Here is a 72089-nt window from a genome sequence, read left to right as displayed (position 1 = left end):
TTCATCATATTTGCTGGCCCTTGCGCTGAAACATGGGAAGTAAAATGAAGACAACCGAGAAAGAACTGCACAGGTCCAACTGACACACTCATATCATGTAACCATTCAATAGGCTTATTAATTTGGAGTACAATTTTCTATTCACTTTATTTTTCAATATTCAGTCTGTGGATCGGTCGTTGGGAAAATATAAGTTTGTGGATCTTCAATAAACCAATGATTTTCAGTATCAGAGTCATCCCACTGTTGTGGAGCACATGACCTAGCGGCATTGTGGCAAAAATGCATAAGCTATATGCACCTCTTCGTATTGTGGCATAAGCATGCGATTAGAAACACATTAGCAGCAAAGGTTAAATGAAACTGATCAGGAAAGCCCTAATTCAGCAAGTGAATTAAATGGGTTAAGTTCTTTTGAAAAATCAGGGATGCAGGTTTTAATTTCAGTCTCAAGAAAAGTTCACCAATATTCACAGCTTAGGTGTCTTGTGTCCAAGCTTACAACAAATATTCATAAAAGTGACTGTAAATTTCATCGACTTGGATTTGCATGAAAGAGGGTTCTAAATTGCATCTACATGGAACATAACGTTGTCAATAGACAACTGCAATCCCCAGAAGCTCTTCAGTAGGTACCATTTAGAAGTGTCGTTCTGAGCAACAGTTTTCCCTTCTAATATCTCTTGCTCCTAAAATCTAAAGATTCCAAGAGGTACTAAATAACACTTTTCAACCAATAAGAATACGAGAGAACTGCAATAGTCAGAAACCGAGCAGTAAGGCCATAAACTCATAGTGACTCCAAAATAATATTATACCTGAGGCCTCATCTCATAATCTCTTAATACAGGGACTAGTTGCTCCGCAACCTGCAAGTCCACCAATAATGTAGGAATTTATAAGTGTCGATCTCAGTTTTAAGTGAGGATAGCCAAAAGGTAGTTTAAAAATTCATCGAAGACAAAAATTAAGAATCCAAACTACACAAACATAGTGCTACTGTCCAAAATATCTCCTTTGTCATTATCACTCAAACTCAATTTACGACCTGAGCCGAACCAAATAAGCAGATTTTCTTAATCAAAGTTTGTAAAGTTCAGTTTTAGTTACATGTCAATTAAATGAAAGTTATATTATAATTAGACAAACCACATGCACAAGCCTACTTGTTCCCACATATACACTTAAAAGTAGAGTGAGTGGGAATGTTACAGTTTAGCTACCTCCTCTAAAAACAAGTACCGTGCAAAACATGTCCACTCGCATTGAATGAGGAAATAAACATCCTTAAATGCCATAACTAATCAAACTACACCCGCATGCTCCCCTCGCTCTGTCCACAACTATTATGAAATGCAAAAGAAAGCCTTACCAATGATGGGAACTTCAAGTACATATTAATTGCGAATGTTTCCAAGTATTGACGAACTGCAGGTAAATTGTTCATCTGCAATTAATTTTACAAGTAATTAATTAAACTAACAGATGAGTAACATTGTATCTCCCAAACAATTACTTGCAGAGGGATATCTGCAGAGGAACGAGACCAATTGTTATGAGGCATTGCTTACTTACATAAAGGCATATGTGCAGGCAACGTGAAACTTCAGAAACTATATCTTGACATATGAAACGTGACAAAATACATATCATTTGCCATGCACGTACCTTACGCCTGTGGATCTGTTAAGATCAACAAAAATAAAAGTAAAATAAAAGAAATAAACATAAACTAACAGAGAGGTTGTAATCCCCACCTAATTATCCACAACCTATCTGCTTATTGAAAAAGTACAGTGTTAACACGTCTTATTATTAATCAAGCAGTTAACATGTCGTATTATTGTAAAAAAGTAGTGTTAACTTGCATTTTATTTTCTTAATAACATCTTTCACTAGTCATTGACAGGAATTTCCATTGTAATTTTGTTTTTAACTTAAAACAATTATCATGGTTACAGTTTGAGCACTGAAAAAACTGAGGTCCCTATTCTAAAAAATTTAGAGGGAAAGGATACTCACTGCACTGTATTTCTTATACAGCTCTTTCGAAAGATCCTTGTCGTTTACCTACATTGGCAAATGATGTAACGGACATCAATACACCATGTTCACAATTTGTAGCTTTCTATAGACAAAAGTAATATGAACCAGAGCAATTTATGGAGAATGCATTGCAAGGAATTACCATTTTTGGAGATTTGCACATAATAGGATTACCTATTGTATGTTATAACACAATAGAAATTTCAAATGGGCATATGATATCTAATTAGTTACCAAGTAAATAATGCCTAAGCGCATATGGGGAAGCACATCAAGAAACATGGGAAAGCTATAAATTAGAAAGACTCGGAAAACAAATTAACAAAGTAAATACCGCAGAATCTAGAAGCTCAAGCAAAAATATTTTTCCAGATTCCAAAGCTGCATGGCAATCTTCATTTTCATTTGGTGATCCCACCATATCGGACAAGTCTGCTAGCTTGTAAAACAGAACAGCAACAGAGGCACGTGCATACAATTCTGTGTTGATAAATTCCTGATAAGAGATTCCAAAAGAATATTTAGATTATAAACTTCAAAAGTACTTAAGAAGTAACCTGGAGAGATTAAACAAGCCTACAATTCTATTCAAGTTGTAACAAGAAAAAAGATGCTATCTAAGTGAACCAAAAAAATATAAAAACAAAAGAAAAAGAAAAGAAACAATTCCCTGCAGAGACTTATTATACTTGTATATGTTTTAAAGGTCCAGGTATTCGACTTGACCAAATTCGAGAAAAACATAATAAAAATAAATGACCTAAGGCAAGCAAGTTGCTTCTAAATGGAAAACCGATATATATAGAAGTTTCCTAGTCATATGAACAAACTAAATTATTCGATACCAAAGGATCCATGTTGAAGGTGCCCAAGGAAACTCTAAAGTATGCATATCAAACGGAGTCAGGACTATGCCGTTGTCAAGGGTAAATTATTTGAAGGTGCCACAAGGCAGCTGTAAAGTACATATTTTCAACAACATATTATCAACAGTAATTCAATTACTAATGTAGCCTACTTTGGTAAGCTCAGGATCAGGGCCTTTCGCCAATAAAGAAACTTCAGTCCTTGTATCATGATTATCAGCTAATTCACCTTCAAAGTCCTCATCGAATGCAACTGGGACAGTAAACATTCAGGTTAGAATTATATTCTATGAGAAGGAACTGCTTAAAAATCAACACAGCTCAATCATATAAGTTGTCTAACCCACCAGAACCATGTAGTGACAGCAGCTTCAACTCCTTCACATAGTACTTTATAATCCTAGGATATGATAGAAAGAGGCCCGTTAAGTGTAATGCAGCAAGACGAATTGTGCGGGGACTTTTTGTGCCTTCCTCCAGAATTTTCTCAACAAACTGTCACAAAACAAAAGGAATAAAAAAAATAAAAAAAATTAAAAAAAATAAAAAACATGATCAACAACCTCATACTTGTACATCAGTATTCAACAGAAATTCACAAGTGTGCATACACATGTGAACAAATTGTACATAGAACATCCTTCTATTGAGGGGTCCCTGAAATAACCTTGTGAGGCTCACTTCGTTATTTTTTCCAACGATCCAACCCGTCTATATCTTAATTCATACATCGTTGCAAAATTCTAGACAAATCTGAATCCAGTTGAAGTGAAGAATACGCAAACATGGTGGATCCAAGAAACATTAATATGACCACCAATTAATCCAATGGTCATATGGTTTCCGATTTGTGTGATTTTTTCCATAGATATGATCTTTGAGGGAAGACCTAAAAACTACACGGTTTAGATCAATGAAATACAATTTGGTGTGGACGGTACAAGGGTGCCCCTCAACTAAGCTCACTAGATTATCCTTTAGGTCTTCCCGTAAAGATCATCTCTACCTAAAATAACCTAAATCGGAAATCATTTAATTGTTTGATTAAATGGTGGTCATTTTAGTGTTTCATTGAATCATTGTATTCGTCTATTTTCTTCACTACATTTAGATTATCTTTTAGGTCTTCCCATAAAGATCATCTCTACCTAAAATAACCCAAATCAGAAATCATTTAATGGTTTGATAAATGGTGGTCATTTTAGTGTTTCATTGAATCACTGTATTCGTCTATTTTCTTCACTACATTTGGATGTTTAATGGTTTTGAATATTTCTAACTTTTTGCAAGGATAACCTATGAATGAGAAATTAAATTTAAGGATCATTGGAAAAAGTGATCGAGTGGGCCCCACAAGTGTCCCTCAAATAAGGTTATTTGAAAGATCCCTCAATAAAACAGGACTGTACATATATACATATATATACACACAGAGAGAGAGAGACTACACACCCACTTCAGAGGCCCAGGTGCATTGTCATTCATATGCATGCTCTCATCACTAAAGAGGGATGAATGCAGAACAGAAGACAAAAGTGCAGCAATAGGTGCAACCTTCCTCTTGTTACAACTGACATGCAAAATCCAAGAAGACTGAACCAACTGCCACATCATCTGAATAAAGCAAAAGTAAAATGAAGGTTTAGCTATTTTACTTGAAAATTTATCTACGAATACTTAAGACATCAATTTTGACAGAGGCGACTTATGCATTAAAATAAAATGGGTATATCAACAAAAATGAAAGCAAGAACACAGGAAAACAATGTAACAATCCTCATTATCTGGGAAGTTGTTCTACCATTTAACACCAATGGAAACAACATATCAGCTTCATACCAGGTTAGCTTATGATGTGGGCTTTTGAAAGCTTAACTTCTTCCCAGGTTAATAGAACTAAATTAACCAGTTAAACCTTGATCTTTGTTGCCCCTATTCTCATCCAGAATTTCCTTAACCATGGCGTATAGAGTACATATGAGCTCTACCAAAGTTTCTGTATGTTTAAGGAGAACACTTCTATTGGAAGGGGCTTGGGGCCCAAATCGTTAACAGCCTTTACCCCTGCATCCAAGGTCCTAGGTTCGAATCCTCCCTCCCCCACTATAGCATGTGCCAAAGAGGAGAATACTTTAAAAACACAATAGTACAGATAGTAAACAAGATATCCACCAAAAAACAGATACTGCAAATAAATTAAAGACTTATAACAGCCACAAACAAAACTTTAACAGTCAAATCATCCCATAGCTACCTTCCAATGTAGCAGAATAGACTAACAAGAAAATCCCTGAATTCTGACAAAACAGAAGGCCAAAGTGAAGACCAAAACCTCACCCTTTCCCACAGCCCTTCTACCCCCACCCCCTTATTTTTGTCAAAAATCCCCCTATACCAATCTATCCAAATCACCCACAAAATAGCCATCCAACAGCATCCCCACAACACTTTAGCCTTCTATCCTCTGCCAAACCCAGCAATACTTTCACCGAGCACTGAGTGGCACCCTTCTTTCATTTTACACATGATACACCAAATAGGAGAAAGACAACTGGGTAAGAGAAATCTCCTGAGCAGATCCCTTCTTTCATTTTCTTGAGTAGATCCTACATATTGACCTGCTTATTAGGCACAAACCAACCCAGAATCTTCACCTTTGTTGGGACCTTTACAACCCCCAATCACCTTGGCTAGAATAAAGGCTGGATGATCCAAAGAATCCATCAAAATGAATTAAGATTTGCAAGAGAAATCTCCTGATGTTCCAACTTCCAATGCCTCCTATCCCCTCCAATTTTAACACACAACTCCTTCTAGAAGTGCCAATGGAGCTGATAGTTCATTTATCTCTTTGTCATTCAAATTATTTCTAAACCCAAAACCCCAACTTCTCGGATAAAAGGCAAAGATACAAATTTGGCAACCATATTCTGAAACCTGAATAATCTAAATAGCCTTCGAAAAAGCATGGCCAGTGGCTGGTCCCCCACCCACGAACCTCCAATAATCTAAACCACTGTAGTTAAAAAGGACATTAACTGAAATGCTTATATATGCAATTATACCATATGAAAGGGGTAATTTTCTGAGTCCAGAAAGCAGTACTCCAAAACCATTTGAAAGCCAAAAAAAATATGCAAAATTCACAGAAATTTCTTTTCCCCATCAAAAAAGCCCAGATAAGTTAATGAGCTCTCACAAGAACCATGTATGTGAACATTCTGAAGAGTGCAGAACCAATAGCCAAGAACAGTTTTACAGACAACATAGAAGGATTGGCCCCAAATCCAAGATTTCCATAGAGGGGAAATGGTTCAGAATGGGACTGAAAATTTATTTATAATTAACCAGTGCAATATAACTAAGTTGTCCATAGACACAAAGCATCCACACAGCCACACTTATTGGAGTTTCAGAACGAACCTGGGCATCCACCCCATCACATGAATAGATAAGTGAACCAGACTTTCCCTCGGACAATAGGCCCAAAACTAATCGGACTGATCTGAGCATTGGTAGAACAGAATTTTCTCCAGCATTCTCTAGGCTGCACATTTAGCGGAAGAAAGTTGGTGAGTCAAAAAGGAAAACTAACATCTCCGTCGGCAAAAGCTATTGTCATGCACTTAGGCATCAGGCAATGGGAAAAGAGAATCTAAAGTATATGTCTCAGCTATTCAGAGAAGCCAAGAAAAGAGATCTTGAGAAAAAGATTGCCTCATTGCATAAATCTGTAAAAAAGAGTAAGATCTAGGAAACCTATATGTAGTTAACCAAGTAAAAGTAAAACATGAACTAACAATTATTAAATATAAAAAATGAAATGAGCAAAAATTGCTGAATCTGGGAAAAGAATAATGCTGGATAACAGCCTTCTTCCCCAACCCCAAAACGAAAACCCAACAAAAGTTAGATCTCTAATGAGAGCAGAACAAAACAACAAAAGTGGTGGTACCAGTAGGCTTCTTATTTCTTACCTCTCAAGAAGATCAGTAAAAATCAATCTGAGAGTATCACCTGAGAGCAAAAAATTATTGTCCTCTAAATGAAGCCCTTTTTTTAAAGCATAGCAAGGAATTGACAGTAGAGATTCTAGGCAAATCCACTGCACCAGTAACAGGAAACTAGTTAATATAGAAAGATCCATCAATACCATAAGAAATTAAGAATAAATTAAGGGATCGTTTGGGAAGTGCTTTTAAATGACTGGAAGTGCTTTTAAAGAAAATGTTTTTGGGTTCCAAAAGCACTTGAAGTGCTTCCTGCTAGAAGAAACAGTTATGTGCTTCTTGTAGGAAGTACTTCAAGTGCTTTTCCAGGTTTAACTTGCATTTTTACTAAGGATTGGTTCCAAAAACATTTCTCCAAAAGCTCTTTTAGTCATTTAAAAGTACTTCCCAAACGAGCCCTAAGCTTTGTAAAAATGACAAGCACCAGTACAAAAATGCCATAGAATATTAAGGAGAGAGAAGAATAGCTGACGTGTTAGTAGTATATAGCAGAGAGACTTCATTTATGAAAATCCAATTTTCAAGATGTAACAAAAAAATTTCTCTATTTAAATACATGTAGCCAAGACATTAAGATTCCTCACCTTCCAATTCATTAAAACTGCACGTCGAGTCCGTACAAATACTCCAATTGCTAGGAGATTATTTATGTTCTGAAGAAAAGAAAGAACCAAGGAATCTAACAGAGGTTTTCCATCTGATAAAAACAGATTGCCATTGTTCGTGACAAGATCCAACGATTTAGGAGAAAACATAGACACTAGTGCTGTGAGAGCAGGAGCTAATGCTTCATATGCTGCAAGACTTATTTCCGCCCCAGTCTGCTTTGGAGCACACAGACAAGAGACTAAATTAGCTCATGAAAAGCTAAAATCTTTATAAGTAAGTCTTCATTACAACAGAAATCTGCAATTACTTTGAAAAGATACAATTAACATGCAAATTACCTCTGAATCAGTAACTGGAGATGAAACAGTTTTCCAGTAGAATTCCCACATAAAATTAAAAGCAAGATCAAGTGATGCATCAGCTATAAATTGTGCACACCATGATGAGATAGTTGCAAGAGCCTTCATGGAAATGATCTGTTTTTACCAACAGAAGACAGAAAAAAAAATATCAACACTAAGATTCTGTAAAAGCACTACCATTACTAAAAGGAAATAATCAATGGTTGCTAAAAGATATTGAAAATGAAAATGCACATAAAAACCTACGTGAATGTCTTAATCATGGAAGGTACCACAGTAAAAAGGGCAAACACTAAAAAACAAATCCACTAGATTGAATCCAAAAACAGCTGCTACCGAAGTAAAAAAAATTCTTAAATAACAATCTAAAATATCAAGTTCCCATCATTGATGTAAATCACAATCACAACAAATAAAAACATGGACAATGGAATAAACAAAAATGAAACATTCTATAAGGAGAGGCACCGGAAGGTGCATGAACAACAAAACATTGTTGACTAAGCTCAACTGTAAACATTTAAAGGTTGCAGTACCAAAATGAAAATGCTAAGGGAAAGTAAAAGGATTACTCTTAGGCTATTAAGTAGTCATATTAACACAGATATCTGCCAACCGAAATTTGCATGAAGTAAAACAGTAATTAGGTATATAAAACAAAAAGATAGTATACACCCAATGTGTTTGCAGATGGTGTTTCAAATTTCAAGCAATCAAAAGGTAACTAGAGGACACATAATCATACCGCTTGCAACACAGCGGAGGTGGTAGAGGATGACAAACGGCGTTGACTAGGGCCTCCAAGTTTTCCTTTCACTGAACCAGGAAAGCTGGCATCTGCCATCTTAGTGGTATTGGCATGTGAGAAAATAGAACAGGACAAGTTTGCTAAAGACACCAACTCCTTCTGCAAGCCAGACAAATAGAAGAGCCATCAATAACAACTCGAAGGGGAACCACATTATGAAGGAAGAAGTTTACAAGCTTAGTCCAATTTGTTCCCCATACCATTATAAGAATAAAAACATTGGTAAACTTCTGGTAAAAGTTAAGAGCATCTGGCTGACCAAATTGATCCATTAATTCAAGCGCACGAGATTCTGATTTGGTTCTAACTGTAGATCTATATTCAGCGACTCTGTCTTGCATCATCTGAAGCTCCCGCACCAAGCTCAAAATTACAATGAGAAACTTCACAGGAATTTGATCCAAATTGTTGTTTTCTTGGCAGAGACCAAGAGCATGAGTTTGAATAAACTGAATAAACCAGAAAAGCCAAAGTCAACACCTCCTAGTAGGAAAATCATATAAGTAGTTCCACAGAAAAATATGTAAGAAACAGGCCCCAAAAAGATTTGATTTCTCACACAGAACATGGTCATGTACTAACCAAAACTGGAAAAATATAAAGGGGACAGAAGCAGAAATTAAATTTGAAGACCACAAAAAAAAAAAGGAGAAAAGGTTCACCATCAGTGTAGGTATCAAATGATATTCCTCCTGGCATGTAAGAAAAAGCACTCGTGCCCACCGCTTTGCTTCAAATTCCCAGGATTCCAAGTCTTCATCATCAAAAGTGATGGACCTATCAACTGAATAATGAACTGTAAACCTACTGGGGAATTCATGGAGACCCTTCAGAAGCTTCGTCTCAGTACTGCAGCAGTTGCCATAACAATTCTTCTTACCACACCCCATAAGCCATTCTTGTAATTTCACTCTTAAGCAACCTAGAAGTGAGAGAGAGAGAGAGAGAGAGAGAAAGAGAGCAAAACATTGTGAATATAGCATTTAAGAATAGGAAATACAAGACAAACTCAGGAAACCAAAAACACATAATCAAGATAATCAAGATAAATAACACCAAGAATTTATGTGGTTCGGCTATGTGCCCACATCCACAGGGCAGCAACAACAAACTTTCACTATATCAATAATGAGTACAACATAATCTTGCCAAGCCTCTAGAATTAAAATAGTAAAGGTAAGACATGTACTTGAGTACATGGTGTACATTGCCAGAGAGTCCAGCAGGGAACATTTATTTATGTCTTGTATAATAAATGAAAATAAAGACATGTACTCAAGTACACATGTGAACGAGTACGTGCCTGACACATGTGGCATACAATGGAGAACTCCCTTTACTATTTCAGAGATCCAAAGGAAATTAAGCTGAATAAAAAATGACAAGGATAAAACATACCACCAAAGTCGGTAAATTCCCAAGGAAATGTTGAAATGAAGTGCATAAGTATGTCAAGAGGGAGATCACATGCACACACCACTGAGGTAGCAGACTCCAGGATTTTCTCACAAACTGGAGATATGAAGATAATCAGTTATGCTCTGGCCTTTTAACATATAACAGTAGCAACACAAGTATTCAATTGTAAGAGACAAAATATTATGATCTAACCGGATTAGTGATTAGAGACCTCGAAGGCGATAATTAGGATTGAAATGTTGTTTGCTGCTCTCGATAAGAAATCTCAGTGAATCAAGTAGAACAACTTTGTCATTGGGAGCACTTTCCGTTTGGATCATGCCAGGAATCACATCTTCAAGCCACAGTCCTTCACTTTCATTATCATCTGTACGAACTTGACAAGCAGCTGAAGAAATGCATTCAGCAAGACACATTAATCCAACTCTACCAAATGATTGCACCTTAGCAGTGCGTGCTAGGTTGATCAGAAATGCAATGCACGTCCTGTCACAATAAGTAGGAAATCAGAAACAGATATCAACCTCATCAAGCTCAATAAGTCTGTTAAAAAAATAGCAGGTGAGTTGAACATGAAAACTGCCCTGTAAATTGTAACCATAATTAATGATAACTTATCAATGACACAAGTACTCTCCATCCCTAGCAATAATATGCAATGTAACTTTGATAATAAATAAACCTAATGAAGGGTGAAAACCAAGTAGATAGATAGTATACGAGAGAACAAGAAAAAATAGAACTGAGTGTACAATCTAGTAGCTGCAGAATAAAGAAGTCATCCAAAACTGACAAATAAAGGCAGCGCAGGATAGATATCTAACAATAGAGAGAACATAAATATTAAATATTTAAAAAGGATCTGTGTTCCAACTAACTAAACTTATTATTCCTTTCTGAGTGTGCCAAGATTAATCCACTTCAAAGAAAAAAAAAATATGACCTAATATAAAAAAGAGTGCAACACCTAACAAAAGGCAGGAACAGTTACAACACATGCATCGTAGCATAACAACAACAACAAAGCCTTATCCCACTAAGTGGGGTCAGCTGTTTGAATCCTAGAACGCCATTGCTTTCGGTTTTTGTGCCAAGTCTTCCGTTAGCTCCAAGTACTCCATGTCTTTTCTTAAAGTCTCTTTGCAAGTTTTCCTAGGTCTTCCTTTAAACCTTTTTCCCTAATCCTCTGTCTCATAATCACATTTTCTAACCAGAGCATCTAGAGGTCTTCATTTCACATGTCCAAACCACAAACCTAAGCGCACTGGCGTTCTAGGATCCATATAGCTGACCCCACTTAATGGGATCAACTAACTAAACTAATTATTCCCTTCTGAGTGTGCCAAGTCTTCCTAGGCATCAAAGCATAACAATCCAAAACAAAAAGTGATGCATTCAATCAGCAGTACATGTACTATTAATTTTTTTTTTTTTAAATGTAAAATTTATAGTGCTATACCTAACCAATATGAGCAGAAATCAATTAAAATCAGAACAGAGGGCTTCCACACAAAAGGCATAGATATAACACACAACATGAATCTTTTTTCATTTTTATCTAAAATAAAATCTTATTGACTTCTGATGAACCGTAAATAATCGTACAAGAAGGCAACTTCATTGTAATATTACAAAATCCCCACCCCCAGTAAAACAAACAGCCCCACTACAGCCCTTAACAAATTGAAACACTCATTACCACAGACCCCAGTCCTACCTTACAACAGCTTCTGATCTGGCACTACGATAAAGACAGATAAATCCCCAAAGCATGGAAGCCCATAACAATGACCACAATCGAACTTTTTCCCACAACACCTCCATATCATCCCCAATATGACCCTGAATAAAAATAAAAATCTTAAATTTCTCCACCTCCAAATCGCCCAAAATATTGCCAACCGCCACAGTTCCACAACACATTACAGAGGCCTTACAGTTTTACCACAGAAAAAAAAAAGACATGCTATTATATGTATTTGTGTGACTGTCTGGGTATGCACTATGCAAGCATATATTACATCTGAACATAAGTCCAAGTAACCTGCATTTCATGCTACATACTTTCAACAAACTACAAAATTTTCCATTCATTAGATTGGAAAGCTTCTATTCATTAGGTTGTGCCAAGTGGTTATGTTTTAGTGTAAGACCACATCTGTTTCTATATTCCAAGTTTTGTTTATGCTCTCCATGTTGTGGCCATCTTGTCCACTCCATTCGTAATTTAATTGTTTTATGCAATAAAATTTGTATCTTTTCAAACAAATAAAATCAGTCTAGATAACCAGCATGTCATGCTACATGCATAAAACTAAGAAATATTAGAATATAGAAAGGTAATTTCTATCTAATACTGCCAATTAAAGAAGAGAAAAAGAGACTCACATACAGACACCCATACAAATCGAGTTCAAGTGAACACATTCTAGACCACTTAAACTGAAATATAATTAGCTTTCATATGAGACAACTCCTTTTTCTTTTCTTTTTTTTCTTTTTTTTTTTTGTAGTTCTCTATTAACACTATATTCATTGGCAGAAAATCATCAAGCATATCATAGCATACCTCGCATTTAGGCAACTTGTATACTGGCGTAGAAACCTAGCTGCACCTTCAATCGTCACTGAGGAGTATAGTCCTTTTACACCTATGTGAAGTGACAGAGTAATAAGTAAACCTAATGCATTGCGACACGATTAATAAAATATATGCTCGTAGAATTAGCAGAATGAAGACAAAGCATTAGGTCATCTTATTTAAAAGGAATATATGATGGGGACACACAAGAAAGCAAACAAAATGAGATAGTCACATATTCACCATCATGATATAGAAGATAAATAATACTTGCAAAGATTATGATAATCGAGACATAGGAGAATGACCTATAAAATTTATAATGAACCAGTAATACCTTGTAAGATTATGATGCAAAAGGGTCAACTATCATGCTGAATTTTATAGCATGTCCCCAAGGGGACGGACAAACATACTGAATTAAGATGTCATATAAAATTCAAAAAGATAACAAACCAAATTCTTTGTGGTGCACAGGGTCATTTAGCCCTTCCATCAGTGGACCCAGAACAAAAGATCTAGGCACTGATTTTGCATGATTTCCATAATTCTTCCAATCAATGCCCAAAAATGACTGCATGATCAAGCATCTAACTGCATTATACACAGAGGGTAATTATGTCATGATAAATCTGTATAAATTAAACCAGAACAAGTTATTCTGAGTAAAATAACACTCCCATGAAATTAAAAATGATGGGATGGTTGACATTCAAGTGACTGTTACCTTGAGGATTATCGTGATGAAAACCCCGTTCCCACAAAATTGCTAACCAACTAAAGATTTCGCCTGGGCTTTCGATCAGGTTTTGATGAAGTACTTCTCCACTGACAGAGCTTGCCACAATACCATTACTTTGTGTGGTAGAATATTGAAGCAACAGGGATATCTGGGAAACAGAATGTTATTAACATTATTACCTCCCCATCAATGCCAAAGTTCCAAACTTGTCTACTTTACTTGTTCAGCAAGTAATCAGTTAAATTTATAACAATACTGACATTTCATTTAGCCTAACTATAACGATAACAGCGGCATGAGGAACACATTCAGTTATTAACCATTTTTAAAACACACATACCTGAAAGTTCCAAGCTGCTTCAACCAAATGAGTGCCATACTCTTCTAGCATTTCATACAGCAGTACAAATGCCTCCCACTTCTGCCGGCTGTTCAGAAAAGACTCAACCGGGCTACACATTTTCCCAACACCCAATGACTTGGCTTCCTTATCAGCCCAAAGCTCCCTCTTTGTCATGCCACCACCGCTACCCCCACCGTCACCACGAGAATGACTTTCAGCCTCCAAAACACCACCGGAGAAGGACTGAGTTTGGCCTGGCTCATTTATGCCCAGTGCTGTCTTAAGCATATGCAACGACTGCTTCCTCACCAAACTCTCCTTATGAACCTGAACAAGAAAACCCAAAATTTGAAACTTCAATTCAATGCGTTTAAAGAAATAATCGATGAAGGTGCTAATGATAACGTGCGTACCAAGCCTCTTTTAATTCCGTCCCAGTATTCATTTTCTGCTCTGGTATCAAATCCTTCGAGTTTATCAGCCATGGAGTCAGCTCTTCCACTCGGGTTCGGTCTGGTCTGAATGCAAAGAGTGAAAAGGCGACGACTGCCGCGAAAGGGAGGCGGAGAGAATTAGAGTGAAAGCTGTGGAGTTACAGTTAGAACTTAGGCAGCTTGACTTGAGAGGTGACTGAGAGGAAGAGAGACGACGGCGGCTGAGAGAGAGTGAGATAGACAGAGTCGAATTGAAATGGGCCAAAAAACCGAATGGATGTCGGGTTAGGTCCTAATGGGTCCAATGGTTTTAAAAAAAAACCTATTTCCTGTTTTTTGTAGGCTGCATTTTTATTTTTTATTTTTTTGAAAAACTAATGAAAATGGTTCGAAAATTTTGAGTTTTAACCAAAAATCATGTAATAACTTTATTTAATAGTTAGCACCAAGTCCAATACTAAATCAGTCTAATTAAAATGGCCCAAATATTGAGTTTACGATTTTATCCCTAACGTCAAGTTTTTGTCCGCTAATCTCTCTTCATTATAGATCTCTCTCATATTCTCTCCCCCATTTTTTCCTGACATTCAAAACCTTCCATTTTTCTTTCTAATCTCGCATGGCAACTCCATTTCTATCACTATGTAAAAACCACATCATCGACCCCAAACCTAATTTTGAGCCATCTCCATCTCTATCTCTCCCTTCCTCCCAAAATTTCTCACTCTCTCTCTTTCTTCTCTGTAAAGATGAGCAAGGGATCTGCACTTTCACCGACTCGGCAAAAAAGCCAAAGGTGAATTTCTGCCCTTCCCTCCTCATTCATCTGATTATTAACCTTTCAATTTGATGAACAAGAAAAGAAGAATTCAAGGTAATGTTTTTCAAATTTTTATAGTGTATTTGAGGTACTGTTTTTCAATTTTTCTTCTTCAGTGGAGTTCATTATTTGTTTCTCCAGAAAATAAATTTGAGATTTGTTAGCTTTTTGTTAATTTTTTTTGTCAGATACAATGCATATTTTTTTTCCTAATACAGTTTTGCCAACATTTTTTTCCATAAACAATGTTATTTTTTTGTTTTCCAGAAACAGTGTTATTTTTTTGTTTTCCAAAAACAGTGTTATATTTTCGTTTTTTTTCAAATACAGTTCTGTTTGTACACAAACAAAACAAACATTGTATCAGATTATTTTTCCTAAAACAGAGTTATGTTTTGGTTTTTCCATAAACAGTTTTATGTTTTAGTTCTTTTTTTTCTAGAGACAGTGTTAATTTTTTCAAAAACCAGTGTTATTTTTTTGTTTTTCCAGAAACAGTTTTATGTTTTGGTTCTTTTTTTTTCAAAAACAGTGTTATTTTTTTATTTTTCCAAAAACAGTTTTATATATATATATATTTTTTTTTTTTTTTTCCAAAAACAGTGTTAGTTTTTCGCCAATTTGTTGCGACGGTGGTTCTAATTTTTTTCCATAAACAGTTTTAGTTTTCCAGAAGTAGTGTTAGTTTTCGACACAGACATTGTATCTAATTTTTTTTCCAGAAACAATGTTATTTTTTTTGTTTCCAGAAACAGTGTTATGTTTTTCCAAAAATAGTTTTATGTTTTGGTTTTTTATTTTTTTCCAGAGACGGTGTTAGTTTTTCTTTGATTTGTTTCGACGATGGTTCTGATGCGTTTTGCACTTCTTTATCTCCAGTTTGTTCACATGAAGGGTCTAGTACGTTTTCCACATCTTTTTCACCGGTTTTTTTCGACAGAGGTTCTGGTACATTTTGCACCGCTTCTTCGCCGGTTTGTTTCAACGGAGTTTCTGTCATTGAACTTGTTTTGGCGGCTTTGTTCTGATGAATGCTTCCTTTTTCAACTTTGATTTGAACTTTGATTTGGTGGTTTTTGAAATGGGAGAATTCGATTTGATAGGAAGACAGAGAGTTATTATGGTGGTTTCGTGCTGGTTTGAGGTTAGTGAAGAGTCAGGACAATATTGAATCATTTAGGGGTATTTGCAGAAGTGTAAATTTGTAGTGGGTTGTGTGGATGCAAATTTCCGCCTCCTTCTTCTTGGACAAAATTGTACCTACAAAACAATTAACACCTTAGGGTCAAGGCCAAGAGCCTTATGCGCCCACGATGAATGGGGGGGCTTTGGCTGAATAACCTCTGATGTCAAAGTTGTAATTTAGAGATAAACGTGTTTAGAGAGTTTTTGGAGTATTGCAAGAGTGTGGACTTAGGTTTTTAGAGAAAAATGGGTAGTATTTATAGGGCATGGTTGGTCCCCTTTGGAGAAAAGGTGGCCGGTCTTTGGGATGCTTTTTGTGTGCATTTTGTGGTTTAATGTGTGAGTTATTTGGCAATTAATGGATTAATTAGGTAATTAATCCATTAATTAGTCAATTAACACATTTTTGGAATGAATATTTTGGAGGTTATGAAATAATTACCTTGTGGAAAATATAGGATGAGGATAAATGAAATAACTTTGAATTTGTTACCTATTTTGGGCACTTTTGACTTGATTGCGGAATGTTTGTCCACTGCTCGCGCGTAGGAATTCCGATGCTCCTCAAGGGTAATTTTGTCCTTTTTGCCCAAAAATCTATGTGTCACCTCTTCATTATTTTTGGCTCCATAGGTTGGGCTTGTAAGTTTGGGCCATGGACAATATTTTTGGATGATTTTTTATTAAACTTTGAGCCCTTTTGGTTAAATAATATTTTGGGATGGTTTTTGGTTAAATATTTGTTGATCTAAGCCATTTTCATTAAAGCTCCTTCTTTTTTCTATCAAAAAAAAAAAAAAAATACCAGCTGATGATTTCGTCGTGCTAATCCATTTTAGAATGATGTTATTCTAACATTATATTTTTTTTAAAATGAATCCGAATATTTTTGAAAAATGGTAATTGTAGAATGCATTTTGAGAATTCCAAATTTGCAATTCTGAACAATAACTGACCAAGTTTTCTTGAGACTTGAGAGTTAAAAATAAAATAACCAAAATATTAAAACATCAATAAGTAAATGTGTATAAATTGATTATTTCGATTAAATAAAAAAAATTATGGCCGCAACTCGGCCTAGTGTGATAAAATAATAACTCCGTTAAATGCATAAGATAATAATTCTTCTCAAATTTCTTAAAGCCCAATGAATATATAATATAGAAATTAATGAAATACATAAAAGGAATAGCACATAAAATTCATAACTCATATTAAGGAACCTTTTACTTCAAATATTAAGGCCTAGCATGGCCCTTATATTGAGGGGTTTTTAACTTGGGTCGAGAGGAACCGTCGTAGTTGTTGCCTACCCTGTAGACCTTAAAAAGTGGCGCCATAGAAGTAGGTGTGGTCACACTTAGGGTCATCAAAATTCCTATGAAGAGCGAGGAATTTGCCCCTCTAAACCTGTACAGAAGGTATTCAATGAAATGCCTAAATTAAGGCATGTCACTGATGCTGAATTGCGCTTTTGCGGAAATAACCCTAATATTAGAGCAATGTTGACGGCAAACACTTTGGCAGCCAACATGTCGACGGCCGTGGGTGCAAAAGCTGATGAAGGTGTAATTTGCTTATTTTGTGCTGAAGATTTATCACGGATATTTCACTCATGATCATGAGTTTGCTGCTAAGCAAAGTTCCTTGTGGTCATGTCTACCACCAAACTTGCATGGCAACACAGGCTCTCCATTTCTAACTAACCCTCTCAAATAATCATCCCAATCAACCCAAATCTCTACTAATTAATAAAACACTTATTGTCAATCAAAAGTTTATGAAATTACCAGTTTAATCCTCTAATTAAAACAAAACATAAATAAGAAATATGGAGCAGAAATATAATTTCACACAACCAAAATTTATTATTTTTTTCTTCAAAGCCTCGCCTACATGTAATCCTAACATATCTCTAATTAAAAAAAATTAAAAATTAAAAAAACTTCTCACCCCCACATTCTCTATCATTAGCTTCCTCTCTCTTTCTATTTCAAAAATAAAAATAAAAAAAATTTCTCGCACACTTTGTGTGTGCCCATATGCTAGTAACTAATTAAATAAAGAGATAATTCTCTAGAGTTTCTATCCAATGCTTTAACCTTATTTAAGATAATTCTCTAATTCAACTGTATAAATGGAATTTGTTTCTTTTTTAGATATCATTTTTATTTTTTAAGTCAAATTTGATGCGTTTGAACCTCGAATAACATAGATTGAGTAATTATTATTTTTTTCTTTTGAGAAAACTTATCTCATTCACGAAGAAGTAGGCAAGCTAGATTACACTTGGGCCTCGAACTGCTAATGCAACTTACTCTTTCCTCATATTCGGAGCAATTGGAAAGTCCCGATGAAACATACACCATCTAAAACTAAATTCCTTTTGGGTGTTTCTCATTCATCTGTTCTTATGCTTGTATTCATATTTGTTCATGATGTTTGAATGAATTGACCAAGCTGAAAAACCAAAAAGACTACAAACAACTGAATGATTCAGGGTTAAAGACTGACACAATTACTAACAATATGTCACCCTAAACCACTCCAACAACACCTCCGCTTAGTGTGGGCACGATAGACCGTACTTATTTAGAATATGAATGATTTTTCATAAAAAAGTAAATAAATAAAATTAAGGAACATTTTCGGTAATAAATACTAAAGAGATTTTTACATAGAAATTATATTCCATGTACATGAAATATCTTGAAATACTTTATCTTCTAAATTAGTAAATTTTAAAAACATTGGATCTTTTAGGTTTTGTTTTGTTTTTTTTTTTTTGAATAAACAATATTTTCTACAACGGGCTAGCAATAAGATGGTTCAAATTCGCCTTTGGCGAAAATCGAACCTAAGATGTTTGAAGAGGAATACTATTAAACATCATTTGTTTTTCTTCAATTCATTTAATCCGACAATCAAAAAATTAAAAAAAAAAATGAAAAGTAAAAAATAGTGTTTGAGTAGCACCACTTCCTAGTCACCAATTTACCAACTTTCCAAGAGGTACACACGATGAAGAAAGTTTTAATTGGGATAGAAATACAGATGATATACCACATGTTTTTATGCAAATCATAAAAATTTTTAATTTTTAAATTATTAACCTTTTAATACACATAACTACCATTTATATAGCAACATTATGCCACCTTATATGACTGAAAATCTCTCCACACGGTGGATTCCGTGTCAGCCTTTGTTCTCTTCCCAAAGTCCAAATTTTGGTGCAGCCCAAAAACTCCCCACTTCACATTCCCACTCACTCACGGAGGAACACTGAACAAACGGAACTCAGATATATCCAGATCTCTCTCGCTTCCTCGCAGTCACACAGACTCACAATGAATCACGCTTTGCTCATCTTTTTCATCACTCTAAGTACTAACCCCAACCCAGCTTCTGTTTCTTTATCTGCTTCATTCTGTTTGGTTACCTGGAAAATGCTGAGAAAATGAGAAGGAAAATCGATATGAGTTGGATTGATCATTGTGTCTTAGTTGTACAACTAATTTTCTGACTTGGGTTTTCACTATTTGATCAACATAATATAACTTAAATGAATGATTAAGTTTTCAAACTCTCTAGTGATGGAGCCTCTCAATCTTCAACCTTTTCTTTTTCAGGGTTGCTCAAAATGGCAGTGGCTGATGAGGGTTTTTGCCCTTCTACTTCAATGGTCGACTCGGGTTCGGACTTGAAGCATTTGTATTGGAAGGTCACCAATCCCACACTCTCTCCTTCCCATCTTCAAGGTTGGTATATAAAGATTCTGCATTTTGGTTGGAATTGTATTTGGGTAGTTGTGAAGGTGGATTTTATTAGTGATGATTGTTTCAGATAGTGAAATTTTTAAGAAACAAATTGAACAACAAACTGAAATATGAAAAAAATGACTTGAATAAAAACATACAGTGCTTCGGATATCCAAAGCCTTACGAGAATCTTGCTTTGCATTTTCCTATTGGGATTAAAGGCAATTTTTACAATCAGCTTTATGTGGATGGCTAATTCTTTCTTCCACTTTGGTTTTTTTTTTTTTTTTTTTTTTTTTCGATTTTCCTTTTTCATTACACTGTAAACCTTTGCCTTTAAACCCTCTTCACCAAACATTCCAAGGTAAAATAGTTCATGCAGTTCATGGGATGCTTTGAGACTATGTAAGTGGCATTAGGTTTGCTGGATACTGGTTAAGAACTTGAAAATTAGCAATCAAACAGCTGGAGTCGTCGTGCTATTTATTCTTCTTGTGTTTTTGCTTCAGTTGGAAATTTAAAAGCACGTTGCAGCTAATTGAAATTTAAAAATTAGCTGAGGTTTATATGGGTTCTTTTCTTCTCAGACTTGCCAGGGTTCACACGCAGTGTTTACAAACAAGACCATGCTTTAATAACACCAGAGAGTCATGTCTTTAGTCCTTTACCTGACTGGTACTTCTAACTCTGCATTATACTAGTTAGAAGGGTTCTCCACTGCTGCTGTAATTTAGATTTACTCTTACAGGACTCTGACATTAGGAGCGTATTTGATAACGCCGGCCATGGGTTCACACTTCGTAATGTACCTGGCAAAGATGCAAGGTTAGATAATTGATACACTGTGCTATGGTCACTTGTTTTCATCAATTGCTGATATATATATACATACACACTTTACCAATGCGCAGAAAACTCACGATCTGGACTCCCCCCAAATGATGTTGAAAGGTGTGGGCATCGTCTTTTCCTCAATTTTCCGTTTGTACTATATGATAGCGAATTTCTTGTACTTTATAATGATTTATTAGCTTCAGGCATTTGATTTTCGTCATAAGTCTTTTGCTCTCTTTTTCCTACTAGGTTCATATTTGTGGTCCAGGGTGCTGTCACTCTCACCAATGTTTCTGGTACTAGCGACAAATTAACGGTAAGAAAGCTCGATATATTTCAGTGTGAGATTTCTAGTTTTGGTGGATAATAAATTGATACTCATTATTAGTTGGTACATATGTCGTCTACACACACGCCCAAACACACACAAACACATATTATGCACTCATGCGTTTTTTTTAATTTCCTTAGTTTTTAGAAGTAGATTATGTTTTGATATGACCATCTTATTATCTCAACTTGAGCAATTCGTTTTTTGTGTTGGGATTTTTAAGTGCAATGAAGGCTGCTAGAAGTCTGAATTCTGAAAATATAATTGAATTGAGTGACAGAGAGCACAGAAGTGTCATTTATCTGTTTATGTAGGACACATTATAATTTCAAGAGTGCTATTAGGAAACATATAACATACTTTTATAGGTACGATGAACAATTTACAAGTATGCATCCTTTGCATTGAGCAAGGACTCCAGACTATCTGATAGAAACACTGCTTTGCTTCCAGTGCTTTTAGTAATGATGTTCATAGTATTTTTCATCTGTGGTAGAACAATTACAAATCTAATTATCCCGTGATGTGGTGGTGTTCTTGTGAACTTAAGTAAAGGTGAAAAGAAGTCTGATTCCGATTATATGAAACACAGGTGGACTCATATGCTTATCTACCTCCGAATGTTGATCATTCCCTCAGGTGTGATGCATCTGCCACTCTTGTGGTATTCGAGAGAAGGTTATCTCCCTAATACATTATGATTGCTTGGATTTCCTGTTTTCTCATTCTTTTAACTCTTTTGTTAACATTGTGGAATGCTGAGCACTGGAGTGCACTCAAAATCACCATTACATGGCACTAATGCTTTCAAATGGAGCGATAAACTTTGTTTGTCAAAGACAGTTTTCTTGATAATGAAATGCTGCTGAAACCAATGGTGTTTTTCTTAGGAGTTCATCGTTATAGTACTCTTCAAATGGCTAAATGCTCTACAATGTTTCCATATAGGCATGTTTCTCTGGAAAATCAATCTACTGACCAGATTATAGGTTCAACAGACGAGCAGCCACTCCTGGAAACTCCAGGCGAGGTAAGTAGTGACTTTTTTCAAGGTTTATTTTTATTTGGTATCCATAACTACCTACGAAATTGTTTGTGGATGCTTAAGAGTCAATCCTTGAATCATATTGATGAGGAACATCTCTCCACGAGATGTATCTTTCTTTGTTCTTCCTTATTGTTTAACTATTAGTTGAGTTTGTCTTGATGATAGATTTAAGATTTTATAGCCTGTGTTTCACTTTTTCATTATGCATTATCAGGTCTTCCAATTAAGGAAGCTTATTCCGACATCTATATCCTATGACTTCAACATCCATGTAAGCCATTGGTTACTATCTGTGTTCAATCTTTGTATTCATGCTCGTTGCTGTCTCTGATAGTGTTCATCATTTTTGGACAGATAATGGACTTCCAGCCTGGGGAGTATCTTAATGTGAAGGTATTAGTCTTTTCCTTGCTGTTTGAGTCTATCTTTTTGAGTTCCATGATTCACATTCTGAAACTTTAATTTCGGTGTTTTAGTTGATGAAATGAGTTTAAGTTGAGGTCTGGAGACCCTTGTCACTTTGGTTTGGTCACTGATAGAAATGAACAGAAACTTGATGAAGCTTAAGGCCATATTAGTATATGACTAGAAATTATCTGTTAAGGCTTGGTTGTTGTTGTAACTGTTGTTTAGTATATGACTTGAAATTATCTGTTAAGGCTACCCATAATTTTCAATGAATTCTTTTCAATGACGTATCCATGGTCCATTACTGTTGGATATTTTTCTTTTTTGATTTATTATTTTTAAGGGAAGGGGGGAGTTCGAAACTATTACAATAATGTAGGGGAGGGGGGAGTTTCAAACCCGAGACGCATGGGTGGAAACTCAACACCCTATCCACTAGGATATTGGACCGCATGCCCATTACTGTTGGATTTTTTTAGCCAATAAGCAATGATATCATTCTTGTTGCTTGCCTCAACCAATCAAGAGCCTCCAGTTACCCAGTAGGGGCAGTATCTACAGTTGATCTGTATATCACTACTTCATCTTTGAAAGCTTTACTTGTGAGATTTACCTTGGTCCCCAGCTTGAAAAGGCTTTCTCTCAAACATGGGTCGTCCGTGATACCATGTGTTTGGTTTATTTCTTATGCAGGAGGTGCATTATAATCAGCATGGCTTGTTGCTCCTGGAGGGACAGGGTATTTACCGATTGGGTGATAGCTGGTAAGAGATGCATTCACTATCGATACTGCAGGAGATTGACGTCCATTACTTGCTTGGGATTATATAGGACATGGTTATTGAATTTTATTATTCATATGCTAGTTATGCATTAGAGTTTCTTATCACGCTGGCCAAATGGAATCATCAAATAGACTATGAAAGTATAAATCATCCCAGCAATTGCTCTTTTTTTTCTCTTCCCTGAAAATGGTGTGCGGCTTAACTAACAGAACGCTCTCATCACACGACACACCCTTAAAATCATACCCCTCAATTCTCAAGGTAGATTACTATTTGCATACACTTGATCTAAAAAGTTCCCATAATATCAGTTCCTCAAGACAAGATGATGATGCATAAGTTTTGTACCCGTTACCAATCACAAAATTTATGAGTCGTTTCTTTTTCAGCTCGTGAGTCTGGAAACTAAATGATCGCATTCTACCTGCAGTTCCGCTATTTCTGCTACTTTAATAAATTCCAGTTTCATTGAATCTTTTGTTGATGATTCTGCAAATAGGTACCCTGTTCAAGCAGGTGATGTCATTTGGATGGCACCATTTGTGCCTCAATGGTAAGTGATGAAAGGAATGCATAATTTTAGCTTTCCATTTGGTATACAAGGATTTTGTTTTCCTATCTCTATATTGTATTGTTGCCATTTCAAATTCATTTCTCTTGCAATTTGCAACTGTTACAGGTATGCGGCATTGGGTAAAACCCGGACGCGATATCTACTGTACAAAGACGTAAACAGGAATCCACTTTAGTCAATGTATCGTTAGGATGTCTGTGACAGTTTATCAATACAGATATGTGTGTGTAATGCAAACGGAAATCTTACAGTTGGACGCCAATCGAACTACTGTTTCTCGAAGGTGAATGTTCTTACTCAACTAAACTAACTTTAATATACATAAGTTATGAAAGAACCAGAAATTTTTGGGGGCGCGGTCGCGTATTCTTTCATGAAACAAATTTCCATGTTACATATACTCTCTAGACTCTAGTCGTATCGTGAGACAATAGAAGGTTATCATACACTCCCTTAATGAATAAAAAAGGTCTATGTAGCATATCGTGTACCCATCTCTATTTCACCACGACTTATGCGACGAGAGAGAGAGAGAGAGAGAGAGAGAGCACAAGGGTTACAACATGAGATATACAAATTCCTCTCATCTTCCACAACTAACCTAGAGGTTGGTATGATCCGGTTTGGATTGGTTTCACCACTCAAAACCGCAGCCAAACCAGTTAATATATAACAAATTGGTTTGTTTTGGTTTCAACTAAAATTCTGGGTGAAACCGAAAGATCGAGGAAGACCAAATAAAAAACTCGAGGACGAGTTATTGTGCAGTGGAACCGTATGACACCGAATCTGAACTCGTCTAATTAGTAAATAGTGCATTCATTATATTTAATTTAAAGATGGTTCTTGTTGTCAGTTAAGTTCATGAATAATATTACATTAAGTTCATGCATAATAACCTATTCATGGAAGGTTGAAGGTTCCATGCCTAGACTATTTAAAACCCCTACTCAGGTATGGAAATATTTCATTCAGAAATTAAGAATTACTTTTAAACTTGGTTTAGTGAAGAGTGTTTTCTTCCTATCCTTAAAACTCTTATCTCCTTGGTAAATTCCTTAGGACTGTTTTGGCATTGTTGAAATTATTTTGAAAGCAACTTTTTAAAGAAACTGGGGCTAAAATTGTGTTTGGTAATGAAAAAAACAGTGTTTTTTGTCAAAATTATGGATCCAAAACACTAGAAAGCAAAAGCAGCTTTGCCCCTGCTTCTGAAAACATCGTTTTTTTTTCTTCACAGCACAGCAACTCCAAACTAGCCCTTAGAGTGGCGAGTTGTTTATCTTTTAGTGTTCACTTGTGGTTTCTCATTCATCTCCATTACCTGGTGTCACAAACTAAACCATTGTTGTGTGGTTTGGTTCGGTTTTGGTTTTGATCGGTTTTTGCCTAAGACCAAATTATACTTTTCTTTTGCGTTTTGTTTTCGAATTAGTTAACCCCAATTCCAAAGCATACTGTCATTCTAATTTGTAAATCTCAAACATTCTAAAATTCATCATTTCATCTAATAGCAAATTTCCAAGGAAATAAAATGAAAGATGATAAGCGTAAAAAATAATATATAAGAACGGAATGGTTCCGTTAGGTTTGAAGCGGTTTATAAAAGTGTAAAACCACGGTTGGACAGGACCAACTGTTTGGTTATGTTTTGAGATTTCTTGGTTTATTGATGATCCAAGCGAAATCAAACAGTCCACAGTTCGGATTGGCCGTTTCGTACGGTTCGACTAGTTTGATTTTCCTTGTCATGTTTAATACAATAATATATTTACATTAAGAAGTGAGAAAAAATCTTGAAGACGTTTCAGTTGGAAGGTTTGACTGGTTCGAATCTCAAGGACGTCCAACACTGAAGATTTGATTATTTTCTTGTGCTTCTTGTCATTAGTTTGAAATGCTTGACTTCAAATCTAAGGATTACAATAAGTATAATTAACTGTTTGAGAAGAAAATAAGTACATGAATATCAAATGACTACTGTATACAAATCATTTTAGATTCAACATATTACATTGTTTGTAGTCTTTTCAAATTTATTGCATTTTTTGTCACTTAGGCTAACTCGTAAGTGAAAAGTTTTCAGTTTGGTTTTCGTAAATACCTAAATCGATATCAACTTATTCCTCATCCTCTTAGTGTACATGTTGTTGTATATATAAGATGTAGAAAAAACTATTGCATTTTGAATAATAAGTGCTGCCACCCCTTGAATATGGTTTCGGTTTTTTTTTTTTTAAATTATCTAAATCATCTAAAACCCTAGTAGCCGACCGTAGCAACTGGTGGACTACTTAGGAATGAATAAAATCTGGTCCCGCGCGCATATAGTGATGATTGAGAGAGAGCACCAAGACCACCACCGCCAGCAAAACCACCATCGCCATCACCACTGCCGCCGGCTTTTACCCTCCACCACTACTTTCTCCAAATTTCCATTAATCTTCTGTGTGATAACATCCAAATCAGCGTTTTCCAAATTAGAATATTGTGGTAGAATACATTATCTGCCTTTTACAAAAGAAAATGATTTTTCTTAATACAACAATATATTTACACTACGGAATGGAGGAATAAACCGGTGGCGAACTCGTCATTCACGAGATTCGAACTTAAAACTTTTCACTTACAAATGAAGAAAGAAAAAAGTTATCAACACCGAAATACTAACTGGCCCGAAAAATGATTTTACGATCTTTCTTTCTTCTAAAGAGCAACTTCGTCTAAATTTGTTATTATGGTGAGATTATATTGTTACAATTCCCTCCTACAGGTTTCCTCTTGCACTACTAGAAAATGGGGCAATAGCCACCTGTTTTCGCTGCTACATCAACTTCTCTAGCATTCATTTTCCTCTTCATCAAATTTTTTTCGATCGGTAAGAAAACGAATTCATGGAACAACCAGTTATACCTGATTCCTGCAGGGTGCTTTCGTCAAGAAGAAAGTCAGCATTCATTCCTGCTAAATCGTATTCCTTTCCTTAAGGCCTCGTTTGGTGTTTAGACATATTGATTGATAATCTCATAATAAACACACCAATTAATAGTTTAAAGCACACGCGGACAACTGATGCTAGATAAAATAGATGAGTTTGAAGAGGGGATGAAATATAGGAAAAGCTCTCTTTGTAAACCCTTCATCATGTAAGAATTGGGGCTAAACCTATTCTATCTTTTAGCCTCATAATTCATGTCTTAAATGAAGTTTTGCAAAAGTTAATATATACATATATAAGTATGTGTATCCGTGATACCACTTTTTTTACACTACTTTATGGAGCTCACTCCGTAATCTATTTTACCGATCCGAACCGTCTATCTTTTAGATCATCATTTATAGATCATTCTTGAAAAAAAATTAGACAAATCTAAGACAATTAAGCCATTCATTTGTAGCAAGGTTCTAAAATATATTAAGCGATAGTCGGGCGGTAGGCTGGTGCCTAGAGCTTAGGCGGGGCCTAGGCAGACTATGCAAGTTTAAGTATATTTATTATGTATCGTATAAATAAGTGTCTAATATACTTAAAAAATACATAATTGCATTGTGATACATAAATTATAAAATAAAATGACATACATATTATAAAGTATTAGAATAAATTGAAAACATAGGGAACAAGCATATAATGTGTGCATCCAAGTATTTAACAAGTCTTTAGATTTTATTGAAAAAAATAAAATGCAAAATGAAAGTTATTGGTTTTCTGTTTAAGTGAGAGTTGTGACCTAGGCGGCCTAGGTGGGCTAGGCGGACACCTAAGTAGGTCTATGTGTCATTTCTTAATTTTCAAATGCCTAGGGTTTAATTAGGGAAGGCGCTAGGCTAAGATTTTTAGGACAATAATTTGTAGTGAAAAAAATGGACAAATATGGTTCTCCAAAGATACCCAAAAACTTAATCTGACAATCATGATTTCAGATTTGGGTGATTTTTGGTAGACATTGATCTTTGAGGTAAGACCTAAACGACAGACGGTTTAAATTGTTGAAATATATTACAAAATAGGCTCTACAAAAACTTGTGTAAAAAAGTTGTGTCGCAGATTTATCTCCATATATATATATATATATATTACATATATAAAATGCATGTCTGGCTAGGCAGGGTTATCGTATGTTGCATTCAAATCTTGAAAAAGCAGAAGATTGATTGCTAGTTTATGTCACGAAACACACCCAAAACCCTACTTTCTGCTAAATATTAAAAAAATATACATGCAAATAACGCAAGTAGAACACTTTCGATGGGTGATACGCATGGGATTAAGAAAATATTAGATTTGGTATGGCGTGAATCATGACAACACTATTTGAACAATGCTCTTTAGCTGTTTTACCTTTCGTTGTTTTGATGTCGAAAGTAATGCTCTTTTGTTTCGTAAGTAGAAATGGACGGGCTCTTTTTGTTATGGCAGACCATATTGATAAATCTGCAGAATATTGTTCTTTGCATGTTACGAAATTAAAGCAATATTTTGATAGGTTTTTTTTTGGTGTTTTCATATTTGGCAGAGAACTGTTTTCTTTTGTTTTCTTATGACAAATCCTTAGAACCGTTAATAATCCAACATTTTCGTGACAGAATTATTATTACTTAAATATTCTTTCTTGCTTTCTTGTGATGATGAGTCAGTGCACTGCTTAATCTAGAACCTAACTAATATCTTAGAACCAATAACAAACCTTAAACCCTGCGCAAAATACAAGAATTGCATGCACAAAAAGGTAAAAGTAACGTGTTATATGTTAGTTTTGCTGACTATGCTAACGAGCTGGATGAAACAACCATGTTGTTGAGAAATTCTAAACAATTGCATGTCAATATTAATAGGGAGGTGATTTTCAGACATCTTTTTCAGTTTTTCGGAAAGCTCTCTTTATATATTTCTAGCTATCAGATTGAATAACTTTAATGGAAACAAATAACAAGATTAAGCATTGATGTGTGAGAAACTAAAAATGATGTGTTTATTATTTTCTTGTTAATATTCATGGCCTCTCCTATTTGATAACCATTGAGGTTGCGTTTGGTATGCATATAAAGGGAATTTATAGGGGAACTTTAACGAAAAGCTCATGCACTGTTCACTTTAACGAAAAACCATATTTTTACACTAAAAGTCAATTATAGTACTATTTACTTTACCCTTTATTTTGTTATTTTCATTAAAACTTAAAGTTTTCAAGCCCTTTTCATTAGTTTTCCTAATTTATAGGAAATGGTTTCCCATTTCTTTTTCTAACAACAACAACAATAGCAAATTCATTTTCCCATTAAGTAGGGTCGGCTGTATGAATCCTAAAACGCAATTGCGCTCCGTTCTGTGCTACGTCTTCCATTAGATCCAAGTACTCTAAGTCTTTTCTTAGAGTCTCTTCCAAAGTCTTCCTAGGTCTTCCTCTACCCCTTGGACCCTGAACCTCTGTCATGTAATCGTATCTTCTAACCAAAACGTTAGTAAGCCTTCGTCTCACATGTCCAAACCACCATAACCGATTTTCTCTCATCTTTCCTACAATTTCGGCTACTCCTACTTTACCTTGAATATCTTCATTCTTAATCTTATTATTTCTCGTGTGCCCACACATCTAACGAAGCATTCTCATCTCTGCTACATCCATTTCCATTTCTTTTTCTAAGGGAAGGAAAATGCAAAATTCGTTTTCCATGTTTGGTAATATTGGGAAAGTAAGTAGGAAATAACAATTTTTTGAGATATATACTGGATATTTTTAATTGTCAATGAGGACATATTTGCCAAAAAGAGATATCAAATAATGGTTTTTTTGTTTCCCTGGGAGAAGGAAAGTGAATACCACAGAGGTGGAGGGATTCACATTTTCTCCCATTTTCCCATGAGTTAGGAAATCATTTCTCAAGTCCGGACTTACATATTGAAAGGCAGTACTTTCTCATTTCCTAGCTCTTTTTTCCTCATACCAAACGTAGTCTGAAGATGGTGTTGTGGTGTGTTGAGAAATTAGTGAAACAAAACTATCTCGTCATTAACTGACACATTCCAACCTAGAATATCTACCTGGACATCCGAATCAAGATGTGCTAGTCAACACCCGAAGGATGACAAAGCCAATAAGTATGATTGATGTGTAAAAGTGAGAATAAATTTAAATTTTAAACAAATAAACCAGAGTGCACAACATGATTGGGTGGTAACCCTTATTACAAAACGTGAAGTTCAGAGCATAAAGCAGAAAGATAAAAGTAATCTCATTTCATATGTGTTTTAATTTCATTCAAATTATAACATGTGTTGTATTTGGAGTTTACTATTAATTCTAAAAATTGCATTATAAATTTGGTAAATTCGTAACACTACTTTGCCAGATCGTGTTATGTACTGAACGGAGAATTTTAGCAAGCTTCTCCAGTATTGCCAATTAAATTTCAGTTAAATGCTTAAGTCTATATAGCAATGTCTTCTTATCCGAAATAGGAAACTATGTAGCCAACTCCTACTAATGCGAAGATCTTCATGTGAACTAGGTCTGTAAACAACGAGCCGAACTGACTATCATTGTTCTTAAGTTTGGCCTGTTCAATTTTTTTGGCTTGCTTCTTATACAAGCGGAACTCGAGCGGGCTTGAAAAAATTCGAGCCCAATACCAAGTTCAAGCCATTTTGAGCTATTTCTTATAGTGAGTTGGTTTGATTGTGTAAAGGTTTTTGCAACTTTGACGATGAATGTCAATAGTAGAAATCATCATATATATTTTTCAAATACACTACTTTAAAATAAGAAGGGAAAACTTGATATAGGTCCAATTTTTTGAGCCAATAGTAGGAATAGTCCAATTTATTAAAATAAGTCCAATTCCTTAAATCTTATTATTTTATTATCAATAATTATCTCTTCAATGATAAGATTTATTATAAAAATCAAATTTCTTCCTAATTATCTCTTTGATTATTATTTTTAATTTTTTTTTTGTTCTTTCTTGTTCTTTACCCTGTTTTAAACCTCATTATAGATTTTATTTTTTATTTTTGTAATTAACCTATATCACAGGTTAATTATATTTATCTACCTATATGATAGATTTTTTTTTATAATCAAGTAAGATTCATGTGTCTTGCTTGTAGATATATTATGTTTTTTTTCTACCTTTAGTTAGGTTTCATATCTTACTTATAGGTATGATATACATTCATATATTTGTTACTTGAGTTAGCATAGCATGATTTGCAGATAGATTTATGTCAATATATATATATATATATATATATATATATATTGTTATATGATATTAATTATATTTTTTTGGGGTTGAAAATGCATAATATTAGAAGATTTTAATTGATTTTTAATATTTTTAGAAAATATAAAATGAGCACTAAAAAAATAAATATATATAATTAGGTAATTGAACTCACTCCTAAAAATCATCTATGTTTTTGGACCTGGATCTAAAAGCCCCTAAGAAGAAACCTGCACTAACTTTTTTTTACAAGTAAAAGTCAGTGAGAGGCTAGACCATCATCATGTCTATAGTTTCTTTAGATGCAAACATCTTTAAAAAAATGAACAAAAGATTATCAAGCTAAACTTAAATATATATGTATAATGCCTTAAAGAAAATCACACACATAATTTTCATTCCAAACAAACTTCTTGCATAAAATCTTCATACATGTGGAAGAAAAATCTGTAGCAAGATCTTATCTCTAAAACCTTTGAAGTTGACACTAGCACTAGGAAGAGGGAGCAATTTAGGCAATAGGTTATTGACTTTTAAATTTTGTAGTACAGTAAAATCTCTATAAAGCCATAAAGTTAGTACCAATTTTTTTTTTTTTTAAACAAACGATATTATCTATGCTACATTAAGAGGGTGAGGGAATAGGCTAAGTTTCCCAATGAGCTAGCAATAATATGGTTCAAATTCGTATTTGGTGAGAATCGAACCTAAGACCTCTCATTTACAAGTGAAAAGGAATACCACTAGACCGTAGTACTAAACAACAATCAATTTTATAACCTTAGGGAGGTTATTACTTAATAGAGGCGCAATTAAAAAAAAAAATAGTTATAGACTTATTTAACATTAATGAATGTTGTATTTCCTAAATATGATTGATTGGGCTCTAAGTATTTATTTCTTGTTCATACATACCTGCAAAGAAAAGACGTGGCATCAGCTCTAAAAAATAAAGCATGATATCCCTAAATAAGATTGCTTGGGCTCAAAGTATTTTATTTCTTGTTCATATGTACCCGCAATCAATCCTATTTAGGAAATACAACATTCATTAATGATAAATAAGTCAATAACTATTATTATTTTAAACTAGGCCTGTATTAAGTAATAACCTCCCTAAGTTATAAAATTGATTGCCACTTAGTACTATGGTCAAGTGGTATTCCTCTTCACCTGTAAGTGAGAGGTCTTAGGTTCGATTTTCACCAAAGGCGAATTTGAATCACATTATTGCTAGCCCATTGTAAGGCTTACCCACTCTCCCACCCCCTTAGTATAGATAATATCGTTTGTTCAAAAATAAATAAATAAAAATAAAAATTAGATTCAAGAAGGATACCAAACAAAGAAAAGATGTAATTTTTCGCATTTGGTTATACCAAGGCCTCTGTAGATCAACTATTTAATCCCTTTTTTACTATAGTAGAAAATGAATATAGCTATCTAGGTAATGCTCTTTTAATTATATCTCAAACTTTGACTTATCAGCATAGTGAAAATTAAGTCCATGGACTTTTTTTTTTCTTCAGAAAAATCAGTCCTTAAACTCATAAAAATCTGCCAATTACAACCCTTGAAGCTATTTTATTCAATTTTTCGTCAATTTAAGTCACATGATTTGCATGTGATACACTTTGAAGAGTAGATCGGTGGTTTTCATATATAAGTTTAAGGACATATTTTTTTTTCAAAGAAATAGAGTATGAAATTAACTTTGGAAGGTATAGATTCACAACCTAGATTCACAACCTATATATATGCATCTTTAAGGGCTTATAGGCGAAAAATGACGGTATTACCATCTATAATGTGTCATGTGACTTAAGTTGACAAAGAAATGGATAATTGAATATAATAGTAGGGATGAAATTAGCAGTTTTGATGAATTTAGGGACTTATTTATCCAAAAAAATAATTTAGACACCTAATTTTCACTTAGATAATAAATTAGGGACCTAATTTCACTAAGATGATAATTCAGAGACTAAATCGATAATTCACCCAACAAATTAATGCTTTAAGTTTTCTTTCACTGGCTTAATAACCCCAACCACACTAGTGGCTGACAGCCATATAATGTAAACTTTGCTAGAATAATACAAAAACGCGTGTAAAAGAAGTAATATCATGTTTTTGTAGGATCCACTTCGTAATGTATTTTAACAATCCGAATTATCTTTCTTTTCGGATTATTAAATACATTACAAAATGAATCCCACAAAAATATGTGATACAAATGAAGTGAAAAAAGTAATAACACGGATCCGTCCCATATATATATATATATATATATATGTATGTATGTATATGTATGTCCATATGTGGATCCTAGCAAGATCTAATTATCGAAAAGAGGAATGCTTTTATGTTCAAGGGCAACCTAGTTTAGGAAACCGCACTTTCTTCTTAGTCACTAATGATATATGTTAAGCTACCTAATGATTTCATGGAGACGAAAACATGAGAGATAAGTTGGGTTTAATTAAATAACTATGATATACATATAAAGTCAAATCAACACATATATTTAGTGGCAATGCATTGCAAGTGCAGTTAGTCCTCATTAAAAAAAGTACAAGGTCATCTTACTTCGTCCCTTCCTCCTTATAAAAGGACTGGTTGCTACGATCCTCTCTCTCTCTCTTTACGCAACAAATTTGCTCTTTCGTTCGTTTTTCTCATGTAATGATTATTGTGAACCAATGGGCTAAAGATGTCTAGCTAGGGTTGGCATGTTGAAAGCAACCAAATAATAATGAGACTCACCTTCCTCAACTTCTCAATCATATTCCACATCTAGTAGCCAACTGGTCTCTATAGAAAATGCAGATCTATCTCTTTCTCTCCCTCTGCTAGTGTAGAATCCAGTTATGATTGTGTTGGACTAAGTTTCGTAATTCTTAGTGCACTTAGGTTTACTTGTACTATAAGTCGCTTGACTATATTTGTCCTATTGTGATATAAATCAAATCAATACAATTATTGTTCTATGGTATCACTCATTTAGGTTTCGCTTCCGGACCAAACCCTAGCCTCCCACTTTTCCCTTTCCTATCCCTAGTTTTCCCTCGTACATTCCCTTTCCCAAAAATTCCCTTGCCGTGACCCTCTCCTGCCTCTCATCCCCATGGCCAATCAAGCTTCATCTTCTTCCTCCACCTCTATACCCTCTCTCTCCGGTCCTAATGTTGCCTAATTTTTGAAACTCACATATAGGTCACAATTTATTTGGTTACATGGATGACACTATTCTGGCCCCTGCTTCCACCCTTCCTGCTGTTGACAAGGAGCATGCTAAATTGAATCAGGCTTTTGCTACGTGGTTTCAGATGGATCACATATTCCAAACCAAACATTTGACAAATCACCACCAAAATATTCAAGTTCTTTTTTTTTTTTTTTTTGTGACAAATCAGATAATTATTAAAAAAAAAAAAAAAAAAAAACCTATTTTCACTATCATTTTTCATACTTCTTTTGAGTATTTAGTACTCCATTCTAACCAAATTTATTCGACTAAAAGGAATACGTGAGAGTGAAGGAGAATAAAGTAATAAAGGAGGCACTTTATAAATTAAGGGGTGTTGTTGTAGTATTTGTGCAAAGTTAATATAATAATTCTGAAAAGGAAAACATTGAAGGGCGGTGCCCCTTCGACATACCCAAGCTCCAACTTTGATTGTGGATGCAAATTTTCATTAAAGATAGACTGACGAAAATCACACTTGCAAGACAATTAATATTGTTAGGCTAATTGATGAACATTAAAAAAAATGGGTTAGGGTGTGCCAAAGGGTCTTCCATTCCTAGAGCCAGAATAAGTTGCGAGAGAAACAGAAAACTTGAGAGAGTTCTAAGTAGTAAATTGCAATTACCATCTCTTTGTTTAGCTTTGCTATATTTAAAGTAGGGACTCTTCGTAGGCAGCCTATGTGTTTTGCTAAGATGGTGTAGACCTTACTAAGCACACCACTTGAGCAGATCTCTAGTGGTAGGCGCGGTATGAGACCCGCCAGAGCAGGAGACACCCAAGGAAGACTCCAAAGAGTCAATCTCTGCCTCCTTAATCCCGGGTAGGGCACAATGGTAGCTGTAGGGATATCTGGTTCTGAAAGGGACACCTTGCTATGTCCTTGAACCCAAAGAGTTGACTCTTCCCATTAGGGTTTTGTGTCTGGTCTACTCAAAACGTCAAGGGTAAATTTATCATGTTGAGCTAATAGTTCACGTGCTGCTCTCCTATTGATAATTAATGAGCCTTTTATGCGATGTTTTCATGACAAGAAACATCGCCAGCAACATTGTAACTTGTTTGTATTGATAAATTATGAACGACATTAGTATTATCTACTATCTAAAAGGATTTGGTTGTCTATATTTTTTTGGGACCTTTTACAATTTTAAATTCGTCCTTCCCCTGATGATTATTGGCTTCGCCACTTACTACAAGTACATATTGTGCATTCAAGAATTTACCTTAAAATCTGCAAGCAATACTAACGGTACCCAAAAGGCACTATGCAATTAAGGGTTATCCAAGTTGATTCCTTCCCTCAAAGAAAGGTATTTTGTTCCTCCACAGGCGACTGTGCACTATTCTTTTTCTCCACCTTTTTGTTACTATATATTATATATTGTCTCTTATGATGTGTATAAATTAAAGACTTTTCATGTATAAAGGACCCAATAAATGATGGTTTCTTTGGCATCAAAACTATAACTACTCTATATATGGAGGAGAGGTGAGCAATGAGAGGTCAATGGAATGGTGACCCACTTACGAAAATAATCAAAAGCAAAAAGCTCAATCCCACTGCTTCCAACCACCATTCTGAGTGCAATTTAACTACCAATCACATTGAAAAGCATAAGAAAAATTCCACTGTCCAAATGCTCTTCTTAATTCTAATTCTAATTATTTTCTGAATATGCCTACTACAATGTGTTGTGTGTTATTATAATATCCAATTAATCTTAGTGCCACAAATTGTTCCCTAATCTCTCTTTCATCTCAGTTCGTACTCCAGACAATGTATATCTCCAAATGCTTTAGAATATTGAAACTGAAAGGCAAACTGTATTTAGTCAATCCGACTTTTTTAAAGACTGACATGTGCACACATGGGACAGGCTAATTCAGGAGTAACTAGGTGGAGGTGAATTGTCTGTCCTCCCATTTCCATACTTTTCCCATGCCCTCCTGTGATGTGTGATCACGGTTAAGCCACGTCAATATTTTATATTAATTTTTTATAAAAATAATAAAACAAAAAGTAATACGAATATAAAATGTTGACGTGGCTTAACCGTGACCACACAAACAGGAGGGTATGAGAACAATATGAAAATGGGAGGGCAGACAATCTACCTCTAAGTAACTATCACGTACTATAGCAGGTTGCAGAAGCAGCTGAATGAGCCAACTCAGCCAAGGATTTTAGTTTATATATATATATATATTAAAATAAAAATATCTATACAGAAAATATAAAGTGATGATAGCTTTGCTATATATATATATATATATATATATATTAAAGCGTAAGAGTTGCATTTGAAACTTCAACAAACCTTAAATTAACAAATAATGCATCAAATATAAAACACAATGCTACACGAAAAAGACTTATGAGTTTTAAATACACTGTATTCGCGCCAATTAGATTTGAGTCTAGTGGTTATATATGCACCATGCATGATACCAGAGCCCTAATTTTTTGTGGTAATGGTTGACTTTGGAACGAACCTCCAACACCGCTTTTGACCATCTCCCCTCACGAAATCCAGGCATATGCATGTAGACGTCGACTGCAAATTGGCCTATAAAACGGATCAGCATGGACCACTTATTCCCAACCAAATATTCTCTAGCTTTCGACCCATGATTTTCAAAAGATTATAGTTCTGATTTAAAGTGGATCCTAATTCCCTTCCTCATTATCCTCAATGCCTATGCTCCTAACTAGTATATTGGATTTGATACACATAAAAGAGAATTCTGTTTTTTACTTGTTACTGTAAGAGACAACAAGATATTATCTTCACATTGTGATTATATCTAGGGCACCACTAGAACACTAGTGCATGTATCTATGTTTTACAATTTTCTTAACTGCTAAAACAGATTCTCATGCATCTACTTTCTCTCTGTTACTGAAAGCTACGTTACATAAAAGCCTTTTTGGGCTGCTAGCAAAGTAATTTCTTGGATTCCTATAGGTTGAAGTGAACCAATTCTCACAACCTTAAGATGATCAGGATTCAGAAGCATTTTGCTTTATTCCAAGTATATAACAGCTAGGCATGGAGTTGGATTAAATTAATCCACTACGTAGAATATACCTTCTAAGAAATTACTAAAGTAATGGCCTAATACATCCCTGAATTGTAAACCCTAGCTAGCTAAAGCTATAAGATATACATACATATATACATATATATATATATCTGAGAAAAATTGATTAAAGTGTAGCAGCAAGCCAAATTTTGAAAGCTAATGAGAAATGGACGAATGATTGTTAGTCATATATATAGGCTATGCTCAAGATGCTTGAATTTCATTTACCAATCGATTCAATTAATTTGCAAGTTTGTTTGTAAAGAGACTACATCTCAATCTGCCAGATCATCACAGAATATGAAGTCAACAGCTGTACAAGTCAACAACTATCAACATTCAACAAGTCAACAACTTAAGCCAAGATTGTTAGAGCTGTTATCTTAGTGTAGTTGGCGTAATTAACTAATTATGTGTTGAGTGAATTTAGAGAAGTGTATGTAAACTGAGTTGTAATTATCATTTCTTGAAATGGGAAAATCAATTTCTATTATGATATCCATCGCCACTACCTTCCGCATTGATCCTTCAAGATTTCTTTATCGCTTCTGTAACTTTCTTGCGATCCTAACAGTTTGTTTCTAATTTCTCTCTTATCTGATCTCATGGCTTTTACTTCTGAATCTTCATCTATAATTGATCCGTATCCAGTTATCACCAATTTTTTTGGTTCGAACCCTAATTGATCGAATTCAATCACTTCTCTTATGATCAAGAATATAGGCAGTATGGTGCCGATTAAGCTCAAGCATGATAATTTGAATCACTTGTTGATTCAGTCTGCATGGATTACCGGATGAAATTAAATTCATGTTTTATTGCTTGAAAGGTATATACTATGATTCTGCACAAAGCCATCTGCTTAACATCAAAGCTTAAACTTGTTATAATGGATCAGTACCCCAACAATTGAAAATTATGAATGGAGAGGGCCATGGTCGTGTATTGTACTTAATGCAGAACTAAAGATAACAATACGTGTAAGAGTAACAGTTGGGAGGTCACATTTTGTACCTCATAATGTGACAAATCATATAATTAACATTAATGAGACACTCAATAATTTATATGTATGTACACATTACTTAACATATCAGATAATATACCAATGTAGTACAATAATATGATCTACTTGGCTTTTTTTTTTTAATTTTTTTTATTTAAAGCATTATCGAGATAAACTCAATCATTTACATGTATGTACATATTACTTGACATATCAGATGATATACCAATGTAGTACAATAATGTGATATTCTTCCTAGCTTTTTTCTATATTTAAAGCACTATCTAGATAAACTTAATAATTCACTTGTATGTACACATTACTTGACATATAAGAAGATACACCAATGCAATACAATATTAATGTGATCTCTCTAAATTTTTTTTTTTTTAATATTTAAAGCACTATCGAGATAACTTTTTAAAGCTTGTTTCTCTATATATGACAGGCTACCACTCGTTTGGCGCCTTAAACATAATTTTAAATTGACACCAAGCATATACCTCCACTACATCATTCTGGAGTTGATCATTATGGTCGGGCATATCGATCAGAACCTTGAAATAAAATCAAGAAGGGATATTGACCAATCAGATCTTCACTAACACACACTTGTTTTGCACCAAAATACATGGGTATCTATTGGGTGTTGATCATTACAACTGTGTCGATCGGCAGCTATAGTGAAAGACATATTAGTTTATATCGTGTTGATGAATCAAGTCCAATTATTCTTGACACAGAGACTGTGAGAGGAAGGAAACCTTTAGGCTTTAGCTGCTTTAACAAAGTGTTCGAATGGATGCTTGTCACATCTTCTCAAAGTTTCTGGTGATGAGGAAATTCCAAAAGATATATTGGGTCAAAGTTCCTCTTCATGTTTCACATTTTGCATGATTCCTCATTTCAAAATGCTTGCGCTTTTTTCTGCATTTGATTGTGAGATAGAGAATCAAGGTAAAAGAGGTAAAGAAAGACTTAGGAAGACTTTGAAGACTTTAAGAAAAAACGTAAGTACTTGGAGCTAATGGAAGACTTGACACAAAACTGAATACAATGACATTCTAGGATTTATACAATTGAGTCCATTTAGTGAGATAAAACTTTGTTATTGTTGTCGTCTCTCCTATAACACAAAGAACCAGATCTTTGGGGACTACTTATTGGGACACTCAAAAGATGTTTGCGTGTGTGTGTGTGTGTATCTAGTTGTAGTCTAGTGTACTGGACGTGTGTGCCTATTAGAGAGAGAGAGAGAGAGAGAGAGAGGAGGGTTTAACGGTCATTTTAATAAGTCCATGGAAAACTTGGTGCATGCTTTCACTAAAGGTTGGGACACTCATTTGGGTTCTCACATTTCGACCTTTAGTGAAAGAATCAAGCAATAGACCATTTCCCAAATGCATATTTAAACCCTTCATACCCAGCTGTCCCATGGAAGCCAAAGCACTTAACTAATTGTAAGTTGTAGCACAAAAAGCATGGCTACCACCACCAGCCAAAGTACAGCACCCAGCAACAGCACCACCGCTGCCGCCGCCATTTGCTTCTTCAAGTATCTTCATTCGCTGTCCCAAACACCCCACAGGCTTAGGAGGAGAATGCTTGCAACGTGGACCCCAGACGAAGAGCTGAACCAAGTGAGGCAAAGGTCAGGGGCAGACATGAAAAGGAAACTCAAGTGGTATGATCTGGTGGCCCTTGGCGTTGGGGGAATGCTTGGTGTTGGAGTCTTTGTCACAACTGGCCCTGTCGCCCGTCAGACTGCTGGCCCTTCCGTGTTCATTTCCTATATCATTGCAGGAATATCAGCCCTACTTTCTTCCTTGTGTTACGCTGAATTTTCTGTCCAAATCCCAGTTGCCGGTGGTGCCTTTAGTTATATCCGATTGACCTTCGGTACGTACATACGTTTGAACATTTAAGTAATTGTCTAGGTCCATGATACTAGCTAAAATATATATAGTCAATATTTCTTCGTTTTCTTCTTTGTTAATTACCTTCATTTCTATATGAAGGAGAATTTGTTGGTTACTTTGCCGGGGCTAATATACTCATGGAGTACGTATTGTCGAACGCGGCTGTTGCCAGAAGCTTTACTGAGTATTTATCCTCTGCATTTGGAGAAAATCCAAGGACATGGAGGGTAGAAGTGAATGGTTTGGTAAAGGGATATGATATGTTGGACTTCCCGGCTGTTGCTCTTATTCTTCTTCTCACTCTCTGCCTTTGCCATAGGTTACATCTCTTCCTATAATTTTTTTTCTGAAAATATGACTTTAATCCTTCAAATTTAATTTTTTCCATATAAAACTTGACATAATTTTTTTACTCAAAAAGAACCCAGTGACTAAGATCCACCTAAGTGAATTCATTAATTACATATTACTTTACACATTTTACATTTTTAAATGCCTAAAGTACCCTTATTGCATATTTGATGTGCACAATTAATTCTATGCAAATTGTAAGAAGAGAGTTAATGATTTTTCAAAAAGAAAAATAAGACATTAATGTTAAAAAAATTCATTGCATATTAATATCAAATATGAGAATTGTTGGCTTAATTCTATGTATCGTTGGCTTAATTCTATGTATCTGGCATTATGAGTTTATATATATATATATTTTACCAAAAAAAAAAAAAAACCCTAATATATGTAATAATACATAAAATAAAATAAAGTAATTTACCTACCATGTACAAAAATGTTATTTGATTCAAAATGTGTATATATATATATATATGTGTGTGTGTGTGTGTGTGTGTGTGTGTGTGTGTGTATTTATATAATCAAACCATATTAATTTACCTACCTACTATTTGAAATGTTCATTTCCAATGATGCAAAATATTGTATACCAACAACAAACATTGCATAAAATTAGGAATTGGATCATGCTTTTAATTTTATCTTTTACCTACAAACAATCATTTACATATTACTTTATATATTTTTACCAAAAAAAGTCCCTAGTAGGCTAATATATGTAATAATTCATGAAAAATAATTTACCTACCATGTATACAAAAATGTTATTTAATTCAAAATATATAATCTAGGTTTTCTCAAAAAAAAAAAAAGAAAAAAAAAAGCAGATATATATATATATATATATATATATAATCTAGGTGTAGTATATATATATTTTTATATAATTGGAACAAATTAATTTACCTACCCACAAATTATTTCCAATAATTTACCTACAAAAAACTATACCCCGTGTGTAATATAATATCTTTTTTCACTAATACATGGAGAATAATTTACCCATAACAAAAAGAAATATAATTTGATGTATTATATTGAAAAATATTTATGTCATAGCTATGTTTATACAACATTAAAACGTGCCTAATATATGTAACAATACATGAAAAATAATTTACCTACAAGTTAGAGAAGTGTTATTTGATTCAAAATATATAATACGGATTTAGTATAATTTTTTTTTTTTAATAATTGGAACAAATTAATTTACTTCCCAATTAATGAAAAATATATATATCACAAAAAGGTAAATTTTTGGTGTGATATGGATACAATTAATGCAATATAACAATTTATATATTTTATTTCACTTTTTCTACAACTTTTAATTTGGAATAAATTTAGGGATTTGGGAAAATGGCATGGGTGGAAATAAATTGTATTAGTAGGTCAATAGTGTTCTGATATGGCTACAGATTTAAATTTGGACTTTTATTGGACGTTTATATGTAAATGGGTTTTTATCTAGGAATCATGAATTGTAAGGGCTGAAGTCTAAAGCACCCTAAATTTTTTTCCTTCCTTCTGAAATATATTATTCTACCTCATTATATTCTTACTTTACTGTAATATTTTCAGAATCTATGTGCCCATCATTTTGCAACTGGCTAGAACTTTTTAGTGTATTTTACACTAAAAAAAGTCCAAAAATTTATCACTTACCAAATATATTTTCTAGTATATTATCATCATTGCACATTGATAATAATTTCCCAAGTGTTATTGGGTTCACAAGTGATGGTATCTTTAATTTGTTTGAGTGAATCTTGAAATGATGGGTGATTTATATCAATTTCTTTTTGGATTAACACTGCAGCACAAAGGAAAGCTCCCTCTTGAACCTAATTATGACAGTCTTCCATGTAGTTTTCTTTGGATTTATTATAATTGCTGGCTTCTGCAATGGGACTTCCAAAAACTTGGTGAAGCCTAAAGGAATTGCGCCGTATGGTGTTAGAGGTGTTCTTGATGGGGCAGCTAGGGTTTACTTCAGCTATATCGGCTATGACTCGGCTTCAACCATGGCGGAAGAGATCCAAAACCCTTTGACGAGCTTGCCAGTTGGAATCATTGGTTCCGTTGTCATCACCTCTGTGCTCTATTGCCTCATGGCCTTGTCCTTGTGTTTGATGGTTCCTTACAACAAGGTAAGTAACACGTTTTGTTTAAAAAGAGTACTATACGCAAGTGGTGGATTTGCTCTGGTGGATAGTGCTTTTATCTTCAACACACTGCGTCTAAGTTCTAAATTCTCCCCCTTTTTAGTCTAGCTTAGAGTAGTATTTTTGCTGCATTTCTAATGAAGATTTGGAGTTCATCGTTGAAATGCATGGATTGACAGATAACAGAGGATGTGGCATTTTCAAATGCATTCAAAGAGATTGGTTGGGAATGGGCAAGCAATGTGGTAGGGGCAGGTGCAAGCTTGGGGATTGTTGCTTCACTTTTAGTAGCAATGTTAGGCCAAGCAAGGTACCTTTGTGTCATTGGAAGGGCCCGGCTGGTGCCCTCATGGTTAGCCAAGGTCCATCCTTCAACAGGCACTCCATTGAATGCCACCCTTTTCTTGGGTAATTTCCTAAATCTTTGCATGCGCGCGTGCGCGCACACACGTATATATGACTTATAATTGCTTTACGTCTCTATAATCTTCTTCCCGTACAATAAGGAAATGTCAGATTTTTCTTGAGAAAATTGGAGCACATTGTTTCTCAAATTTTGGATCAACAGAAGCTTTAGTCTCTGAATTACAAATTCGTGAGTATTAGTTTTTGAAACGTGTCATAAAGTTGAAAAGTGGTTCTTCTGGGTAACGCGGTTAGAACTCATGTTCAAAATAAATGGTTTAAGGGGAAAAATAAGGGACAAAAGTTCGAATGGGTTTACCCAAAAATGATCATTGCTACCCATTGTGACAAGTTTAAAGATCAATACTCATGGATTTTGAGTTTAAGGACCAGTACTCAATTTTTTTTCCTTTTCTTCATGTGATAGAGGAGAAAGGAGAGGTTAAAATTATGTATAATTGGCACATACAAAAATTCCTCCGATGAAGATTAGACGATTGTCTGAGTTAAATTTTATGATCAAAATTGACGTCTTAAACACTCACAAGTAATGATCTTGATTTGATTTTTGAAGTGTTGAAAATTCACCCTTTAATAATACAAAATTATAAACAGTTCAAAGAAAAAAAGAGAGCAGAAAACTAAACAAACTGATGGATCCTTTTCTCTCCTATATATATATGATTCAGGACTTTGTACAGCATCAATTGCGCTCTTCACCGACCTCGAAATAGTGATTGAAATGATCTCCATCGGCACGCTCTTGGTGTTCTACCTTGTGGCCAATGCTCTCATTTACCGGCGATACGTGATCATCAGCAAAAACTCTCCATTTCAAACTCTCTTGTTCCTCTTCCTCCTCTCGTCTAGTGCTATTGGCTTTTCCATGTCATTGACGTTTAAGCGACAACGGTGGGGACTACCACTTTTCGGGTTGTCTACGATCATCATCATTTCCTTCTTCAACTACGCAGTTCCTTGTGTTCGCCATCATATAGGGTGGTCAATGCCATTCATGCCATGGCCTGCTGCACTGGCCATCTTCCTTAATGTGTTCCTCATGACCACGCTGAAGAAGTTCTCGTTCGAACGGTTTGCTTTATGGGCATGTTTCATAGCATTGTTCTATCTGTTCTATGGTGTTCACTCAACTTATCAGGCAGAGAAGATGGGGAGCAGTGAGGATAAAGTGAATCCAAGCTCAGCTGTGCAGCAAACTAAGCTAGACAATATGCAAGTACTTTGACTAATCATTAATATATATATATATATATATATTTTTTATTTTTATTTATTTATTTTTTTTTCTCTTTTGCTTCCTATAGCAGTTTTTGTGGTGTATGAGTTTGGGTTTAGGATTTCCAATCAAATAAAAGGGAATTTCAATCAAGCAGAATGGAACGTCATTCGCCCGTCCAAGACATATACAAGGAAGGCAGCCTGCATTTGGATCCCACACCGGCCTATTTTGGAGGACTCGAATGAAGGTAGTGATCGCCTTGTGTGTGTCTTGAGCGGACTTGACATACAAGGGAAGCCCCTAGCCAAGAATTTTTTTTTATTTTTTTCGTGCGGCTTTCCATTTTTGCTTCATCTGTTACTATCATCACATAAACTCTTAATGGGAGTGAAAAAAGATGATTGAGTTCATTCAGCAAGTAAATGGACACACCAAACCCTAAACCTCATGGTCCATTGAAAAGTCAACTTTTCATGTTTTAAACGTTTGCTAAAATTTTTCCAATAACGAAGGCACTTTTATGCTTTGTCTGTCCTACATGGATGGTAGAGGTACTCTTATTCGGAACGGATTTATTATTGTCACCGTTGCGTCAAGGTTATAATAAAACAAGAATGTGTGCAAGTTTTTTCAACACATGACATTGTATTATTGGATTGAGATGTAAAAAATGGAAAGCCGCATGAAAAAAAGAAAAATTTTATTTGAACTCTTATAACCTCTTTCTACACCCAACTTACTGTCTACACCTACATTATTTTTAATTAAAGATATAATATTTCTTTAAATCCAAATTTGCTACCTAAACCACCCTCATAAACTCAATTCAAAATATATATTTACCTTTACATCCATTCCTTACCAATTTTCTCGGTGAACTTGGACTTCGCGAGCTTCTTGATCACCTTACTTCGGGGGTTTGCTATTGCAAGCTGATTGATCAGAAGAAAGAATAAAACATAAGCTCATGATCAAACAAAAATATGAACTATATCAAACAGAACTAGTCTACCATAATATCATACCTTGAGACACTTTCTGTCTACATTTTTCTGGACCTCTTCAAGCTTGGTGATCCCGCTAGTATCGATGCTTAACAACTGTAACTTGATTTTAATTTTAGCATTAGACTCGTAGTAAAGCTTAATGGCAGATATCGTAAAAGTTTAATTTGTGCCGTTGCAGATTGATCACTTACTGCCAATATGTATTATAACATAGTGTAAGCTTGTTTCTCCAAAAGATTTTATTTTATCTTCCTCCTCATGTACCACTTTGAGATCCTGTGAACCAGATTTTGAGCATAGATTAAATCTTTATCCCGTTGACTACGTTGTTTTCATATATCGATATCTAACTTGTATTTTATTACCTTCCCCTTAAATAGTTTGCATTACCAAAAGTAGATATTGGTGCATCAATTTGAAGAATAAGAACTCATGCAATATTATTCACAACATATGATCAATGCTTCTACAAATTGACAATGGGGTCTCATCACCAGACAAAGAGGATACTTGACATCTCCTTTCATCACCATGACATTCAAGGTCATGGCTCCTCTGTTTGCTATTTATCCAAGGCGTTTGACTTCTATTGGAATTCTTCTTTTGTCAAGTTTGAAGATTAAGCTATACTTCCTCAAGATGAAATAGATATTGAGCCTTAAATGCTTGGAAAGTTTTGGATGTCTAGTTTATGAAGAATTTTACGGTTCATGATTCGGATTTTTCTAAAAGATGTTATTGCTATTTTTAGTGCAAACAACACATAATGATGATTTCTTACGAATAAATGGCTCAGATAAATGTTGATTAATTGCATGATGAAAGTAGGATAAACATTGCGTGAAAATAGAGTTTGATTATTGGGATGTGCGTTTATTGATACATTTTGATTTTATTGTTAATTTCATCTTGTACTTGGTGATAATTATGGAATAGAGTAAAAAAAAAAAAAAATTCACAATTAAAATTTAAGTTGGGTGTAGAAAGAGGTTACATGATCGAGTTCAAATAAAATTTCCCCACTAAAAATAAAGGAAAAATATAAGGAGAGAAAAGGGAAAGCAGAAATTGGAAGGCAAACTATAAGAATGTATTAATTAAACAACAATTTGAAGGTGAAAACAATTTAAACTTGTTCAGCTGGTGGATTCACCATGGCAATCCATCCTTTTGGGGCCTAAAAAAACTCACAGAGGCATTTCAGCCTCTTTCTAGCCACCATCGTGCGATTCAGCAACTCCATGAATCAAACTCAAGACATACCGTGTGAAATACGGACCGGGAATACGTCATCACCATTGGGCCACCGCGTGGTGGTTAAGTTAAACTTGTTTCAAGCTTTGGCTTTTCGTTCCATTTTGTAAACCATTATATGTACCCATCCTTCTTCTATCCTTAATCTCTATTTGGTTATCAAGTGAAAGTTAAAGAGCAACTCCACCCTCCCAATCCCTCTTGCAATTGGTGATTCAATCCCTCTACCTCAATAAAAGTTGCTCCAGCCAGTCCAAACAAGTCGGACTATAGTGAAAAGCAAGAGGCACGACTACTCACTCAAGCCAAAATCGCCCAACCCAATGCCTAAGGCAGTTTGACGTCACTCACGTTATAATTTTTTTGTGCTTGCGCACACGCAAGTCATCCAACAAAATCAAGGAGGCAGACCCATGCTGCATATTCTTTAAAACGTGGGAGATTTCGGATTGTTACGGTCATGTGATCGATCGACCATAAATTCATTTTTTGGCTTTATAAATTTAAAAAAAAAAAAATTCGTCTTTTTCACATGGCAAAATCTGGTCACTGAATAGATTGTGTCACATGACACAATCTATTCACCAAGACACTAAGAGCATTTCCAGTGTGGGAACCCCCCTCCCCCCCCCCCCCCACCCCCCAGGCAATACACTATGTTATCCATCCAGTGAACAGTAACTGCCTTTAATGAACAGTAATCGTCTTTTGCATCTCCAACGTTGCACTTCAATAGCCTTGGCAATAGGCAAGAAAATATTAGTATTTTATTTATTTATAAAATAATACAAAATAATTTTATTTGTAATTTCGGATAAGATTTTTAATCGTTCTCGTTGCGCCACGTGTCATTATCCGAAAGGTTATAAAATAATACAAAATAATTTTATTTGTAATTTCAGATAAGATTTTTAATCATTGTCGTTGCGCTACATGTCATAAAATCCGAAAAAACAATTATTGGTGATGGATTTCCGAAAAGACAATTATTGGTGTGTTTAAATGTCTTTCGAATAAAGATTCTCTTATTATAAATAAATTACCAAATTAAATAAATAGACTCTTAATTTAAATAAAGTACTAAAATCAATAAATTGGAAACAACATAAAGTACTCTATTCAATAAATAAGAAATTACAACCCAAAGTGATTGGAAAATTATGGGCTCCGATTACAAAAAGTACTCTATTCATCATCACTTAACTAATTTGTGGTGCTAGGATGATCTTCTCTTGCTCTCGCTTCTCTTGCACGCCTTCTTTGCACCACTTCCGCTTTCTCCGACTTCTAAAAATATTTAGAATTTGGAGACTTCCCTTCTAAAGGTGTGTTCTTAATGTCATGATCTCGTTGAGCCATTCTTTCTTCTCTAACCTGTTCCCTTTCTTGCCTAAGTAGCTCTCTTTCTCTCTCTCATTAGCTTGAAATGCTTTCTCAACAACTGCAGCTTTTGCCTTATCTCTAGCCCTATCAGCCTCAAATTTCTTCATTTCTCGCACCAAAGTCAATTCACCTTGGCGAGCAAGTTCTTCCATATACTTTGCATAATCATTCTTGGAAGCACTCCCTTTTCTCTTTGAAGCCTTCTTACCTTGAGGCATAATTGGATAACGGGTCAATCCCGACGCTTGTTCAGGGGGGGCGTTTCGGGCACTTCTTCTACTTCATCTTCATGAACATGCGAGGCATGATTGGGTGTAGAGTGTAGAGGGATGTTGTTCATGAAAACTTTTGGACCGACAAGCACAACTTTGAATTTAGGACAATCTTTGACAATATTCCAACATTCCCACCGGTTGAATGATTTGTTTTTGCTTTTGGTTTTGGCACCATACCAAGCTTGTGCTTGAAGTTGCTACACAATGTGGGATAAGAAATAATTATAATGAAAGTAGGTAACAAATAAATAATAAAAACAAATAATTATAATGAAAGTAGGTAACAAATAAATAATACAAACAAATAATTATAAAGTAAATTTGGGTATAGTACAAACAAATAAATAATATATTGTTACCTGATCCGCGTAATTTTCCCCACTTCGAAGATTAGTACTAGCTTGTGCCAATGCGTCTCTCCACATACTAAATGATTGGCTAAGTAATTTCCAACGACTAGACATCGATTCTTTGGTTCTTTTCCCACCCATTTTCTCAAGATAATTGTTATGAATAAGACTCCACATTTCTCGCAATTGCATCTCATTACCCGTAAGTGAACTATGAGTAACTTCAAGCCAGCTAGTACACAACGCAACATCTTCAAGAAGCGTCTAATTCGTACCTGCATTAGTAGTCATTTTGTTGAAAAAAATTGGATTGAAACTTTAAGAGAAAGATAGGAATGTGGTTGAAAGTAGTTGAGAAAATATGAAATTGTGGTGTAAGGTAGATGATAATGAGAAGGTATTTATAGAAAAGTAAAAACAATTTTTTTTAAAATTTTTCAAATTTTTTTTCGGATTTTTATTCATTTTTTATAATTTTTAAAATTTTTTTATTCAACTAATTAATCTCTGCTGTTGGATTTAAAAAAAAATTGAATTCCAACACTCCAGATTATGCCACGTGGCATAACGGTAACATTTCTGAATTTTAAAACTATTTTTTCTTTTTTTATTTATTTATGAAGGAGAAATAGTATCAACCGTTGATCTCAGATCCAACTGTTGATATTAAATAAGATTTTTTAATTTTTTTTACCGTTGCAAATTTGATGGTCCACATTTTCTTGCCGTTGAGATCCAACGGACCATGGGAAGCCACGTGGCTTTCCAACGGTAACAATTTGAAACTGCACCGCGGGCCCCATTCGCTAAAAACATGTCGGGTGACGCACCCCCACACATGGGTGTAGTGCACATGCCTGACAAAAAAAAATAAAAAAAGGGGCTGACGCTTAGCTGACGTCAGCCTTGCGTCAGATAGCCTTCGGGCTCACAGGCTGGCAATTCGTGACAGGATTGGTGCTCGGACCTACCCTCTCCCTCGGGCTCCCACACGCTGGAGTCAATAGGCCGGGCTCTCGGGCCTGTTTGCTGGCCTATCCCCCGAGCAAAAGCCAATGCTAGAAGTGCTCTAATTGCCTTAGGTCAATAGCCCAAGCAGTAATTACCGCGGAAGGGTAGAGTAGCTCTAAGACGTGGTCATTGTCCGGCCATTCGAAAATTTTGGGTTTCAAATCAGGTCGGGCCAAGTTCGTTGGGGCTGATCAGATTGGACTCCAAAAGTTGAAAACCAGCCTTTTGGAAAATTTCAATTCTAATAAATTTAACCGAAAATTGAGAGGCATGGTTAGCTTTGAATTTGGACATGATATAGGTTAAGCTTTGGATTTCGGTTGTTGGATCAGATGGATTGAAGAATATCAGACAGAAATTAAAAAAGATGTGTGGATAGCACCCCTTTGGCCAATTGTTTATTAAATTGAGGTTATTTTTGTCATTTTGGTTCTTATTTAATAAAATTTTACGAAATTATTAAAATGATTGATGGAAATCAAATTCAGGGACAACTTCTACCAATTTCAAATATCAAATATCAGAGACCAAAATGAAGAGTTAGGCCTCTCATAGACCATTTTGGTTAAAAAGCCAGAGAGATCGTTACCATAATATTCTCTAATATATGAAACGAACGGAAACACATTGCAGAAACAACCCAAATGGTATTGACTAGCTTGCAAGCAAAGCAAGCATATATGATATAATACAAGAGAAACAAATCTCTCTCAATCTCAGGTGTGCTTCGACTCCCAGTATCCGATCGAAACACGAAATCTTTTCACCGTTGGAAGATTAAATAAAAGCCCTTTGCCAGAGATGCCGCTCAAATTGGCTGATAGGTCACATAACTCCACAAATCTACCAACTCACAAATTCCCAACTTTGAATTAGTGAATCAACGTATAAGTCAAAAGAAATCTTCCATAGTCTCTCATCATCCTACAAAACGCAATCTCTTTCTTCTTCAAGGCACATAATCCTCCTACATTATATATTTCGTACTTCTAATTTACCTACACAATACAAAACATATATCCTAAATCATCCATTAATCTTAAAAGCAAACTTACAGAAACAAGTCTCCGCTCAGCTCTCCAATCTCCTTTCTACGGTTCGTCCTTCATCTTCTTCTTCTTCTTCTTGGTTTCCCACAATGCCTTCACACAAGCATCCACCATCTGCTTCTGTGACTCCATTATCAGCTGATTTTGCTTCATCTCCATCTTCATTCTCATCTTCGCCATCTCCCCCGCCATCTCCACCTTCCTCTTCTCCATCTTCACAAACACTTCTCCCAGAAACTCTATGGAAGACGCCATCGCTTCAATCGGATCGTCCGCCCCTTTCCCGGATGAACTCCCACCCAAATCTTCTAAACCAACACCATTAGAATGCAAACCCCCTCCAAATTTCTGATTAAACCCACACCCTGAACCAACTCCATTGCTGCCACTGCGCTTCGAGATAAGCTTGGGATTAAACTTCTCGTTACTTTTACCATAACCCTTGATCCTAAAATCTGAAGGCCCCAAATTCCTATCCCCCAATGATTTTACAGGAAACCCGCTACCACCATCACTTCCTCGACTACCATATCGATCATAACCAGCTGAAACTCCTGAATTCGGACCTCGAACAGGATCTTTGACCCGAAACCCACCTCCGAATCCGGCACCTTTTGGTGTTGTCTCATCTGGGTCACTCAAATTTTGATCAGAATCAGCTAAGTACCTGTAACTTTCATAATTTCTGACCCGAAACCCCCCTCCATATTGGACACCAGTGCGGATTTCTGGATCTGGGTTGGACCCGAAAACCAAAGGAGAGTCGCATTCCAAGTCGATCATGGGCTGAAACAGATCCCAGGCAGAGAAAAAGGGAGCCGTCCCCGGGTGTATGGAAACGCGTTCTTTCTCAGTCCGAAAGCGCCTCCGGAGCTTCTCCATCTTGTGACGGCACTGTATGGCGGTCTTGGGCGGGGAGACGAGCGGGCATCGGTCATTGACGGAGGACGCAACGGAGTCCCAGTCGGCGGATTTGAGATTGGATCGGCCGAGAGCTAACCATCGGTCCTTGTAGAGGGCGACAAGGGCGTGGGATTCGTCGTGGGTCCAACAGGGCGTTGGGAACTTGCGGGATTTGGGTTCGGCGAGTGAGGACATGGTGGGTTTGGGTTTGGGTCCGGGTTGGGGCGCAGGATAAGGAGGAGGAGGAGGGTGGGGGAGGTGAAAGGAATGGTGGAGGAGGTGGTGGTTGTGGAGGGCATTGTAGTATTAATTAGTTCGGTGCGAGTGGGTAATGCTAATGTGCGCAGGTGGAAGCAGTACGCATGTAGTCTGTCGAGGCTACTACGTACAAGTTACAACTGGAGAGGGTAGGGAGCCACTGCGCCTCCAGGGTGAGGCAGCCCACTACTGTCTACTTCCAAAAAAGTTGGGGGACAGGCGGTGGTGCCTCAGCCTCTCTCTCTCTCTCTCGTTGACGTTTTACAACCTTGTTCCTGACTCTTTCTCTCACTTGAATTGAATTGGGCCTTAAGATGGGCCTCAAAAAATAAACTGAAAAAGTTAAAAAGAGCTCGGTTTGAACCCGACGTGAATCGAACACGCAACCTTCTGATCTGGAGTCAGACGCGCTACCATTGCGCCACGGATCCGATGTTGATGGTTATGTGCACATGTTTATAAATGACAAATTCTGTTTGAGCTCTTGTGGTGACTTCCTTTTTTTTTTTTGGTTCTAGAACCGCTAAGCCTATGTTACATGCAATAGTACCTAAAATTACTACTGGAAAAATATATAAAAGATCATTTGGCCATGCGGGCTCTCCGTAATAATTATGACCCATCCCTTTAGCCTTTTTCGGTTGAAATGTTCTTGTATTGTAGTATTTTTCCTCATTTTTCAACAATGTAATTTTCCCTCCATGAGATTTGAAATGAGCCTAGTGCATGTGATTCATGGATAAAAGAACTGACTGAACTGACTTATCAAACCAAAGTGCAAAGTTAACTGACACGATCAAGTAATTTAGTCGTTATTTGCATACTTTTGCTTCCTTTAATACAAATATAATGGGAATTTGGTTACGAGTTTTTTGGGCATATTAACTTCATATTACGCCACTCTAAAGAAGTACAACATAGTTGTCGTCTTTGGTACAACCACTCAAGGCCACAGGGTACAAGTACAAGCCATGTGTTTTTCAATACAAGCTAGGGTGGAGTTGGAACCCCATATTCGGCATTCATGTCCATTCTTAATTTCAGATTGTGTTCTTTTTGTTACAAACCACACCAAAAATAGGTGGGGTAACTGCAACTAGTGATTTATTTGTCAAGCTTAACGTAATAACACAACACATGAGGAAAAGAAGAAAAATTCTCTTCCCATGATAAAAGTGCAAAAAATTCCAATATCCCACAAAAATATTTCTGAGACCTTAGAAGTGACACAAAACTATCTCCAAGAAGTGACAAATATATTTCTCAGACTTTAGAACTGCCATTGACCTGAAAATCTTTGTTAGATTTTAACCTGTCGTTCCTCAACCGATCTGCTATCAAGAAGGCCAGTTCAAGAGACTGGGATGCATTCAGCTTGGGGTCGCAATGTGTGTGGTAGCGAGAGGTCAAGTCATTGTCGGTCACAGCCTTTGACCCTCCGATGCACTGTGTCACATTCTGCCCAGTCATCTCCAGATGCACTCCTCCAGGATGGCTCCCTTCTTGTTCATGGACGTCAAAGAAAGCTCTCAATTCAGCCTGAGCCAAAGCAAACCGCCACCAAGTAATCAATAAAACGGACTAGCAACTTGCATTGTAATAAAATGTGTAGGATGAACAGAGTTTTATCCACTAGTTGAGTACTTACCCTGATTGCAATCATCAAATGGTCGTGTATTAAGCCCACATGGAGCCTTTATGGTGTTGCAGTGCATGGGATCACTGAACCACGTGACAATAAGCCCTGCCTGGCGCATAGCTCTAATCAAATGGGGGAGCTTTTTCCTCATATTTTCCGCCCCCATCCTGGTAATTATTGTCAGTCTACCAGGTTTGTTATGAGGGTTCAAAACTTCACACAATTTGACAAGCTCTGTTGGGTCCATTTTATCACTCACCTGCACGAGTTCAAACATCATTACCTAATTATTAATGGAGACAAACTATTTTGCAACCTTTGTTTTCATCTTACAAAACCATACTAACTACAAATAAAACTCGCATTTTATTGTTTCTTTGAATTCTAAAGTAACAGCCAAATTACCTTAATGCCAAGAGGGTTGGATACACCTCGAAGGAATTCAACATGTGCTCCATCCAATTGTCGAGTCCTCTCGCCTACCCAAAGCATGCGTGCGGAACAGTCATAGTAGTGTCCTATTGTCGAATCCTCTCGAGTCAAGGCCTGCTCGTATAGTAAATGAAGGCATTCATAAGATACCCAAAACTCCACTGTGTTCATTATTGGATTGTCACTAGTAGCCCCAGCAGCATCAAGAAAACCAATAGCTTCATCTACTCTCTGTGCAAGTTCCATGTACTTATCTTCATTCGGGAATAATTTGTTGCAACCAGAAATAAACCTTGTCAATGTGGATACTGAAGTATTATTTCACACCAAAAATTTCTAGTAGAGCATGAGAATAAAAAAGATCTGCATCTGGTCATGTAAAACATGATGAAATTGAGGTTCCACCATAAAACCAATTGGCAATATGAGGAGTAGCCCAAGATCATATAAGCACATAGCAAACCTTGTCCCTCACCGATGTGGGACAACTCTCAACAAAACATTGTAGCAAATTTCTAGGTGCTTGGCTCCATTAATCACTTCCAGAAGATAAAGAATTTAATTTTCAAACTACACAAGAGAGCTGTAATTTAATTACAAGAACCACATCTTGGCAACTTGTCGCACGCTCCAGAACATGAGGAGGATAATTGATAATATTTGAGACCACTCATATGGTAATGCTAACTGCTTAAGAAAAGGACAATTGCATGCTCAACGTGTATGTAGCTTTCTGCGTTGGATGGAAATACAAGATGCCTAGAAGTGCAGGCTAATTTGCAGAAAGCCAATAGTTATGGTTGGAAGTATCACATGGAATAGAAGTCAAGATGTGATTTGTTGCAGATACACACCTGTTTCCTTGCTCACTATGTTCTAAGAAGTCCAGATTCCAATCTGAGACTCTTTGCATGGCAGCGTATCCACCAGTGGCAATTGCTCGTTAGAGGAAATGTCAAAACAATGTTACAGTAGTATTTATGGAACATTTATCCCATTCAATGGGGAGTTTCCTGGTAAAAAAAAAAAACAAATAAGACGATCTAAAAACTGGCTTTTGATATTATTAGAAGCATGAAAATGGGAAGGCAGGTTTGCACAAGGGAGTGACATCCTGGGAATTACAGTACCAATTTCTAATGACAAGGGTAGCCGCAAATTGAAATCCTCAGAGTTCAAGTTCGTTAAGTTTAAAGGAATTCCATTAATATCACTGTGCACACATCAAGCCCAAAAGTAGCGTTAGGGAGAAGGATTCACTCAGCAACTTAACAATTCGTGTCATGAAACGAAAACCCAATTAATAAAGTGACCAAAAGTCAAAACTACATCTTTCTTATTTTTGGGTCATTTTACTCACACTTGCCGAGAAAACTTAAAACTAAAACATAAACTCAATTCCCATTCCTTGCACCAACGTAGTTTAGAATAGAATATTGCTTCGTCAAAAATCAAAACTTAAAAGAGAGCAAATTTCAAAAGGGGGAAAATTAAATGCTCAGATAATTAAAAGGAAAACCTAAACAATAATTAATTGGAGAGAAAAAATAAGAAAGGCTAAGAAAGGCGGACCTAGATGACGGGCATTTGGGCACCATAAATGAGAGTAATGGCCATCTGCAAGAAGACCCCGAAGGTGTCTCTGATGTTATTGGCATTAAACTCCTTGAAGCTCTCGGCGTAGTCTCCGCCTTGCATCAGAAACGCCTCTCCCATTACGGCATTTCCCAGCCACGTCTCTAGCCACCTCGCCTCTTTGGCGAACACGATTGGCGGGAACGTCTCCAGAGTCGTCAGAACATCCCGAAGCTCGTCTGTGTCCGGGTAAACGGGCAGCTGATGGGCCTGCTTGGATTTCCACGAGTCCAAGGCCCAAAGAGAGTGATGAATGAGTGGCAGTGGTGGGGTTGGGCTTTCTGGTGAGGTGGAGGAGTTTGAGAAGGTTTGTGGGTGGTGAGGAGGCAGTGGTACGATGGAGGAAGGGGTTTGGGGCGGCGAGATCAGCAAAGCCTGTGGCTGTAGGTGTCAGAGCCATACCAGGTTTATTCTTCTGTGCTTCAATCAGACTATGATGCTGCTGGATTAATACAAGATTCATCCCTCTTGTCTATCTATTTATTATTTTAATATTATATCCTCATGTGGAATTCTCCTTCAATCCTAAACCCTAAGGAGATCCTCTAAACCCTAATCCTCTTCAGATCTCTTCCACCTAATCCACAAAACCAACACATTCGGGCCTTTAAAATTTGATTCAACAGTTACAAACAGAGGATCCCTTTAAAAGTTATAATAATTTTAGCCGTTTAATCAAATTTCAAAGATCCGAATTAGTTGATTAGATGGATTAAGTGGAAGAGATCTAGAGATGATCTCTTTCCCTAAATCCTAATCCAATTCTTCACCTTCACACAATAGTCGAGTTGCCGCATGGCATCCTTGCTGAGAGACACATCATGTATGCTAAGGTGGTAGTTTCAAAACCAATCATGTGATGCCACGTAAAAAATTTAAATATGTAACAACACGTGGTAGATTTAAAAGGCCACTTTGGTATTCCCCTTTCATAGCATTCCTTCCCATGAATATGCATTAAAGAGCAAAATCTCTAATACTTTTGTTCCATTATTTAGATAAGAAAGTGTTTCTAGCAGTAGTAGGTAAAGGATAAAACTACCTCAAATATAAGTATATATTTTAGTTAAATATCAGAGTACGCGACCAACAAAATTACAAAATAATAAGAATATTATTAAATAAATAAGAATGCTGAAACGGCTACAAAACTTGAAGAGACTACATTGTGACTAACTTGATTTTCAAACTATATTACAAGCAATATTTATAGAGAACTAAACCTAAGAAATCCTAACTCGGATGGGCTAGGCCCAAATCCTAAACTAACAAGCAAAACCTTGATGCACGACATGAGCAGATGTGGATGCAAGCTTTATTATGCTAATTTCTGATGCCAATTCTAATCCAAATTTCCTTCAGTGCAAGTGCAGGATTCCAAATGCCAATGTCAGTGCAAGATTCCAAATGCCAATGTCAATGCAAGATTCCAGTGCTAGTGCAAGATTCTCATGCCAGTGCCAGTGCAAGATTTCCATGCCAATTGTGAGCTTGTGAACGAACATGAACAAATAAGCTAAAAACCCAACTTTCGCAACGTCACTCGAGTGGTCACCAATCCAAGCACTTGAACGATTGTTGCGACAAGCAATAACAGACAAACCAAACAACATCAACAAACTCATTATGGGACTCTAAACCAAGCCCAGCAGTAGCTTCAAACAACAAGTGGGGCCCAAAGACTTCAAACAAACCAAGTAGCCCAAAAAACTAGAAAGCCAACCAATTTTTTTTTGTCCTTTACCTGTATGGGCCTCAAACCAATTTTTTCTTTTTCCTTTTTCTTGTTTCTTCCTTTTCTTTTTTTTTTTCCCTTTATTCCGTTCTCCTTCTTCCTCTTTTTGGTTTATAGCGACACAGACTTACGAGTTATTCCCGCAGGTTACAACAACAACATTCAAGGGTTCAGAAGCAATGTCAGTGCAAGTGGTTTCACCAAATCCAGTGCGACTGGGGAGGTGCAGACCAAAGCAGTTGGGGATACGGGCGGTGCAGCGTGGTTCACAAATTTATTTGACAGTAGGTCAAATTGCAGTGGTGGTAGAACACATTTAGGTATGAGCAGATAGTGGTGCGGGTATACGGAACAGGTGCAGGTTAATCAGACAGGTTGCGTGGGTGCAGGTCAAACAACGGAGTACGGGACAAAAACTATTGAAACTGATTATTTGATCTCAAGGATAGGTTGTAACCATCACTTTAGCTAAGTCATGAGATAAAGTGATATCTACAACCTTGCCTATTTGTCATCCCATACTTTGTCATTCATACTTACCTTTTGTCAATCCTTTTCCCTTATTTCAAGGGTCTCTTTTTCTTGTAAATGATTATTAGTTTTGTCCAGTTGCTAAGGCTTAATTCATGGGATTGTGTATGGGTGGTTAGCCTACTATCCTTGTAGTTTACTTCTTTGGCTCTTTATAAGAGTTGCATTCTCTCTTGTAAAGTATCTTATGATGAACTATACAAAACCATTGAAGCTAAAGGTTAACATGGTATCAAAGCAGGAACCGTATAGTCTTGTCTCTGTCCTTTTTTTAGTTCAATTTTCTCTTCTGTTGAGATAACAGAAGATAATCATTTTGGCTCTGAGGCTAAAAACTCCTCAACCTCATCTCCCAGCATAACTCATGGTGAGACCAATCCAAACCAACGATTGTGCTCAGTGTTGTTGATCAAGTTCAATTATCTCCCTTGGTCATGAGCTATCTCACTTGCCTTAGGAGGAAGGCCGAAGCTAGGGTATGTCAATGGAAGCATTATGCCTCCAGAATTCTCTTCACAAACTTATGATGCATGACACTCCACTGATTAGCTTGTCATGTCCTCAATACTTAACTCCATAGAGCCCAAATTGGCTGAGCTCTTCAGCTACTCAAAATCCTCAGATCTTCTATAGGAATTTATCAAGGAAATGTATGGCAACCAAAACAATGTGTCGTGTATCTTTTAACTAAAGAAGAACATTGCTGGTTTGAAGCAAGGTGACCAATACTTCGTTCAACATCTTAGAAGCATGAAATCCATGGAGAATGAGCTTGATATGCACCGTTCATACACAATTGACTCCGCTGTGCTGTTGAAGTTGCTTGATGAAGATTAAGAGTTTCAACTCTTGGCTAGCTTGGGAGCTGAGCATAAAGATCTTCACAATCATTTATTAATGACACCAGAGCTAGCATCTTTCATTAGTGTGTGGCATGCAGTCCAAAGAGAGGAAACTCGAAAAAAAGTGAAGCATGTTAAGCCCAATTCTACCTCCAAGGCTAGGGTTTTCACGTCTAACCACAAAATAACTGATGAAAGATTTTTTGGGAAGAAATTTGACTGGAAGTGAACATATTGCAACATGAAAGGGCACTTAATGGGAAAATGTTGGATTTTGCATCTTGAGTTAAAGCCTAAGTTTGACAGGGAAGACAAGATGATCAAAGATGGAAAAAGGGATTGCTCCAAAAGCCTTTCACATAATTGGTTTTTCAGCTGATGGGATGGCAAATTTCCCATCAAATCTTATTGCCTTGATAAATGAGTTTGCTGTTTTTCTCCAAAAGAAGAAAAGAATCACTGAGAATGAAGAGTTGGTCAATGAAAATCCTATTTAATGCTAGGGAAATGTGTTGGTTTCTTGGCAGGCTCAGAGAACAAATCATAAGACAATATTATAGGTATTATCAATGCCATTTCCACTACTCTTAATGCAAGTCTTAGTCATGTTTTTTGGATTATCAACTCAGGTGCCACTGATCATATAACTAATAAACCTTCGAGTCTTCATGAGTTTCAAAAATTAATCAATCCTACTCATTTGTCAGTAGCAAATGGGAAATTGGAACCTATTCTAGGAAAAGGGAAAATTAGATTGATGAGTGATGATGTTGAGTTCACTACTCTCTACGTACCTTCCCTTCCATTTCAGCTTTTGTCCATAGGAAAAATCACAAACACTTTAGACTGACTTGCCATATTCTATCTTCATAATGTTGTGTTTCAGGATCGAGTTACTTAGAAGAAGATTGGTGAAGGGTTCTTCTTAAATGGACTCTACTATCTCTCAAATGAGTCCAATTTTGTCAAAAATCTCAATGCCAACTTAAGTCATGTTTAGGAATACCAACTTTGGCACCAATGTCTTACTCATCCCTCAGAACCAGTGATGACCAAGTTATTTCCAATTTTTTGTATAACCACACTTAAGTGTGAAATTTGTCAAATGTCAAAAGCCACTAGACTTCTAATTGTTTCCTTTAAGTCTAGAACCAGCAGGCTTTTATGAAGTTGTTCACTCATACATCTGGGGTCTTTTTCATGTAGAATCATTTGATGGTTACAAATATTATGTTACTTTTGTTGATGACTATTCTAGAGTAACTTGATTGTATCTCCTAAAGCTTAAAAGTGACTTGTTTGATGCCTTTAAGAATTTTCATAACCTAATCACAAATCAATTTTCCTCTAAGTTATATATGTTAAGATTAGATAATGGCACTGAAAACCTCCAATAACATGTGTAATTACTTGAGCAATCATGGCATCTTGCATCAAACTAGCTGTGTTGGTACACCACAATAAAATGGTGTGGCTGAGAGAATTAATAGGGATCTATTGGGGAAAACTAGATCTTTTATGTTCCAAATGCATGCATGCAAGAAGTTTTGGTCTCAAGCCCTCCTCACTACCACATGCATCATTAATCGACTGCCAACTCATGTGTTACATGCCAAATCTCCTTTTGAAGCCATAAAAGGTAGGACCATAGACTTGTCTCATTTCAGGACCTTTGGTTGCACGTGTTATATGCACATCCAAGCTTCTCATCATGATAAACTTGATCCTAGGGTTATCAAATATGTGTTTATGGGATACTCTAGCTCTCAAAAAGGTTACAAAGTTTGCAACCCTCACATTGGGAAGCTGGCAGTCTCAAGGGATGTTCGATTTGAAGAATCATCTCCTTACTTTCACACAGATTTGGTAACTTGACCCTAATAAGGAAAACTCTATGGAAATCTGCCCACTACCTACTCCTGCAGAAATACATGAATGCACTCTTGCACATACCACCACTGAGCATCTTCACTCCACTGAGATTGCAAGTGAAGAAGTTCCTAGCACTCAGGGATCACCAGAACCAGCCCCACCAAATGTCGTTGCACCAAGAAGAAATCCTACATGAGATAGACATCCACAAGTGAAGTTACAATAGTACATTACTTACACTGCAAGACACCCTATTTCTACAGCCATTATTTATCAAAGATTGTCACCCTCTCATGTCTTATTCCTCAATAAATTGTCCAGCAACTTTAAGCTAAGGAACTTTCAAGAAGCTGTGTGCAAACCTAAGTGGCAATATGTTATGACTAAAGAACTTGAAGCACTAAATGATAACCAAATGTGAAGTGCGGTTGATCTTCCCAAATGCAAGAAGGTAGTAGGGAGTAAGTTGATATATAAGACAAAGTTCAACTCCGGTGGTACCATTAAGAGACAGAAGGCTCATTTGGTAGCTCCAGGCTTTATACAAACCTATAACATCAATTACAAGGAGACCTTTGGTCATGTTGGCAAAATGAACATTATAAGGGCATTATTGTCTATGGCAGTCAATCATGAATGACTCTTATTTCAAATGGATATGAAGAATGCATTCATTCATGGTGATCTTGAAGAAAAAGTGTTCATGAGGTTGCCTTTTGGCCATCTAAGAAAGAGGAAATCCAACGAGGTTTGCAAGCTTCACAAAGCTATATATGGTCTCAAACAGTCTTCTCGAGCTTGGTATCCAAAGCTCAATTCAGCCCTTGATAGGGTTTAAAATAAGCCATGTTGACTTTTCTTTGTTTGTTCGAAGTGGTAAAGTTGGCAAACTAGTTGTGCTTATATATGTTGATGACCTGATTATTACAGGAGATAATGTGAATGAAATCAAGGCCCTTAAGCAATTTCTTCATTAACAATTTGCCATTAAAGACTTGGGAGCATTGAAATACTTCCTTGGAATTGAGGTGGCTACTTTTTCAAATGGATTATTCTTAAATCAAAGGAAGTATATTCTGGATCTTTTAAATGAAGCAAACATGATGGAGTGTAAACCTACTCGAACGACCCTAGCGAGCACATTTCAGTTACATGATAAAGGTGAACCTCTCTCAGACCCTAATGTTTATCAACGAACGGTTGGGAAACTCATTTATCTCACCATTACTAGGCCTAATATCTATTATTCAGTGACCCTAGCCAATCAATTTATGCACTCTCCTACATTAGCTCATTGGGAAATCGTCAAAAGAATACTTCGTTATCTCAAAAGCTCAGTGGGTGGGGGGCATAATCATGAAGAACAATGGTTCCAATCACATCATGTCTTACACCGATGCTGACTAGGCTAGAAATGCACTGGACTAAAAGTCTACCACATGTTTTTGCACCTTTGTTGGTGGCAGTCTTGTCACTTGGTAGAGCAAGAAACAAAATGTAATTGCATAATCCAATGCAGAAGCTAAGTATAGGGTCATGGCAGCAACAACTTATGACCTAATATGGTTGAAGGGTCTTCTTCCTGACCTTGGTTTCACCGGCAAGACACCAATGTCTTCGTTTTGTGACAACCAAGCTGCCATGCACATTGCCTCCAATCTTGTTTTCCATGAAAGGACGAAACATATTGAAGTTGATTGCCATTCTATTCATGCTCAAGTTCAATTTAAAGTGATAGATATGGTGTTCACACGAAGTCACGATCAACTTGTTGATCTCTTCACTAAAGCCCTAGACTCTACTAGGTTCCAACGATTGTTGTGCGAGCTTGGATCAATCAATCCCCTTGATCCAGCTTGATGGGGAGTATTGAAACCGATTATTGGATCTCAAGGATAAGTTGTAATCATCACTTTAGCTAAGTCATGAGATAAAGTGGTATTTACAACCTTACCTACCTGTCATCCCATACCTTGTCATTCATATTTACCATTTTGTAAAATTCTTCCCTTTATTTTTGGGATCCTCTTTTTCTTGTAAATGATTATTAGTTTTGTCCAGTTGTTAGGACTTAATTCATGGGATTGTGTAGTGTTGGTTAGCTTACTATCCTTGTAGTCCACTTTTTCGGCTCTTTATAAAAGTTGTCTTCCTTCTTGTAAAGTCTCTTATGCTGAAATATACAAAACCACTGAAGCCAAAGGTTAACAAAAATGAACGAATAACTTTTTTTCTTCTTAGAACGAAGAATGAACAACTACAATTTTCACGATGAATCTAAACTGAAACAATCAAACAGCGGAAAACAACAACAAATTGATATGAAATGAGCAGAGTCAACCCCAAGGGATAAAATCTGTTTTGATACCAAGTTGAATATCAGAGTGCGCGATCAACAATATTACAAAATAATAAGAATATTATTAAATAAATAAGAATGCCGAAACGACAACAAAACTCAAAGAGACTGCATTGTGACTAACTTACTTCTCAAACTATATTACTAGCAATATTTATAGAGAATTAAACCTAAGAAACCCTAACTCATATAGGTTAGGCCCTAATTTTAAACCAACAAGCAAAACCTAAATACTAATATTGTGACAACCCGTTCCAAATTTTACGTTTTTATTAATTTTAAAAGCGTGAATTTACAAAAATGCCCTAGGACAAAGATTTTGACTAACGTTGACCATTGTCTAGAGAGATGTATGACTTATTCTTTTAGCATATCCTCGTAGTACTCATTGGTGCGAACGCATAGGCGAAAGCCGGTTGCGAGTCCGGAATATAACAGTATAGTTATGGACGTTTGAAGTTGGTTATTGAGAGTTAGTTAAAAATTTTGAAGGACCAATTAGATGAAAAAGAAGAAAATGGTAGCAGCCCAATGAGAAATCAGAAAGGAAAAAAAAAGGGGGAAAGAGGGGGAAGCTGGGAGCTTTTCCCGTGGGTTTTTCGTCTGTACACCTCCACGACCACCCATCTTCCAAGGCCGATTCCGGCCAACTCCGATGGAGTTTTTTGACGCCACCACCACCATCATGAAGCTCTCATTTCCCTCTATAAAATCCACCCAAGAACCACTTTGATTAACTTCTATATGGGGCGGTTTGAGGCCACGAAAATTGATGGTTCTCATGGTGCCCCGGCCACCCTTTTTTATTTTCCAGCAAAACGGCAAAGCGATGACCAATGCCACAACTTGGGCTTTATAGCCCATCATCCCAGGAGCAAATCCCAACCAACCTTGACCCCGTTGGTCCACCATAGACGACGAATTGACGTCGGGAAGTTTTAGTCACCGCTGGCTTTGTGGGCAAAAATTGACCATCTTCCGTCCACTTTTGGACTTCGTGGCAAGTATGAAAGTTTCTCCACTCACTAAAATCTTCATTTCTGTGAAATTTGAGAATTTTTTGAAATAGTTGGATTTTTTGACGAGTCGGGGTAGCCGACCGCCACCCACGGCGGCGTGTGGCCAGTGGGCCGCCAATGCTATTTTTAGGCTATGTCGAATGTCTTGAATTTAGTTTTGATATTAGAATGATGTAGGTTGATCATTGGAACCTAAATTCATTACGATACGTTACTTGATAAAAGTGTGAATCGACGATCCGACCGTTGGATCGTCACCAAACATGGATACGTTATAATACGTAATATTTAAAGATCATAGGAATTTATGGATCGGGAATCCGACATACGGATCTTCCTGAATTGGATTTGTAAGTTAGTAAAATAAATGTTAACCGCCACTTGGTTTTGGGCAATTGGCGGAGTTCCGACCGTTGGATCGTAATGAAATTTTAATATGTTATTCTAGAAGCATATTGTGGATCTTTTGGAGTTGCGGATTGGAAATCTGATATGCGGATATTTCGAGTCAAGTTATACAGGGTTGTAGACCCTACCGTCCATCTTTGATCAACGGTTGACTTGTGGTCAATGGGTCTCGAACTATTTTAGAATGTCCTTGAGGATGTGTTTTATGTGAATTATGTATTCTATTGGTAAGAGTTCTGAGATGTGGTTCGATAATTGGTCACAGGCACCAATCATTCAGGACGCCTCGATGCGTGCGCTAGAGAATTATAGCGTAGACTTCAGGTGAGTGGATCTTTTCCTTTTTATCGTTCATATTATTGATAGTTCCATCGACACTTTTAAATTGATTTAGGTATATTACCTTCATATAATTAATGTGAATGCTTGAAGTACTAATGTGAACTACGAATGGCTTGATCCCTGTTTAGGGTACGTAGGCAGTCTAACGAGACGTTAGATGCAGCCATACAATAAGTGAGATTAAATAATCGAGATAAAAGCTTTGTTTGGGAAAATGAGCAATGTCAAGGAATATAGTGAAAAACGTGAGATTTAACCCTATGTTTTGGGTGAATAAATGTTGGTTATAAATCAATGTGTGAGGAAACGAGAAGTTGTGGTTTTATGTTTTATAAATGCATGCCATAATTAGTTTACATTTTAGTATGTGATTTAGTACAACCTTGCACAATGTTGCACACCAATGCGGAGGCCAAGATAAGTTTAGGTGAGTATATAATGTTGGTATGATTGAATGGTAATTAGTGATAAATGGATGTGAGTAGAATTCATTGTCCTGCACCCCGGTGTTAGTGCTCCGCCCGAGGCCAGGACCTAGCCTTCACGTGATCATTCACCTCTCGTACCTTACACGCACCTTGGATTCCAAGGTAGATGCCAGCCTGTTATACAGACCACTTTAGATGGTTCCGACTCGTAGGTGGCTTGCGATACTTTGCACAGCCTTCACGTGATGGTAGCACTTGAGCATATTTAGTTACACTTAGCCTGTCGTACAGACCACTGTAGGTGATTCTGACTCGTGTGCAGAACTTCACTGATGAGATATTGATTGGCTAGCATATTGATGAGATATTGATTGACTAACACAGTGATGAGATACAGATTTAGCCATACAGGTCACGTAAGGTGACTCCGGCTAGTATGTTGATGAGATATTTAGAGAGCTCATTAACTTGCACCTTGGTGTTAGTGTTCCGCTAGAGTTGAGGGCCTAGCCTTCACGTGATCGTTCACCTCTCGCACCACACACGCTCACCTTGGATCCAAGGTAGGTGCCAGCCTATCATACAGACCACATTAGGTGGTTCCGACTTATAGGTGACTTGCGATATTTCGCACAGTTTTCACGTGATTGTAGCACTAGAGCGTATTTATTTACACCCAGCTTGTCATACATACCACTTTAGGTGGTTCCGACTCGTGTGCAAGCATATTGTTGATGAGATATATATATATATATATATATATTGTTGAGTTATGGATTGAGCCGTACATGTCACATAAGGTGACTCCGGCTAGATGGATGAGCTCTAGATTCAACCGTACAAGTCACGTGAGGTAACTCCGGCTAGTATGTTGATGAGATATTGATTGGCTATCATAGGGATGAGATATTGATTGGCTAGCATATTTATGAGATATCGATTGGTTAGCATATTGATGAGATATTGATTTAGCTGTACATGCCACAAAAAGGTGGATCCGGCTGACATACCATTTCGTATTAATTTATTTCACCTGGGTTACTTACTCTGTGTTATTGAGATTTTTGGCATGACATATTTATGAATTTCGCCATTCTAAGCCTGGTTTTGAGATATATATATATATATATATATATATATATATATATATATATTCTATCTTCTGGGAAATTATTCAAGTGTTACGGTGAGGGGCTAATGTCTTTGGTATTTGAATTTGGGTTGAAAGGTTTTGTTTCACTCACTCGCATTTTCTATTCTTGCACCTCTCCAGGTTTTAGTAGCATGGTTCCGTATCGACGAGGACTTGTGGCACTCCCAGTTCTGGTGGCTTATTATGATGGTATAATTATTATCTTTGTTCACTGTATTTGTCTTATGCTATGTATCACGTGTGAAATGGGTATCACCGCGTAATTGTGTATATAGGCACTTTTAAGTTTAAATTTATTCACACTTTACACATTATCACACTCTATGGCTTCGTCACCTTCTGGGTGTCGGCCAACACAGCTCGATTTGGAGTCCTAATGGACTTTCCAAGTCGGGGTGTGTCAAATATTTAGGAAAACTAATGGAAAATGCTTGAAAACTTTGAGTTTTCATGATAAAGACAAAACAAAGGGTAAAGTTAATAGCACCAGGATTGACTTTTTAATGTAAAAATATAGTTTTTCGTTAAAGTGAACAATACTGGGAGTTTTTTGTTAAAGTTCCCCTAATATTTTCCAACAATTTTGAATTGGAGTTGTTATAAGGATTCCAAAAATCTCATTGTACACTTCAAGATTTTATATATTAGAAAGAAAAAAATTGATATAAAAATAAGATTTTGGAAATGTCAGTAATAAGACCATTTGAATATATAAATTTGTAATGACTCAACAAGAAAAATACGACTCTAGTGCTAATTTTTTAGATTAGTGATGCTAAAGAGATCACATTTGGTAAACCGCATCTAAATGACATCTCTAATAGAGATAGGATCCAGTTCTATTAAAAATGTATTTTGGATGTGATCTACTAAATGTTGTTCCCTTGCATTTTCCTTTAGAGAAAGCAGCAGCAAGCCACCACCCATCTTCAGTGATTGCCTTCCATCATCGTGATATTTTTCTACATGTTTAAAAATAGTGGGAAAAAAAAAGTCACACCCTCTTAAAAATACTCATCAAACTATAAGGTATGGATGGATAACGGTTATGGCGGGCAGGTAACCGCAATTGTTTATACATAACTGTTTTAGCTATTACCCGCATAACCATTTGCACGTTAAGTAATTGCATAAAAATGTATATCCATACCCATAACTGTTTATGAACTGTTAACCATACTTGTAAGTAGGACCTCCTATCATCAAACATTGGTTAATGGATTCAAAACAGTTTGCATAGTTGCTTTTTATTTGATATATTTGCTTTCTTTATGGACAGTGGGAACTGAAATGGGTTATACTTATCGTGAGAATTTTGCTACAGCATGAAGGAATCAAAACATTTCTTATATATGACTGCATCAAATGTATCAACACATGTCTCAGTTAAACTATTTGATGAGAACTGTGAATCTTCCGATGATGGTTCTTGGTAGATTATGCCTGTAATTTTGTTTGCTTTATTAAAAAAATTTACGAGTATGCTTCAACTTATATCCGAACTTTCATTCATGAACATGCACTTGTTACATGATTATTTAATTATTTTTGTTACTTGGAAAGACTTTTTGCAATGTGTCGAGAGTGAGCTTCTTTGAAATTTCATTCAAACTATACTTCAGTTTCTCGAGAATTTTTGCAACGCATTGAAAGTGTACTTCCCTAAAATTTCGTAACTATTAAGTCAAGTATCCTTTCATACGTTTCTAGTTATCAAGTTTTGTCCTTTCTTTGTCCGGAAAAAAAAAAAAAAGTTTTGTACTTTCATTATTTTTCCAGTTCTTTGTTTTAGGAAAGGGATTCCCTCGGATCTCTCCCACCAAAGTTTATGGATTAGGAGATTCAGACCTTTGAAATTTGATCCAACGGCTATAATTATTATAACTTTTAGAGGGGTCTCCTGTTCATAACCGTTGAATCAAATTTCAAGAGTCCAGATCTTCGAATTCTTAGACTATGGTGAAAAAGATCTGAAGATGATATTTTTCCTTTATTTTGGCTCTACATACAATTGTTTATTTATTTATTTAGAGTTGGTGAGATGCTTTAGTTCTCAATGATCAAATAATTAATCTTTTGTTACTTTAATGTCTTGATAATGTAATTTAATAATTAAATATTGTTTGATTATCCAAATAATTAAAAAGAGAGAACGAAGACCATTGGCGAAAGAGACCAAGAAATTAAAAATAAATAAATAAAACCTCTCTTCATCATCTGTTCCTACTTTGGTGTAAGTTATTTTCTGCCGACAATTACCATTCCTCTCAGATGGTGAGGAGCCGATATTTAAGGTCCTTTTCTTGAGGATTTTAGGAATTTTATGATCATGATCGTTCATCGTATATCGTGCGGTCAGAAATCAAATTTAAATTTAAAATTAAGTATAAATAATACCTAACGAAAAATGACCGTACTATATACGATGAACAATCACGATCGAAGGATCCCTAGGATCCCCAAGAAAGGATTCTTTTCTAATATTTAAAGAACCTAGTACGGAACCTTGAATTCCATCATTCTTGTTTTTGAGTGCTTGCAGCAACCACTACATTTCTCCATCCCAAACCAATACAAGATTAAAGCTTCTGAATTGTTTCCCTTATATTGTCAGCAACCAAAATTGGCATTGAGGAGATGGTTGCACTCGCCAACTTAACAATTTGTGTCATGAAATGAAAACCCAATTGATAGTGATAAAAAGTCACCAAAAACTAATCCAATGGTAATATAAAAGCATACTTTCAGAAATTAACAAAAACTCAAGTTGCACTCACGAACTTAATTTTCGACTATCGGAATGAATGAAGTGATGACAATCAAAGGACATAAATTAACAAAAATGTGTGTGAGAAGAAATAAGGGTGTGTGGATAGTACACCCCAAAAATTTGGCCTCCCCAAGTGAAGTGCACCATTTCACTCATTTAAGGTAATTAATAAAAAATTAACTAGAGTCAAGTTAAATGACATGTCAAGCTATTAGAAGGGTGATGAGCATACCTTATAGTTAAGCGTGGTGAGCACAAATGTTCCCTAATATTATATCCTAAGAATTCTTATTCAATCCTAAATCCTAATCCAATTCTTCATCTTCGCAATAGCCGAGTTATGAAGTGGCATCCCTACTGAGAGACACATCACATATGTGATGTGAGAATTATACGCACACAAATTAAACCCTCTTTTTATCAATTGTAGTGAAGAATGTAAGTAGGGATCGTTCTGGACCGGGGATTAGGAGGGATTGTTAATCGCTTGGATTTGACTCAAAAACGTAAAAACACAATATAAAACATCAAACTAGACCCAAAGAATGCAAAACTAAAGTTTAAAACACTAAGACAAACCAAAAGACTCAAAACTGCCTTAAAACTACTTTCTGGGCAGTTTTGAGCACTAGAGACAACTTTGGACGAAAATTGGTTTTAACTTGACCTAAGACACTTCAAAACACAAACTAAGTGATTTCTAACTACTATGACTCAACAAAGTAAAGGGGGATTGGTTTTGGATGAATTTAAAAACAAAACAAACTTTTTAAATTAGAACAGATTGTAAAAACGAATTTGATGGAATTGAATGGATGGGAAGCTAGATAAGGGGTTCATCTCCACACATGTTATACTTGCATATAAAACGATTTCCAATTGCTTTTCAATAACCCATGAATTCTCAACGCCCCAGATTAACCGTGAATTGCACTAATTAACCCTCAGATTTTCCTAACGTTATTGAATTGGATGATTGCATACGACAACCCAAAGCATTCCCCACAAGTTCCCTACATGAATTGCATAATAGAGATACAAGCAAGAATCATTAAGTTCTTTGAAAACCATAAGCATTGACGAAGCACTCGTTACTATGAATTGCATGAAACTTATGCCAAGAATTTACTTAACGCAATTGAGATCAACTTTTACTACTTGTGAATATAATTCCATAACGATTAGGTGAAATTTCCTTATATCCTAGCATCCAATTTATGCATGATAATTAAGCGTGCACTCTCAACCAACACACACAAATCAATGTAATTCACATAGATAAGTAAATTGAATTCACAACTTATGAAACGCAATTAGAAGTAATCAAATCATATCGCAAGCATAAACATGTATTTCGAATCCCCCCCTAGCCAAGGGGGGGGTTTAGTTCCTCATACGCACAAAACAAAGAGAATTGAAATTAAACATTGAAATCAAAGGAAAAGAAACACCTAGAAATTCCAGCGACGCGAACTCGAATTGCATGAACTTCCGAGCTTCCTTCTCCTCCTCCTTGGTGCGGCAAAGGTCTAGGGACAGGTTTAGGGCCTTAGGTGTATGGATGCATGGTCATGGAGGGATGTAGTAGTGTTTAGGGGAAGGGGATGGTGCGGCAAAGCTTAAAACTAAGGAGAAAGGTGTTTGGTGGTTGCGGCAAGGGTGTGGAGAGGGTTGGACGAATTTCTGGAATGAATGAATGTGTATGAGAGGTGGTCATCTGATCTAGGGGTTAATATGAGTATATATAGGCACTTAAAACCCTAGTGTAATCAGATATGGACTTGAATAACCCAAATCCACAAGGAAATAGGCTTAGAAATCAGAAATAAAAAGGGATAATGCTTCCTAGGTGCGGCAGGTAAGGAGATGAGGTGATAAGGCTTCTAGAATGCCTTGCAAGGCAAGGGAAATCAGCTTTCTAGAAGGGATAGGTGCGGCACTAAAGGATAAGGCAGATTAGGGCTTCTAGAAACCCTCTAATGCAAGGAAAACTCACGGCAAGGATGGATAAGGTTTCTAGAACAAGGATAAGGTATCCTAAATGGATAAAGTGCCCTAAATGGATAAGGACTCCTCATTGCACTTGGAAACTTTGCCTATTAGGATTAGGAAACCTTGTCTTCGTCATTCCTTCTTCATCTTGGACTCCTTTTCCTTCTTGGACTTGGAAAACTTCTTTGTTGCTTCACTTGAGACCATTTGGATTTTGACTTTCCTTTATCAAGTAGGAAACCTTAATTGAGTAGGAATCTTCATTCTTCTAGGAATCCATCTTCAACTAGGAATCCCTCGTTGATTAGGAATCCTTCTTCAATTAAGAATCCTTTGTTGACTAGGCTTTCATCTTTTAATTAGGCGCTTTCCTACTTCGACTAGGAAACCTAGTTCAAGTAGGAAACATCATCTTCAAATCTTCAATTTCGTCCATCCTCTTGGCTCCAAGCATATGATGTCCATTCCAAGCTCTAATTTGCTCCAAAAGGCTCCAAAATGCATCATTTTGCATACTTTGCCCTTAAAACCTGAAAACACATAGAACTAGCTTAAAAGACTACTTTACTAAGGAAAAACACTATAAATGCACAAGAACAAGCTAAACTAAGGTGCGTAAATATGCTCCTATCAATATGCTAAGGTGGCGGTTTCAAAACCAATCATGCGATGTCACTTGAATATATTTAAAAGTGTGGTAGATTTAAAAGATGACCACTCAATATTACGGTCTATTGGTATTTCTCTTTATTTGTAAGTGAGAGATCTTAGTTCGAATCTCGTAGATAGTAAATTCGTTACTAAATTAGGTTACCTATTGTATGGC

General features: G+C 36.1%; 4 protein-coding genes, 1 non-coding gene and 1 pseudogene across 6 annotated transcripts in view; 2 read left to right on the top strand and 4 right to left on the bottom strand.

Annotated features, from left to right (window-relative positions):
• Positions 1-14456, bottom strand: part of LOC137722748 (uncharacterized) — a 19503-nt gene extending 5047 nt beyond the window's left edge. For both annotated transcript variants that reach the window (XM_068461826.1, XM_068461827.1), the window contains exons 1-22: positions 14200-14456; positions 13784-14113; positions 13429-13591; positions 13158-13295; positions 12690-12771; positions 10332-10606; positions 10100-10213; positions 9364-9623; positions 8902-9150; positions 8639-8800; positions 7870-8007; positions 7507-7743; positions 6890-7017; positions 6336-6459; positions 4365-4526; positions 3260-3407; positions 3065-3165; positions 2381-2542; positions 2023-2070; positions 1576-1683; positions 1373-1447; positions 819-869 (exon numbers count right to left, since the gene is read on the bottom strand). In XM_068461826.1, the coding sequence (XP_068317927.1) occupies positions 819-869; positions 1373-1447; positions 1576-1683; positions 2023-2070; positions 2381-2542; positions 3065-3165; positions 3260-3407; positions 4365-4526; positions 6336-6459; positions 6890-7017; positions 7507-7743; positions 7870-8007; positions 8639-8800; positions 8902-9150; positions 9364-9623; positions 10100-10213; positions 10332-10606; positions 12690-12771; positions 13158-13295; positions 13429-13591; positions 13784-14113; positions 14200-14271 (3327 nt within the window). In that variant the 5' untranslated portion in view covers positions 14272-14456. The remainder of the gene's footprint in view (positions 1-818; positions 870-1372; positions 1448-1575; positions 1684-2022; positions 2071-2380; positions 2543-3064; positions 3166-3259; positions 3408-4364; positions 4527-6335; positions 6460-6889; positions 7018-7506; positions 7744-7869; positions 8008-8638; positions 8801-8901; positions 9151-9363; positions 9624-10099; positions 10214-10331; positions 10607-12689; positions 12772-13157; positions 13296-13428; positions 13592-13783; positions 14114-14199) is intronic.
• A 5004-nt stretch (positions 14457-19460) lies between these two features.
• On the top strand, positions 19461-24321 carry LOC137722772 ((S)-ureidoglycine aminohydrolase). The gene is made up of 13 exons (XM_068461858.1): positions 19461-19612; positions 19858-19986; positions 20574-20661; positions 20735-20811; positions 20898-20937; positions 21070-21136; positions 21744-21829; positions 22100-22181; positions 22414-22470; positions 22554-22592; positions 23301-23371; positions 23892-23945; positions 24072-24321. The coding sequence occupies exons 1-13, from the start codon at positions 19576-19578 to the stop codon at positions 24139-24141; spliced, it is 897 nt and encodes a 298-aa protein (XP_068317959.1). The 5' UTR covers positions 19461-19575; the 3' UTR covers positions 24142-24321.
• Positions 24322-40014: 15693 nt separating this feature from the next.
• On the top strand, positions 40015-44622 carry LOC137722261 (cationic amino acid transporter 6, chloroplastic-like). The gene is made up of 5 exons (XM_068461229.1): positions 40015-40432; positions 40552-40771; positions 42626-42956; positions 43151-43379; positions 44066-44622. Exons 1-5 carry the CDS (start codon positions 40015-40017, stop codon positions 44620-44622), a joined length of 1755 nt encoding a protein of 584 aa, XP_068317330.1.
• Positions 44623-50987: 6365 nt separating this feature from the next.
• On the bottom strand, positions 50988-52043 carry LOC137723284 (protein FIP2-like). Its single transcript, XM_068462440.1, has one exon. The coding sequence runs from the start codon at positions 52041-52043 to the stop codon at positions 50988-50990; it is 1056 nt and encodes a 351-aa protein (XP_068318541.1).
• A 422-nt stretch (positions 52044-52465) lies between these two features.
• On the bottom strand, positions 52466-52537 carry TRNAW-CCA (transfer RNA tryptophan (anticodon CCA)). The gene has a single exon. It is a non-coding gene; the product is annotated as a tRNA-Trp (tRNA).
• Positions 52538-53227: 690 nt separating this feature from the next.
• Positions 53228-56275, bottom strand: LOC137723282 (phospho-2-dehydro-3-deoxyheptonate aldolase 1, chloroplastic-like; annotated as a pseudogene).
• Between the last annotated feature and the right edge of the window lie 15814 nt (positions 56276-72089).

This window comes from Pyrus communis, chromosome 17 (genome assembly GCF_963583255.1).
Source record: "Pyrus communis chromosome 17, drPyrComm1.1, whole genome shotgun sequence".
Classification (NCBI taxonomy): Eukaryota; Viridiplantae; Streptophyta; class Magnoliopsida; order Rosales; family Rosaceae; genus Pyrus; species Pyrus communis.
This window is presented reverse-complemented; position numbering and strand designations above follow the sequence as displayed.

Coding starts and splice junctions, on each gene's coding strand:
- LOC137723284 (XM_068462440.1), bottom strand. CDS start 52,043: ATGTCCTCACTCGCCGAACCCAAATCCCGCAAGTTCCCAACGCCCTGT.
- LOC137722772 (XM_068461858.1), top strand. CDS start 19,576: ATGAATCACGCTTTGCTCATCTTTTTCATCACTCTAA. Junction 23,372..23,891: donor TACCGATTGGGTGATAGCTG/GTAAGAGATGCA, acceptor TTCTGCAAATAG/GTACCCTGTTCAAGCAGGTG. Junction 23,946..24,071: donor GCACCATTTGTGCCTCAATG/GTAAGTGATGAA, acceptor CAACTGTTACAG/GTATGCGGCATTGGGTAAAA.
- LOC137722261 (XM_068461229.1), top strand. CDS start 40,015: ATGGCTACCACCACCAGCCAAAGTACAGCACCCAGCAACAGCACCACC. Junction 40,772..42,625: donor ACTCTCTGCCTTTGCCATAG/GTTACATCTCTT, acceptor TTAACACTGCAG/CACAAAGGAAAGCTCCCTCT. Junction 42,957..43,150: donor TGATGGTTCCTTACAACAAG/GTAAGTAACACG, acceptor ATGGATTGACAG/ATAACAGAGGATGTGGCATT.